Here is a 72089-nt window from a genome sequence, read left to right as displayed (position 1 = left end):
CACTGATCTCGTTCCTACAGAGGAAAATACACAAGATGGAAGTCAAAAAAAAAAAATTGAAGGAAAAGTCAAGGAGAATGGAAAATGGAGACAATGCATTTTATTTCTTTTATTTCATACTCAAAAACTACAAAACCATGCTCGGTACTGGAAAACATTGACTCGAGTGTGGCATATACAAACATTTCACCACGGTTCCTTTTGCAGAAAGATAACTCCAGGAGATGGCATGACAAAATGCTCTAGGCATGAGATTGAATTTGAAATGATACATAACTAAAAGGAAAATGCTCATCTTTGGAAGAGCTAGAGATGAGGCCAAGGTTGAGGCAAAAGAATGGTGAGCATGTAAGGGGGCAGAAGTAATGTCAAACAGACACGAGTACTTAAAAGTTAGGATCATGTTTTTAAATTGGATTTTTAAATGAATAGGTAAGCTGGAGAATAGGATGGAATACAAAAGTAACACAGTCCTGAAATATCCTGAGTCCTGGATAGAAAGCAGCAGACTCACACACCAAGTACCACTAATTTCCCCAAATGCTACTTTAACCACGTGATCAGGCTCTGTTTCATCAATTTTACCCTGTATCCACCAAGCTCCTCCTCAGAAAGGATAACAGTCTCATTTCTGAAGGATGCTGCAGATGATGTTGCTGAATGAACATGAAAAATATTCCAGTGCCTTGTTGCACACATAATCATGCATACAAATTATCACCACCTTAATCAGTGCACAGTTAATACTCCTGTATTACTTTATACTTTTCACAACTCACAGGTCCAAGTGTGGTTCAGTTGGATTCCTTTTTTTTTTTTTTGAGGCAAGCCCAGCAGACTGGCTTTTTGTTTATGCAATAGAGAAAGAGTGAAAGCAAGAGAGAGAAAAAGAAATAATTGGTGCCCCTAGGACCTACAGCCACTGTAATTGAACTCCACGTGCATGTACCACCTTGTGCGCATGTGTGACCTTGAGTGCTTGCATCACCTTGTACATCTGCCTTAGGTGGGACCTGGAGGATCGAACATGGATCCATAGGGTTTTTTTTAATTTTTTTTTATTTATTTGAGAGCGACAGACACAGAGAGAAAGACAGATAGAGGGAGAGAGAGAGAATGGGCGCGCCAGGGCTTCCAGCCTCTGCAAACGAACTCCAGACGCGTGCGCCCCCTTGTGCATCTGGCTAACGTGGGACCTGGGGAACCGAGCCTCGAACCGGGGTCCTTAGGCTTCACAGGCAAGCGCTTAACTGGTAAGCCATCTCTCCAGCCCGAATCCATAGGTTTTGCAGGCAATTACTTTAGCCACTAAGCCATCTCTCCAGCCTCTCAGTTGGATTCTTTAATTGTGGTCTAATAAGGTTGAAGTCAAACTGTCATCTGGACCTGTGATTTCATTATAGCTTTAAGGCCATCTTCTAATTTAGCTGTTTATAGAAGAATTTGGTTCTTTATACTTGTAGAACTGAAGCCCTCTGCTCTGATTGACTGTTTGCAATTCTCTATCATGGTAACACCATCTTATCACCTAAGGTCCTGGACTGAATACAGTGAAGAAAGCATTGGGGCTATGAAGATGGCTTGGTTGGTAAAGTGCTTGCCATGCAAACATAAGGCCATGAGTTCAGATTCTCACCACTCACCTAAAAGCCAGGCTTGCTTATAATCCCACCAGTTTGTAGACAAATACAGGTATTTCTAGGTCTAGTTGAATCAGTGAGGTCCAGGTTCAGCAATAGGCCATCTCAAAAAGTAAGTTGGGTGGGACCTCATGAAATTACAAAGATTTTGCACTGCAAAGGACACAGTGAAAAAAGCAAAGAGGCAACCTACAGAATGGGAAAAATTATTTGCCAGCTACATATCTGATAGAGGATTAATATCTAGGATATACAAAGAACTCAAAAAGTTAAATAGTAAGGAATCAAACAAGCCAATCAAAAAATGGTCTATGGAGCTAAATAAAGCATTCTCAAAGGAAGAAATACGAATGGCATATAAGCATCTAAAAAAATGTCCTACGTCACTAGTCATCAGGGAAATGTAGATTAAAACTACATTGAGATTCCATCTCACTCCTGTCAGATTGGCCACCATCATGAAAACAAATGATCATAAATGTTGGTGGGGATGTGGAAAAGGAACCCTTCTACACTGCTGGTGGGAATGCAATCTGGTCCAGCCATTGTGAAAATCAGTGTGGAGGTTCCTAAAACAGCTAAAGATTGATCTACCATATGACCCAGATATAGCACTCCTAGGCATATATCCTAAGGAATCATCTCATTTCCTTAGAAGTACATGCTCAACCATGTTTATTGCTGCTCAATTTATAATAGCTGGGAAATGGAACCAGCCTAGATGTCCCTCAACTGATGAGTGGATAATGAAGATGTGGCACATTTATACGATGGAGTTCTACTCAGCGGTAAAGAAAAATGAAGTTATGAAATTTGCAGAAAAATGGATGGACCTAGAAAGGATTATACTAAGTGAGGTAACCCAGGCCCAGAAAGCCAAGCGCCACATGTTCTCCCTGATATGTGGATCCTAGCTACAGATGACTGGGCTTCTGCTTGAGAATGAAAATACTTAGTAGCCGAGGCCAGTAAGTTAAAAAGGAGACATAAAGGGAAGAGAAAGGAAGGGAGGAGGGTACTTAATAGGTTGATATTGTACATATGTAAGTACAATGATTGTTATGGGGAGGTAATATGATGGAGAATGGAATTTCAAAGGACAAAGTGGGGGGGGAGGGAATTATCATGGGATTTTTTATAATCATGGAAAATGCTAATAAAAATTTTTTAAAAAGTAAGTTGGGGGCTGGGAAGATGATACAGCATTTAGAGACACTTGCTTCCAAAGCCTGACAGCCTAGGTACAGCCCTAATTCAATTCCCCCAAACCCATGTAAGTCCACTTATAAGTAAGACGTGTGTGCAATGTCAAGAAACCCGATCTGAAAACAAGGTGGAACACATACAAGTTCACTGACCTCTAAATGTATGCCCGTACACAAACACACACATACACACACATAAGTAAAGAAATTTTTTTTTCGGAGCGGCATGGAGGAGGCAGAGGCCGCGACGCGAGTTGGCGAGCTGTGCGGACCGAGCAGGCCTCGAGTGGGGGCCGGCGCCCCTGAGCCATTCCTGAAGTCATGGATTGGCCAGGACAGTGGTGACTCCCTAATCCAGTATGGATGACTGTAAGCCCAGTCCCCTAATCAAGCCCTTCGGGGCTAGGAAGAAGCGGAGCTGGTATCTTACCTGGAAGTATAAACTGAGAAACCAGCGAGCCATGCGAAGATTCTGTCAGCCCCCAGGGCCGTCCTTTCAGAAAGACCCTCTAAGATGTGGAGTGGCTATGCCTCAGTCGTACCCACCTCTCCCTCAGACAGGGGCTGTCCTTTTCCTGCTGGTGACTGTCATCGTCAACATCAAGTTGATCCTGGATACTCGTTGAGCAATCAGTGAAGCCAATGAAGACTTGGAGCCAGAGCAAGATTATGATGAGGCCCTGGGCCGTTTGGAGTCCCCACCTCGCAGGCGCAGAGGCAGCAGTCCCCGGAGGGTCTTGGATGTGGAGGTGTACTCAAGCCGCAGCAAAGTATATGTATCAGTGGCTGGCACCACGGTGCTAGAGGATGAGGCCCGGGAGCAGGGCCGGGGCATCCACGTCCTCGTACTCAACCAGGCCACTGATGAAGGCTCCTTCCACCTCAAAGATACAGTCAAGGCTCTTCTGAGAAGCCTGGGCAGCCAGGCAGGCCCTGCCCTTGGCTGGAGTGATACCTGGGCCTTCGTTGGACGAAAAGGAGGTCCTGTTCTTGGGGAGAAACATTCTAAGTCTCCTGCCCTCTCGTCTTGGGGAGATCCAGTCCTGCTGAAGACAGACTTACCACTGAGCTCAGCTGACGAGGCTGAGTGCCGCTGGTGATGCTTCTGCAGCAAAGTGGAGGGCTATGGGAGTGTGTGCAGCTGCAAGGACCCCACACCCATCGAGTTCAGCCCTGACCCACTCCCAGACAATAAGGTTCTCAATGTGCCCGTGGCTGTCATTACAGGAAACCGACCCAATTACCTATACAGGATGCTGCGCTCTCTGCTGTCAGCCCAAGGAGTGTCTCCACAGATAACAGTTTTCATTGATGGCTACTATGAGGAACCAATGGATGTGGTGGTGCTGTTTGGTCTTAGGGGCATCCAGCACACTCCCATCAGCATCAAGAATGCCCGGGTGTCTGAGCACTACAAGGCCAGCCTCACTGCCACTTTCAACTTGTTTCCGGAAGCCAAGTTTGCTGTGGTTCTGGAGGAGGATCTGGACATCGCTGTAGATTGTTTTAGTTTTGTAAGCCAGTCTGTCCACCTGTTGGAGGAGGAGGACAGCCTGTACTGCATCTCGGCCTGGAATGACCAGGGATATGAGCACACAGCTGAGGATCCAGCACTTCTGTATCTGGTGGAGACCATGCCTGGAGTAGGTTGGGTGCTCTGAAAATCCTTGTACAAGGAGGAGCTTGAACCCAAGTGGCCACTCAGAAAAGCTCTGGTACTGGGATGTGTGGATGCGCATGCCTGATGTTTCCCAATCCTACCACTTTGGCTTTGTGGGCCTCAACATGAATGGCTACTTTCATGAGGCCTACTTCAAGAAGCACAAGTTCAACACGGTTCCAGGTGTCCAGTTCAGTAATGTGGACAGTCTGAAGAAAGAAGTGTATGAAGTGGAAATTCACAGGCTACTCAGTGAGGCCAAGGTTTTGGACCACAGCAAGAACCCTTGTGAAGACTCATTCCTGCCAGACATGGAGGGTCATACCTATGTAGCCTTCATCCGAATGGAGAAAGACAATGACTTCACCACCTGGACCCAGCTTGCTAAATGCCTTCATATTTGGGACCTGGATGCTCGAGGTAACCACTGGGGCCTGTGGAGAATATTTCGGAAGAAAACCACTTTCTGGTGGTGGGGTTCCCAGCCTTCCCTTACTCAGTGAAGAAGCCACCATCAGTCACTCCAATTTTCCTGGAGCCACCCCCAAAAGAAGAGGGAGCCCCAGGGGCTGCTGAACAGACATGAAGCCTCTTCCAGGACCCTGAAAGACTGGGTACTGTGTACCCCCAGGCAGGCTAGCCCATCACCCCATCCTATAGGATTTTGTAGATGCTGGTAGGGGTAAGGGCTGGTTTGTTTTTAACATGGGACTTAATTACTAACTCTAAGGGGAGGGATCCCCCTGTTCCAACACCCCTGTTCCTGAGTTTAAAGTCTATTTATTTACTTCCTTGTTGGAAGAAGGCAAGAGAGTACCTGGGCCTCGATGGGATCCCTGAACAGCTGATCTTGTCCTTTATACACCCCATCCTCCCAGGCCTGGCTCAGAATCTAACCTATTCATTGACTGTCCTGAAGACCTTCATACCTTTCTGGGCTAGGATGCTGCCCTGAGAGTGGGGATAGCTCTTACTCAGGAAACTGCTATTCCCAACCATTGGGCAGGTCCATCTGGGGCCCATGTGCTGACACTCACTTAGAGACCCTTAGACACTGGACCAGGCCTCCTCTCAATCTCCTCTTTCTTTGTCCAGATTTCCAAAGCTAAATAAGGTGGTCATTGATTAAAAAAGGAGAGAACCTCACAAAAAAAAGAATTTTTTTCAAGTCGGAGAATAATGAATGAAGACACCAAGATAAATCTCTGGCCTCCACACACATGCTTACACATGTACATATCCACCAGTAACATGAGCACCCATACATATGGACATGCTTGTGTATGTGTTTGCATGCACACACACACACACCTTATACATACACAGATATTTTTTAACAAAGAAGAAAGTCAATGAGCACCAGCATTTCATCTCTCTGCTTCCTAACTACATTACCAGATTTATCACACTCTTTTCACCACACCATTCCCTAAATGACAGACTACACCTTCAAAATAGGAGCCAAAAATACACTTTTCCTTCCTTAAATTGTTTTTGTTAAGTTTTTTTACCACAATAATTAAAGTAACTAATACACATAATGAGACCATGTCTCAAAAAACACAGACTAAAACTGAAGTTCAGTGACACAGTACTTGCTTAACATGTGTTTGATCTCCAGTACAGGAAGGAAGGAAAGAAAGAAGGGAAGGAGGAAGGAAAGGAGAGGAGGGAGGAAGAGAGGGAGATGACAGTAACAGAAATCACAATTTGGGGGGAGATAAAGGAGAACAGAGAATTGAAAAAAATAAAGAAGAGTTGTAAAGACTACAGGAGATACCAGGCATGGTGGCACACACCTTTAATCCCAGCACTCAGTAGGCAGAGGTAGGAGAATCACTGTGAGTTTGAGGCCACCCTGAGACTACATAGTGAATTCCAGGTCAGGTTAGAGTGAGACCCTACCTCCAAAATACCCATAAATAAATAAATAAAAAGACTACAGGAGCATTTAGCAATAGGGGAGGGTAGTAAGGAGTAGCTGATCTTACTTGGAAATAGCCTTGTAAGGGGCAAGTGAGTGCAATGTTGGCACAAGTAGAAGCACACACATAGGAAGTTCTATTGTTCTAGAGTTCACTGTTGTATTAGTTACTGTCTTTTTTGCTATGACAAAATATCTGACAAGAAGCAATTTAACAGAAGAAGGGTTTATTCTGATTTACAGGTGGAGGATATTGTCCATCATGGAAAAGAAGGCATAATAGCAGGCAGGATTTGGAGGCAACTGGTCACATTGAATCGTTAGTCAGAAAGCACAGACAGATGAATGCTGTTGTTCAGATTGCTTCTTCCTTTATATTCAGTTGGGGATCCCAACCAGTGGAATGGTCTTCCTATCTCAATTAACCTAATCTAGAAACTGCCTCACAGACAAGCCCAGAAGGTTGTTTCCATGGTGATTCTAGATCCTATAAATTTGGCAATCAATATTAACAGTCATAGTTTTCTAGGGCTCAAGGATCTTTAGAGAAAAGCCCATGTCCAGGGGCTGTTATCAAAAGGTAAGTGGGGACTGGAGAGATGGCTTATCAGTTAAGCGCTTGCCTGTGAAGCCTAAGGACCCCGGTTCGAGGCTCGGTTCCCCAGGTCCCACGTTAGCCAGATGCACAAGGGGGCGCACGCATCTGGAGTTCGTTTGCAGAGGCTGGAAGCCCTGGCGTGCCCATTCTCTCTCTCTCCCTCTATCTGTCTTTCTCTCTGTGTCTGTCGCTAATAAATAAAAAAAAAAAGGTAAGTGGTAGGTACATCAGTCAACTCTCATATTTTCTAGGTCATCTAATATTCATTTTCACAGGACCTGTGATAATTAATTTCATTGTCAACTTAATTGAATCAAGAAATTCCTAGGAAACTCATGAGACACACCTTTGTGTACATCTCTAAGGGTATTTCCAGTGAAAATTAACTAAGAGGGTAAAACATACCCAGAATGCAGGCAGCACCATCCCATGGCTAGAATCTACAACTGAACAACAAAAGTGGGGAGGAGAACAAAGCCAGCTGATTGTTGACATTCACTTTTTCCTGCTTCCTGATTCACCAAGATGTGAACAAGCAGCCCCATACTCATGCTGCCACAGCTTCAAGCTACTCCTGCCACCACCCACAGCTCCTCTGTCATGATGGACTCTACATTAAAACTGTAAGCCAAAATAAATCCTTCTTCCCCTAAGTTCATTTTTGTCATGTGCCTGGTCACAAGAACATAAAATGCAGCAGATACAACTATATACTGATGATACTTCAGTTTCTGTTTCATAGGTTGTCAATACCCTAAAGCTATTTTGTTTTCATCTTCACACACACACAAACAGAGACAGAGACAGAGAGAGAGAGAGAGAGAGAGAGAGAGAGAGAGAGAGAGATCAAGCAACACACAATCAACTGGAAATACATAGAGAAACATAGTGAGTAGAGATGATAGAGCAGCATCTGGTGTAGTCAGTAGTTCACAAGATCAAATCTTAGGCTGGAGGTATAGTTGAATGGTAGAACACTTGACTACTGTGTGCAAAGCTGAGTTTCATCCAGCACACCTCAGAAAGCCTAATAAAATCACATCTATATTTAACATAGACCTGGGTGTAGATTCAAATATAGACCTTAATGTAGATTTGAATTTGCTAGCTGAATGATTTGTTAACATAAGTTCCCTCTCTGAATTTCAGCTTTCTAAACTAAAAATGAAAATACATAAGCTAAGCTCCTATGGTTGATGTGAAGAATAAATGAGATGCCATAAAAAACTACCAACAAGTCCTTTGTCATATAGTGCATGGAAGGCATTCCTATTTATTCATACTGTAAAACTTTTCATTCTTGTGTTATATGATGTCACATGAACTTATCTCTAGAAAGACATGAACACAAGAACAAATGCTTCTTCATTGTCAGGTTGGGCATGAATAACAGATCCAAGTAAAGTTTCCACTCAAGCCTAGCATGGTAAATTAATGAATTTATTTGAGCTTACTTACTGGAGAATGAGTGAGGGTTTAATAACAGGAATGTGCGTGACAACAAAGTGGTTGTGCCAATGAGAAGTCTCATCCCAGCATGGATGATGACTTCACCATAGCTGCATAGGAGCTTCCCTCCTTCAGTTAACCTTCCACAATTTGGATACACTAATAACCTCCTGAGACCACAAGATCACGTGCAGCTGGGACAGAATTACATATAGCTGGCAGAGAGGCACTGGGAGGAGTGGCTGGGATCAGAGAGGAAAGCTTGATGACCCTCCTTATCCCCTCCTCCTATGAGGAAACATCAATAGACCCAATCTTGAAGGTATTTCGCTAGTAGTCACAGCTGTTTCTGATGAAGATAGTAATAACTGTAATGCTTGGAGATAGCATTCTGTAGCATATGGCAACACTGCTCAATTAAAATAAAGAGAGGGCCAACAAAATGAAAAGATCAACTGTCCATGATTTGAGTAACCCAGGAGAGAAAGCAAATGATAAGAAATATGACTTGATTTTGAAAAATGAGGGCCCTTTGTTTTCTATAGTGCTTAAATAACATATGGCCAGCAATCCTGACTCCAGGCTGCAAAAAAATAGAAAAATAAAAATTGTCCCCATTTAATAATCAAGAGCTGGGGTACTTAAGCATCACTGATTGAAGTGTCTGTTCTTATCATCATAAATGTCAAGATCCTGATGATTTTTTTAACTCCACAAAAAACTTTTACCTGCATTATGCCAAGGGGGAAGGAAGAATCTGAGACAAAAAAAAAAAAACCAGAAAAATGAGATGAAACCACCTCCACACTGCATAGTCTATGAGTAAATTCCTTGCTTTAATTGCAGTTCTGTTTTGACTGCATTAATGTATGTCTCCTGGTGAAATGTAAAATGAAATGTTCCACATCCTAGTGATGAGCTTCTGTTGCAGTGTGGGCTGCTCATTAGTTTACTTGAGGTAATGTGTATTTGTGTCTCATTTATATGACAGAGATTGTGAAGACATCTCAACTGGGATAGGAACATCAACTATCAATCATAGGGAGCTGGCTGCAAAAATAGAGGACACGGTGGCACTTGCATGTATTCTTACAAACAAATAACTATGTGAAATCAATTTAGTACACCCAGTTCTAAAATGTATTGAGAAATAGTCTTGTACCAAAGTTCTTTATATAAAGGAACGGCCAGGACTATTGGGAAATGTAGACCCTCACTTTTTAAAGAATCAAGGGAGCAAATTCAAACTTGTGGTTTAAATTTCAAATTTCTCCAAAAGACATTTTTGAATGCTTATTCCCAAGCTGGTGGTGCTATGTTGGGTGGCTGTGAAACTTCCAGTATGCAGGGCACAGCTGGTAGAAGTAAGCCACTACAGTGGGCATTTTAAAGTTATATCAAGCATCTTGTTCCTGTCTCATTGTGATTCCTGGTCCACCATGATGTATTGCCACAAGCAACAGCCCTCATGAACCAAGGTGCTCCACCATACCTTCTCCACCATGATAGACTGAACTCCTCTAAAACTGTGAGTCAAAATAAATCTTTTCTCCCTTAAGTTGTTTCTATCAGGATTTGTGGTCACAGTGATAAAAAACTAGTTAATACAATCTCTAAGGAATTCAATGAACTCCAGCTTCCTAACTATGGCAGAACTCCCTCATTTCATTCAATTAGTAGGTGAGATTCAATCCATTTCAAACATGAATATCTCTGGGATACAGAATTTAGTTATGAAAATAATTGCTCATAGCCTCACAGGGCTCTTAGAAACTGAAATCCCAAGGCTGGGGAGATGGGCCAATGGGTAGTGCCAGCCCTGAGGGGAACAGAGACAAGACAATCATTGGAGCTCCCTGGTCAGCCAGTCTAACTGAACAAAGAAACTCTCCAGATCTAGTGAGATATTCTGTTTCCAGGAAATAAATTAGAAGAGTGATTAAAGAGGGCATTCACCATCTTCCTTTGGCCTTTCATGCCTGCACAATGGGGTGTTCATATATGTACACATGTCTCATAACTGCCACTACATATATGGAGGTAAATTCTTATAGTGGAGGAAAAGTTATCTCATTGTATATTGGGGGGTTATAGATTAAGAAAGGGAAAAAAAAAACTGAGCTAGTAGACAACCATAAAGTATACTAGAGATTATCCTACACCAAAATGGTTGCTAAAAATTTTACAGCATTTTTATGTCTGGAAGAGTCCTCCTATTTCTCTCTTCTCTTCACAGCCTATGAAAATATGTTTTTGTTCCCAAAGCCAAGCATCTTCCTAATTAGGTGACCTTATAATCTTTCCTCATTGCTTAAAGTGAAAAAAAATGTCTTTACTTTTAACTTCAAGAAAAGAAAACTATGACACCTATATCACATGGATCATTCATGACACAACACTATGCTAGAGCCTTTTGATTATCAAGAATGTCTATGGAATGTTGCTGGAAGATCCGTAAGTGAAGTATAGTACATCATCTACAAATCTAACCAAGTAAGCTGGGGTAGTGTGAGGATATGTGCATGTTTGGATGAAAGATTACCTGGTGGCACATGCCTGTAACCCCAGTAACACATGGGAGACTGAGACAGCAGATTCACCAGTTCTATGAAGCTTGAGCTACACAGACAGTCACTGTCTCAGAAATGAATGTACTTTTATAGAAATCCACAAATATTTGATGCTGCAAAATACACCTACTCTACTGAAGAAATGGATAAGTATTTTTAGAGAAAGACTATTTTCATCATCTTTAAAATATTTATAAAGCAAGGCAGGGTGATGCATATCTTTAAGCCCAGAACCTGGGAAGCTGAGGTAGGAAGATCACCTTTGACTCTGAGTCAAGCCTGGGGCACCAGAGTGAGTTCCAGATCTGCCTTGGCTAGAATAAGATTCTGCCTTTAAAAAATTAAATTAAATATTTATGAAATGTCTGTGTTTATAAAATTGGTGCTCTGGATATTCTTTTCTTATCATTTGTACTGTTCCCTTTTGGAGATTACCTTCCTTAAGCTTGTCTCTAAAGTGACCTCCACAGAACTTAATTTCCAAAGTAAGGTTTACTTTCTGTTACTCCCTATGCCTATGTATTTATTCATTTATTTTAGTTTTCTGAGGCAGAGTTTTGTTATGTAGATCAGTGTGGCCTTGAACTTATTCTGTAGTCCAGACTGGACTTGAACTTGTGATAATCTTCCTACCTTGGCTTCCACAGTACTAGAATTATAGACATGTGCCACCATACCAGCACTGTTTTCTTTCAATATGTGAATAAATCAGAGGAGTATCAGATCCAACTTGTCATTGTTGGGTTGAAGATTGAATGCAGGACTTCACACATGCTAAGCAAGTGTTCTACCACTTAGCCACACCCTATCTCCAGGATGGGTCCATTATGCCAGTTCTTCAGACAATCTTCTATCTACCTGGCATAGAGTCTGTCCAGCATATCCTTTCACATTAAGGGGAGAATAAGAAAGTGCTTACTTGAGCTAGTGCATTCATGACCTCACAGCAGCTTTCTGTTACCTGCACAAGACCTGCACAGTATTGGGTCCATCAAAATTCTATCACAGTTGATGGAGGAGGAGAAAAAAAAAGTCATCAAAATTGAACAGGGATTATTTGGAAAAAAGGTTCAGTAAACTAGGAACAGAGATGGGGGATGAAAGAAACTAATGGGAGGGCATTAGGATCAAAATATACATTAGGTACATGTATGAAAGTTGTCAATTTAATTTTTTTAAATAGAATGTGGCTTTATGCACCAACATCAAATCCTTGTGTTATTTACTTTTGTTATAATAATAACTCATTGGAATAAATATCAGGGAGGTCATGGCATGCAGATATAGAATTTGCAATTTAAAGTATTTTTACTAGCTAAAAAAAGGAAAAGAAAGAAAACTTTGGGTGGAACATGGTGACACATTCCTACAATCCCTGCACTTGAAAGGTATAGGCAGGAGGATCACCCCAAGTTCAAGAACAGCCTGATTTACGTTGCTAGTTCCAGGCTAGCCAGGGTTGAATAGAGAGACTGGAAGGAAGAAAAGAAAAAAGGAAGGAAGGGGAGGGAAGGAAGGAAAGAGGAAAGGGAAGAAGGAAGGAAGGGGAGGGAAGGGAAGGGAGGTAGGGAGGGAGGAAGGAAAGAAAGAAAGAAAGAGAGAGAGAGAGAGAGAGAGAGAGAGAGAGAGAGAGAGAGGGAGGGAGGGAGGGAGGGAGGGAGGGAGGGAGGGAGGAAAGAAAGAAAGAGAGGAAGAAAGAGAGAAAGAAAAAAGAAAGGAAGGAAGAAAGAAGGAAGGAAGAGGGGAAGAGAAAATGAAAAAGAGAAGGGAAATGAAGTTTTCATGTTTTAGTGAATGACACTAAGAGTTTCTTGGAAAGAATGGAGGATACATTAAAAGAAAACTGGAGGCATCCAACACTCTGTGATGGATGTGGTCATGGGTAAGTTGATAAGACCTTCTCCAAGGAAAAAAGAACCATATATGTATGCATAAGAACATAAAAGATGAAGAAGGGCTGGAGAGGTGGCTTAGCAGTTACGGCACTTGCCTGTGAAGCCTAAGGACCCAGGATTGATTCCCCAGAACCCATGTAAGTCAGATGCACATGATGTTGCATGTGTCTGGAGTTCATTTGCAGTGGCTGGACGCCCTGACAGGCTCACTCTTTCTCATAAATAAATAACAAAGAGAAATAAAATATTTTTAAAAGGCAGTGAAGGTAGCATTTAAAATAAGTGAAAAAGATTGGATTGTTAGGAAATAGTGAAGACACTTGGCTGCTCATTTGAGAAAATAAGTATTGAGACCACTATCTCATAGCATATGGAAAAAAAATAATTACAGATGGTTTAAAGAACTAACTTTTAATATAAATAAATATTAAGGGTGCTCACCTACTATTCATGGTAATATAATTTTATCCAGCCACTTTGGAGAGATATTTGACTCTGTGTGTGTGTGTGTGTGTGTGTGTGTGTGTGTAGATATATACATATACACTTGCAGTCAAGCCCAAGATTTCATACATGAAAAGTAAGCACTACCATGGAGACACAACCCCAGATCAGTAATACCAGTAACCCAACAATTGACTCTCCTCATAAATATCTTAGAGAAATACTAGCACAAATGTACATGCAAGGGATTACATAGTATGTCTACTAAAATATTTCTTATAAGAGTAAATAAATTAATATAAATGTCTATCAGTACAGAAGTGATAAAAATAACTATTGCACATCCACACAATAGAATAGTATGTAAGATACACAATACTTTAAATGTAACAATTATATGATTATAAAAAGGAAGAAGGGGTTGGGATTTAGCTCAATAGTACAATGCTGGCCTAGCAATCACAAGGCTCTGGGGTTGATTCCCAACACACATACAGAGAGAGAGAGAGAGAGAGAGAGAGAGAGAGAGAGAGAGAGAGAGAGAGAGAGAGAGAGAGGCAACTTCAGAAAATATCCAAGATAAATTGTTACATAACAAAATCTATTTACTGTATAATGCATAGGAAATGGTCATTTTTATAATCTAAAAATGTACTATATAAGTCTGTGTGTGTGTGATTTTTTTTGTAAGTACTACCATGGATACACATGTAAGTATAGAAAAAAACTAGGAAAGGATATGCAATAATCTGTAATATGACTACTTCGGAAAAATGGGTTTGAAACAAAGTGTTAAAGTAACCACATGTTATTAGAAGTGTTGGCAATAAGAATATTTTAATTTGTTGGTTGTGTGATTTTTAGATGATAGAATCACAAACCCAAAATCATACACTGCAACTTCTACAAGGAGTAGTGTGGTCTTCCCCCAACTGTTGCCCAAGTTAAGAATATCTGAATAAAAAGGAGAAAAGATGAGAAACACCTATGGAGACTTGAAGCCTTGAAACAATTCTTTTTTTTTCTTTTTTATTTATTAACAACTTCTGAGATTATCAACAATATCCCATGGTAATTCCCTCCCTCCCCCCACTTTCCCCTTTGAAACTCCACTCTCCATCATATCTGCCCCCCTCAATCAGTCTCTCTTTTATTTTGATGTCATCATATTTTCCTCCTGTTATGATGGTCTTTTGTAGGTAGTGTCAGGCACTGTGAGGTCATGGATATCCAGGCCATCTTGTGTCTGGAGGAACACGGTGTAAGGAGTCCTACCCATCCTCTGGCTCTTACATTCTTACAATTCTTTATGATGAAGATCAATGGCAGGAAACCCTGTATGGTTATTATAATCCCTCAGTATGCCTGCCTTAGAATTATCTTTTCCAGGACTGGAGATACAGCTCAGTGGTGGAGCACTTGCCTAGCTTGTGTCAGACTGTAGGTTTGATCCCCAGCACTGCAAATATATACTTATATGTGCATATTTATATGGGTGTGCATGCATGTGCATATGTACATACATAATATATGAATATAGTGCATATATGTGTATTTCAGTGTCCTCTTTTAGATCTCTATGTAGCCCTGACTAACTTGAAATTAGCTGCGTATACCACACGTGCCTCAACTTGAAGTGATGTTACCTCTGTTTCCTAAGTGCTAGGATTATGGGTTAGATTAGGGTTTTGATTCAAGAAGATCTTGCTTACAAAATACAAATGTGAGCCGGATGTGGTGGTACACGCCTTTAATCCCAGCACTTGGGAGGCAGAGGTAGGAGGATCGCCATGAGTTCAAGGCTACTCTGAGACTACAGAGTGAATTCCAGGTCAGCCTGGGCTACAGTGAAAGCTTACATTGAAAAAAAAAAAAGAAAGAAAGAAAGAAAGAAAGAAAGAAAGAAAGAAAGAAAGAAAGAAAGAAAAACACATGTGTTGCCTACTAGAGAAAAAGGAAAAAGCTCCATGGGGCCACATAACTGTCTGCATGGATGTGTTAAAATTAGTTCTAGCCAGGAGTGGTGGCACACACCTTTATTCACAGCACTATGGAGGCTGAGGAAGGAGAATTGCTATGACTTCAAGGCCACTCTGAGACAACATAGTTAATTTCGGGTCAGCCAGGTTTAGAGTGAAACCTTACCACAAAAAGTGGGGTGTGGCTGGAGAGATGGCTTAGCAGTTAAGACATTTGCCTGAAAAGCCAAAGGACCCAGGTTTGATTCACCAAGACCCATGTAAAACCAGACACAGAAAGTGGTGCATGCCTCTGGAGTTCATTTGCAGCGGCAAAGGGCCCTGTCGTGCCCATTATCTCTTTCTCTCACTCTCAAAAAAAATAAATAAATAAAAAACTTTAAAAAACAAAAAAAAACCAGTTCTAACTAGTGTTCATTTTTCCATCAATTATTATTAAAAATAATTCTATTTAACCTTTATTTAGTGTATATTTATAATTTCTTCCTGCTTGCCTGGCATCATACATTAAATGTTTGCTGTGTGAAGGTTGAATGGATTTTTTAAAATATTGATTTATTTTCAAGCAGAGAGAGGCAGACACAAAGAAAGAGAGAGGGAGGGAAAATGGATGTACTAGGGCCTCTAGTCATTACAAATGATCTCCAGATGCATGCATCACTTTGTGCATCTGCCTTTACATGGTTATTTGGAAATTGAAGTTTGGTCCTTAGGTTTTTCAGGCAAGCACATTAATTGCTGCATCATCATTCCAGCCCTGAATGGCTAAGTTTTAATACTGTATTACCATGACTGAACACAACAGCATCTAAATGCACACCTGTAAAATTAGTTATCTGACCCAAAGGAAAAAAAAAAAAAAACAGGTTGATGGAGCCATAACAAACACAGTGCACAGGGACTATGTGACAAAAATACCTCAGTGATACAGGCTGGGATGTCCCATGAGTAAAGGCACTGGACATGAAGTAACTTTTTTAGTAACTTGCTTACTGATGCCATATTCCTCTATGAGTACATTCATTGGACAGCTTACTAAGGAGCTTCCCTGGTCAGGTGCATCCTCAAGGACATTGTATGGCTGAAGGATGGAATGGAAGGAGTAGGGTGGTTTTTGTGTCCTGTTCAATGTGTTGCTACTTGCAAGATTCCACCCTAGTTGCTGACTTTTCTGAGCTGTAATTGTTTGGTATGATAATATCTCACACAGAGTTATTTTGAAGTTTTTAAAACACCATCCTGAGCTGAAAAGATAGCTTAGTGGTTAAAGGTGCTTGCTTGCAAAGCCTGCCTACCCAGGTTTGATTCCCCAGCACCCACATAAAGCCAGATGCACAATGTGGCACATGCATCTGGAGTTCATATAAAACACCCTTTTGGGAAGAAATTAGCACTTAGAAGGTGTTCAGTAATTGACAGTTACAATTGTTATTAAGCGTCCAGCCCTGAAATCTTGGGGCCTAGCTGGAGTGGACATATAAAAGAGGAGAAGACACCAAGATGATTACTTCTAGAGTAAGACAGATTCAAACATGTGCCTCTACTGAAAGAGGGCAACAGAATTACAAGCCAAAGCAAAATAAAAAAAAAAAAAAACTCCCAACAAAATGTGGGGATTGAGGAATGCTTTTCAGAGAATGTGGCATTACAAACAGGGCCAGAAGCAAAGGAGTATTTCTCTAGGCAGTGAACAGATGAGAGATGCGGCTATGTACTCTCTTGCCTATAAACACAAAAGTAACCCTGTGCCAGACAGAGAATGGAATTAGTTAGCATGCTAAAGAAAAGGAGAAAGACACAGTTAGATTATGTCTCTATAACAGCAAACATACACTTTGGCAGTGAATAAATGGACCATCATGAATCACTTGCTTTATCCAGATTCAGGCAAAGAAAATAATTAAAAGGAAAATTGGAGTTGAATATCAGGATAAAATCATTTTACTAGAAAGATGGTTTTGATTGTGAGACAATCTCCCATGTAAAAGAAAAGAATCTTTCGCTGGTACATTCCATTAGCTAGAAAATACCTTGGATACATTTGAATCTTTTGATTACCCGATTGAATGAAAACTCTTAAAACAAGAATGAAGAACAGACGTTCCCCTGGAACTTGTGTTCTGGCAGTCTAGACTGTAGGTAGCACTCCCCTCACATCATTGTGTGCAAGGACTCTCATCAAAATCCTGCTGGCCATTTGGATCTGTTCCTGTATGCTCTCTCATACACTAATGGTTTCAAGGGTGTGCTGCCTGATGAAATTTCAGGCTCCCTAAGGTCAAGAACATGGCCATCTGCCCTTCTTGGAGCTCAGCACTTGTCCCAAGCACACAGCCCCCTGAGCTTGGCTTTCTCCACCTAGTCACCTGAGTCTTCATTACTAGGTGAGAAATTTGAGTGAAAACAGGAGCCACGTGTGCACATTAGTAATTATTTTCTAAGTTGATGGTTTTAGTCCCTGAGTTTACACTTGTCAGGCAGACAGAAAATAGGATCAATTTTCAGCTCATCTGAAATTTGTAGCAACAGGTTTTCATCTAAGCCTGAGAGGGAAACATTGTGCAAATTTCAGTATAATGTGATCAAATTTTATAAGAGAGATGCCTTGGAGCTGGTAATGTATCTCACTTGCTAGAGTGCTTGCCTAGGACAAATGAAGCCCTGGGTTCCTTCCCCAGTAGTACATAAAACAGACTTGGTAGTACATGACTAAAATCCAAGTAGAAGGAGGTGGGGACAGGGGCATCAGAAGTTCAAGGTTACCCTTGGTTACATAACAAGTTCAAAGCAGCCTGAAATACAGGAGACCCTGTCTAGAAGATAGAACAAGGAGTAGGAGTAGAAGATATAAGGAAGAGGAGGAGAAGGAGAAAAATAAAAAGGGGGGGGGAGGGGAAGGATGGGGGAAGAGGAGGAGACAAAAAGCCTTATTTTCTAAGGTTAGAAGTAGAGTGGGTCCTACAGTAGACTTTCATACAGTACTGAAGTCATCCAAGTTTTGCTGTGGGAATGTTACTAGCTTGCAAACAGGGAAAGTAAAATCAGATTCCATTCTCCTAGAAGAAAAAGTCTGTTGTGTACTACAGTCTTTTCCAGGAACTCTTAGTGTCCATGAGGGTCCTTGCACAATCCAGGATTAGAATTGACTGAGAAACCAAAAAATGTAACTTGGAGGAAGGAGGCAGAGTGTAACTCGTTATTTAGGTGAGTTCTCCTCCCCTTCTTTCACAGAAGGTTGTCTGTTCTTGTAATTAACTGTGGAACCTTGTCACATGGGATCTTGTTAAGAATGCAGAATCACAGGTTCCATCCTTAAAAAGATTCCAAGATGTTACAGTTACCTTTTCATTGCTGGGACAAACAACTTGGAGGAAAGGGTTCACATAAAAGACCTAATTCAGGGCTGGAGAGATGGCTTAGCAGTTAAGCACTTGCCTATGAAGCTTAAGGACCCTGGTTGGAGGCTTGATTCCCCATAACCCATGTAAGCCAGATGAACAAGGTAGCACATGCTTCTGGAGTTCGTTTGCAGTGGCTGGGGGCCCTGGTGCCCCCATTCTTTCTCTCTCTCTCTCTCTCTCTCTCTCTCTCTCTCTCTCTCTCTCTCTCTCTCTCCCTCTTTCTTTCTCTGTCACTCTCAAATAAATAAATAAAAATAATGTTTTTTTTTCTAAAAAAAAGACCTAATCCAGGGGAAACACTATCATGGCAGAAGTAGCTGGCTCACTCCAGTATCTACTGCAAAGAAAGAGAGAGGATAACACCAGCAAGTAGCAACTGCCAGAGCTCAAAAGTGGCTCTCTATACACATAGTAGGGCTGGAATAAAGATCCTCCCCCATCCCAGTGACATGCCTCCTCCAGCAGAGCTGTGCCTGCTGGAGAATTAAATAGGAAAAGTAATCAAAAATACCTGAATCAGGCTGGAGAGATACTCAGGGGTTAGGGCCTGCAAAGTCTAATGACCTGGGTTCAATTTCCCAGTACCCATGTAAAGCTAGATGCACAAAGTGGCACAGGCATCTGGAGTTCATTTTCAGTGGCCAGAGGCCCTGGTATGCCCATTCTCATTCTCTCTCCCTCTCTCTCTCTCTCTCTCTCCCTCTCTTTATTTCTTTTATCTCTATCTCTGATTGTAAATAACTAAAGAAAGAAAGAAGCTATGGGGGCATACATTTGCAGTGAAACCACCACACCAGATGATTCCTATGCCCAGGAAAGTTTATGACTTTCTACCCTAAGCCTTCTGGGTCTCTTCGCTATTCTGGTAAATGGAGGGGAGGCTACTGACTGATCTGTAAAGTTGCTGTTGATAGCAAATAAGATAATGTGGGGCAATGGTGCTACAATTTTGTCAGCCCAAAATTTGATTACTGGGAGAATATTTATATCACAAAAAAACTGCAACCCCTACACATCAGGGATTTTCATTTGCTTTTCAGACATCCAGTTTATCTTCATTCCACTGTAGGAGCCCCTCACAAACAATATCCTGAATCTCCATGAATTGAGGAGTCAGCTATGCCCAGTATAAAGGACACATGCAGGTCTCTATGTGTGTTCAGAAGCAGAGGCACCAGCTGCAGAAGAGGTAAGGGTACCAAGAGACAAGCTTCCAAAATGGAGCAGAGCCACTGCACTTGGGCTCCCTTGAGTTCCTCAGAGCCTGCGCTCAACAGCTGGAGCTCATTACTGTTCTCCTTACCCGTGAGCTGCTCAAAGGCCTTGCTCTGTAATACTGCAGAGGGTCGACACTTGGGCTGCAAAGGAAGCCAGGCCCAGCACAGCGCCACTGGGCCCCGTCTGAGGAACCTTTGAAAACAAGTTTTTAAATCATTAAGGAAATGAAAATGAAAAACAAATCCCAGGAGAGGCGGAAACCCGCCTACTAGCTAGCTTACTTAATGCAGGCTATGCTTTAATGGCACATTAAGATCACACTGAAAGGGGGGAGCACATTAGCCATCAAGCTCTCTGTTCACATAGGGCAAAGATGAACCATGTGGCTATGAAACATTTGTGTGCTGCAACATCTTTGCAAGGGGTTGATCTGTCTCTCAAAGGTACCATAAGCATTTTGTGATTCTGGGGTTGCTATGGTGGCTGCTTTTGTGTTGAATAACAAAGTGCTATATAAACTTGAGCAAATCTGCATAAATTATGTCTGGCCTATGGCTCCATGGCCCTGTAGCTTACACACCCTGATCGGTAATTGAAGAAACATGCTCAAGCCCAGAGCAGTGGGGCATGGATGTGTGTTCTGCTAGCAAGAGAGCTTCCCAGGTAGTTTCAGTGGGCTTTTCTTCCCTCTAGCTGAACAACCAGTGATTGTCAGCATATCTTTCCTGGAATTATTTTTCAAGCCTTACAAGACAATGGTGTTTTTTGATAATAGAAATCACAGCCAAGTGAACATGTTTCTGTTCTGATGCATGGAAATACAATACTCTTCTTTCCACACATTCAGTCCATATTTGTGACGAAATGATGGTTTCATATAAAACAAATGCCCTAAAACTTACCACTATATTGTCCCTCTGTCTTTTATCTCTTGCCTCTCTGAGCCACAACATTCCATGAAATCCAGAATCATATTATCAGAGCCCAACTTACTTTGGTCCAAGCAGAACATATTGCAGTACTCTGAAAATAATGCAATATTGTCAGCACCCAAACATCCCATTTCTATACACCCGATCCTTTTGTAGCACCATTAATTTTCATAAAGAAGTTATAGTAGAGTGTCTGTTTGCGGCCTTAGAAAAGGGGTTTGACAAGTACCACAAACATATTTCCTATATTCCCACTTCTATGAATATCATGTATACAGTATAAAAGTATATCTATGTATATCAGTGAATGACCCCAGGTACAACATTTTCCCAGAAGCAAGATAATTTCATTCCACTTTTCCCAAAGCAGCGCCATGTTATTCTACACTCTTTTGTCCTGATGTCCAAGATAACACCTAAACCATGCAATTCTTACACCCTTCTGGAAATGCAGCCAACCTACAATCTGCACAAAAGCATCCTCCAGCTGGGAAAGCTACTCTCATCTCAGAGGTGAATGCAGTGTGGCGATGAGTCATGAGAGCTTACAAATGGCAAAACCAGGTGTCTGGGTCTCCAAATGATATTAAAGGAGCTCCCTACCATCGCTAGAACTGAGTGGTATGGAACTCCAGCTCTGTACCAACTGCACTAGGGAAATGTGTGCAGGCGTTTCTGATTTTCCCCTTGCATTCTTCAGACATCTAACTTTTACAGAGGGTAGCCACATGATTGGAGCCTGGGATTTCACTTGGCCCCAAGCCATGAACCCTAACACATGTCTAAGGACTCACAGCTGCCTTACTAGTGGGTTCCCAGCACCTCCCCTACAGATGTGGGCTTTGCAAACTGTGTAATGTCTGCTTCTCAAGCTTCTGTGGGAGAGAAAAGGGTAAGAATGGATGGAACAGGAGCTCCAGTAAGTGCCCACTCACAGGTGGAAGATTATCCATGAAATAAGCCAGGGGAAATTGTACACTGCTAGGCATTTGGCATGCTCTCCAGGGCATCAGGTTTTGATAGACCCTTGTTGGTTCAGCTCCTATGCCTCTGCAGCCCCCAAGTCATAGGTAAATCAACTTGACTCTGAATCTAATCACTGCCCAGAAAAATTTCGTGAAATATGTGACCCAGTCCCTTGCCTAGGTTGATCAATTAAATGTTTCTAATGATAAAAGATAGGAACAGATGGGCCTTGGACCATATCTGAAATTTATGGTAGCACCTACAGCTTACTTGTCAACACAGCTCTTAGTATGTAAGGCAAAGATCTGAGATCTCATTTTCACAAGACACAGAAATGCTGGCTAACCTTGGACAGGTCACTTTTGATTTCTAAGTCTTAGTTTTCCCCATCTGTATAGGAGGAAGTTGGATTAGATGATGCCCCAAACCTCTTCCAGTTCTAATATTAAATGATTCTGTCTTAAACATGGCCTCTGTAGCTAGTGGTTCTAGATTGTCAGCAGAAGGTCCTTTCTTTCTGCTCCATGCACACCTCAGACTAACTGACTACAATAGATGAAAGGTCTCAGTGATGGGCTGGTGGCAGCAAGCAGCCAGCTTGGCCCACACAGCAAGAACATTTGCCACTGCCCCATATTTTCTCAATAAAACTGTTTCCAGAAACATCTGCACAGCACCTAAAACAGAAATCAATTAGAAAAACACACAAACTCCATCCTCAAAAACGTTGAAGATACGTTGAAGATACAAACTCAACAGATCTATCCCCATTCTCAGTTCCTATAGAACACAGAACCCCTTTAACACCAGGCCCCACCATAGCTGTAACAATCCATCAGCCCAGAGTCACTTCCAACCCTCAAATCAGCACAGTTTTATCCTTTAAAACCTTCATCTCCTTAGACTCAGAATTAGGAACGAAACTTTGCCACAGATGTTTCTCAACAACACCTGTATGTAGGGTCTGCCTTTTGCCCTATGAGGTAGAAAATGTGCTGACCATGTGACCTATAAATGCTTCTATGACATCACAAGGACCAAGGACTTAACTTCTAGTCATAATATGTCACTGAAAGTCAGGATACTCTTGGCTGGGTCATTCTTGATCTCTAGACTCACTGTATCCATGTCTTGAAGAAGGAGTTGGGGTTAGATTACTAAGCCACTTCTACTTCTGAGGCTGAGTAATTCTGCTATGAGACATACTTGAGGCTCGAAGAAAGGGAAGAAGAGTCCTGACTGAAAGCTCAGGAAGTTTGTGTTCCAGTTGTAGCTATAGTTCTTCAGCTTGGTCAAGTGGAAAAGGACTTTGATGTCATGGCGACCTTTGTGGAGCATCATGAAACAGTGGCACCTATGTTTACCAGCAGAGTAAAAACAATGTTTGGGACTGGAAAGCTGGATCAGTGGTTAAACGTAATTGGTTGCAAAGCCTACTAGCCCTGTTGCAATTCTCAAGCACCCATATAAAGCCAAACTCAGAATGATGACTGCATCTGTGATCCCAGTGTGCCTACAACAATGAGAGGTGGAGCCAGGCCAATCTGAAGCTCATGGGCCAGACTCATTCGCTTTAGTAAGAGACTGTCCCAAAGAAGGTAGAGCTCAGACAACTCCTCTGGTCTCCACATGTGCTCGTGTGTGTAATCTTTCCATGCCCCCCCCATAATGCTTATCACCACTCTCCCATTCATTCACCCTTCCTACCACTCAGTACTCTTAAATTTCTAGAATATTCTTAACATGCTCTCTCATCCAGTCTTTGCACTATCTTCTCTGCCCAGAACCCCTTCTTCACTTCTGGTGACTTTTCAACTGCTCAGTAGGGTATTCCCCAGCCACTCTGTGTTTGGCTTTTCATGGGTGCTCCAGAATGAAGCTTGGACTGGCAGGCTTGCAGGCAAGTGCCTTTAACTACTTAGCCATCTTCCCAGCCCATATTTATCATCTTTCTCACAGGATCAAGGATTTGGTCTTTTTTTTTTTCCCCACTAAGTTCCAAGAACAGTGCCAATACAGACAAAATAGTCTGTAGTTATGAGTGGGGTGGATAAATAGTAGCATGTTCCAAATGTTTAAGAGACATGTATGTGAGAAACAAAGTATAATTTAAAAAAATGTTTTTATTAGAATAATGTGTAGCCTAGGCTGGCCTTGAACTTTGCCATGTAGCTGAGGATGACACTGAATTTCTGTCTCTGCCCCCACCACCCAAGTACTGGGATTCTTACGATGGGAGTTTGAGAGCCATGGGTATAACTATTGTCTATAGTAAACGTTTTCTGTCCTTTCTATGCATATCGTGTGTTCTGATTTGGATCAGATAATCTTGTCGGCTGTTTTCCCAGTCACTAATCCACACTTCTGGCTGGAAATATGCATCAATATCTCATGACATACAGTGCTACGGAGATAAAAGCAACCACAGGGAATGTTTCCTGAATGCCAGGCTCTGTACTTGAAGACATTTCTGGCTCTATCAGTGAAGTTCACAACCACCCTATGAGATGAATCATATTTTATCCCTGTTTTTCCGGTGAGGAAACTGAGCTTAAAGGAGGTTAAGTTCCTTAGCCAAGTATACAACAAGAAATGGTGAAACAAAGGCTTGTATTTAAATCCAGGTCTGAAATACTAAGCCCTACCTTCTTTGCTATCTCCTGTTGTCTGTCTTCTTCCAATTGCAAAAGTCCTCTCCCCTTGCAAATAGCCCATTTATCTCCATGCAAATAATTGGGGAGGCTGGTACAAATGAAGAAAAGTTGAGCAGGAAGAGAAATCTTTTAAAATTGTACTGAGGCAATCATAATGTATGCCTTTAACCCTAGCACTGAGGAGGTCAGAGACAGAAGGATCACTTCAGGTCATTGATCAGCCAGTCTTAATTCAAAAAATAGCATGTGCATCAGATTCAATTTTAAGGAAATAATGCAGGAGAACAATAGACAATGACTCCCAGTGGGGCCTGATGGCTCACACCTTTAATCCCAGTACTTGGGAAGCAGAGTTAGGAGGACCACAATGAGTTTGAGGCCATCCTGAGACTATCTAGTGAATTCCAGGTCAGCATGAGCTAAAAGTGAAACCCTACCTCAAAAAGAAAAAGTGAAGACCCCTCTCCTGGCCTCCTCACATGTACACACAGAGCATGCACACTTGCATACAATGTGTGCATACAACTCCACCCTCCACATACACACCACACTACACAAATAAAATATAAATAAAAATTCTGAGTAGTCATTCTAGCATGAGCATAAGCAGAACTGTGGGTTCAATTCCCAGCACCACACACAAAAAAACATAATTAATGAATTAAAATAAACATTCTGACTCAGTTAACTGACTGGAGCAAGTTACATAATCAGAACCCATGTTTTCTCAAGTATATGAAAAGAGGGAAATTAATGACCTCATAGCACTGCCATGAGGATAGAGTGCAACTATAGTTAGGGATGGATCAAGCTTAGTGCCTGGCACATACTAGAGCTTAGTAAATGTTCATTAGTTCCCTGTATTTGCAGCCTCTGAGATGAGCTCACATCCACTCTGTAGTTATTTCTTTCCTTCCAGATGGTGCTTTTTGAGTGGTAGGGGAAGAGAACTTCACCACTGTCAGAGACAATCTCCCTTTCCCTTGTATTCATTGCTTTCCCTGTAATATTTATTGCTTTTATATTAAAGATCTGGAATTTTAATTTTAATTTATTTATTTATTTATTTGCATGTGTGTGGGTGAGGGGAACGCAACAGGATCTCTAGCCACTGCAAATGAACTCCAGAAATTTGCACCACTTTTTGCATCTGGCTTAACATGGCTGGCTGAGGAATTGAACCTGGACCATCAGGCTTTGCAAGCAAGTACTTTTAACCACTGAGCCATGTTCCCAGCCCCCAAATGTATGGAATTTTAAGTAGAGATGACCTAAAAAAATGAAAGCTTTTTAAAATTATTTATGTGTATATGTAGGTATGTATGTGCTTTTATGCTATGGCACGCCTGGGGAGGTCAGAGGACAACCTTGAGGAATCTGCGCTCTATCTCCTTTGAGACAGGATCTCTTGAAATGCCAGACTACTAACAAACATCAAACTTTCTGGCCCATAAGCTCCGTATTCTCCTGGCTCAGCCTCCCATTGTCAAAGATACATTGGGCACATGCCATTTTACATCCTTCTTCATGTAAGTGCTGAGGAACTGAACCCTGGCCAGCAGGCTTTACTAGTAAACACCTTTACCAACAGACCCATATCCTCAGCCCCCAGACTCTTTCATAAAGTGAGGAAAGTCTACAAACTCACTGTTATAACATAAAACGCTTAGTGTTTTCCTTCTTTTTAGTAATTACTCAAGGCCACCTTGAGACTATATTACATACTGAATTCCAGGTTAGCCTGGGCTAGGCTAGAGTGAGACCCTACCTTGAAAACCAAAGAATAAGAAGAAGAAGAGAAGGAGGAGGAGGAGGAGGAAGAAGAAGAAGAAGAAAGGGAAGGGGAAGAAGCAGCAGCAGCAGCAGCCAGCGTGTTGGTGTACACCATTGATCCCAGCACCCAGGAGGCAGAAGTAGGAGGGCTGCCTTGAGTTTGAGGTCACCCTGAGACTTCATAGAGAATTCCAGAGCAAGACTCTACCTCAAAAATATAAAACAAAAAAGAGGCAATTCTCTTCACTTAAAGATAAAAATTTGAAGCCCAATAAAGCATCTCTTCCCTGAAAGATATGTTTCAAAATGTTTAAGTTTCCCTTTGTTGCCATGGTACCAACATTTCCAGCAACATTCAGTTGTCTTGAAATATTGAATCAGGTCAAATATATCTTATGATGTCCCATTGTTTGCCCAGGTTTATTTTAAAGCACCCGCCTGTAAATGCAAATGAATGTTTGCAGACATCTGAAGATTAAGTGTGAGATGGAAATATTTAGTAAAATGTCTATCTTTAGATAATACCATAACAATAACACTTTGAATTTATCAAGTGTCTTTTTTCTGAGCAGCTCAAAGGGCTCTGAAACCATTATTACATTAATCAAATAGCACATTCCTGAGCTAGAATATCATGATGTGCCTGCTTAGTTGTGTCAGCAGTTCCATTCTGGAAACCACATATTGTTACTAGAGGACTGTTGAAGCAAAATAAAATGATACAGGGCAGAACATGAGCCTCACAACTACTTCAATGTGTAAGTGCTAACACAAATAAATCATGTCTCTCTCAAAGTACATTTGCAGGATTACACAAATGCTTTCTGTATTCCCAGTGCAGGTATTAGGAAAGAATGCTATAGCTTCCCAAGCTAATAATGCCAAGAACAGTGAAAGTAGCCACAAACTGAGGTCACAGGCTCATTAGTTGCAGCTGGCTTTGCCTTCAACTGATCGGTTGTCCTACTGTGTGCCTTTTCCCTTTCTAAACCAAACTTCCCTGGTCTAGAAATAGAGGGTGAAATGCACATTTCATACTATCCTAACAAGGAAACATTTTTTTAAACCAAACAATAGAAACCCACACATCACTTGTTAAAAGTGTTGTACATAAACAACTGCAAAATTTCATGTTGAAAAAATTTGAAAGTCATGTTTGCAAGAGTATTATTCATACCAACACAGAATTGAAAACAAACCAAGTGTCCATCAGTATATAAATGGATAACGAAACCATGGTATATACATGCAATCATTTTTCTTCTTCCCCTTCCTTTTCAAACTCATTGCATAGCTGAGAATTACCTTGAAGTTCTGATTCTCCTGCCTCTACCTCTAGAGTACAGGGATAAGAGGTATGCACCACCATGCCAAGTTTATGCATTTCCAGGATTTAAATCAAATATTTTGTGCATTCGAGGAAAGCTCAACTGAACCAGTCCTCAGTCTCAATAAAATATTATTTAGCAAGCCAGGCATGGTGGTGCATGCTTTAATCCCAGCACTTGGGAGGCAGAGGTGGGGTTGCCATAAATTCAAGGTCACCCTGAGAATACAGAGTGAATACCAAGTCAGCATGAACTACAGTGAAACCCTACCTTAAAACCCCAAAATAAATAAATAATATACATACATACATATATATAAATAAAAATGAAATATATATATATAATATAATTCAGCTACACAAAGCAAGGAAATGCTGTCACATGCTCCAGCATGGATGAATTCTGAAAATATTGTACTGAATGAACTAAGCCAGTCACATAAGAACAGATATTTCACTTACATGAAATATCTAGAAGAGAGAAATTCATAGAGACAGAAAGTACAATAGTAATTATCCAGTGACAGAGGAACAGAATTTATTGTAGAATGAAAACAAAACTTCAGTGTGGCAAGATAAAAAGAAGTCTGAAGCTAAGTGTGGTTGGGGATGCCTTTAATTCAAGTACCGTTGAGGCTAGGGGAGGAGGATTGCCTTGAATTCCAGGCCAGCCTAGGCTACATACATAGCAAGACCATGTCTTAAACAAACAAACAAAAATAATGAAGAGAAGAGAAAAAGGGAGGGCCTGGAGAGATTGCTTAGCAGTTAAGGAGCTTGCTTGCAAACCCTAAGAACCCAGGTACAAGTCCCTAGGAACCACATAAGCAACTGCACAAGGGGGCACATGCATCTGGAGTTCATTTACAATGGCTGGAGGCCCTGTGGCTCCCATTCTCTCTCTCTCTACCTCTCTCCAAATAAATAAAAACAAAATAAAATAAAAAGAAGAGAAGGAAAGCAAAGAAAAGGAAAGAGAAAGGAAGGGAAGAAGAAAGGAAAGAAAACCAGAACTTTTCTCATGAAATCAGGATAATAAAACCTCATATCCTCCATAAACTCTCCCCTGCAGGGTAATTTCCAAGTCTTCTTCTCCCATTATAGAGAGCAAGGGCAGATCAGGACAGGAAATCTTACATCCTGCTGCTGCATCTTGTGTCTGATTGTTGCCTTAATTACCAAGATGAGCTCATTTTTTTTTCGTTCACAGACTCTGAAATTGAATGAGAATCCATTTAGTTCAACTTTTTAAATTTTAAATATTGCTATTTATGTAGGTGAGAGAGGGACAGAGAAAAAAAGAGATACAGTATAGGTTTGCCAGGGCTTCTTGTCACTGCAAATGAACTTCAGACATGTGCCACTTTGTGCCTTGGCATTATGTGGGTACTATGGAATAGAACCCTGGGCCAGCAGGCTTTAAAAGCAAGTGCCTTTACCCTTTGAGTCATCTCCCCAGCCCTGCAAGTGGGAATTCTGATCCTTCATTTGACATATGTTCTGAGAGGCTAAGTTACTTTTGCAAGACCACATAACTACACAGCAGTGAAGCTGGAATTTAAACCAAAATCCTACTGGCTCCAAACTTAGTGCTTCCCATGACAAACCCCCACCCCAGACAAGATGTAAGAAGAAATGACCCAGAGAAAGAAACTTCTTTTCCTTTTAAATACAGAAATTTAAAAAGACTACTAAAACTAAGTCTTATTTTTATTATTCTGGTGAAGCTGGCCATGGTGGTGTGTACTTAAAATCCCAGCACTCTGAGGCAGGAGGATTGTTACAAGTTCAAGGACAGCCTTGGGTACATATGAATTCAAGGGTAGTCTGGGATATATATGGCAAGTCCTTGTCTCCAGGGGTGAGGGAGAAAAAGGGGGGAACCCTGAAAATGGAGTGAATGATGTGAATCAAATAAATTAGATATACCCCCCCCATAAACTGGATTGGTGTAGTGATTTTGAAAGACAATTCCCACTGGTTCCTTTGTTTTTGTAACTTCTGTACTTTACTAAAAAGAAAATGTCTCCTTTTAGATAGTCACATATGTCCAGACAATGCCTTCCTAATACTTCTGAAGTCATACAAGATCAACTAGGAGCTTTTTAGGAGAAGCTGCATAATATTGCATGCAACTGGCTACATGATAAAAAATGCTTGTTAATGAGGTTTCTCCTTAAAGAAAGAGAATCTATCCTTAACCATCAGCTAGTTTGAAAATCAGATAACCATCACTGTTTATGTTGTTTGTTGATATTTCTCTTTACTTTAAAATTTGCCTTCCTTTCCCATGGAAAATCAAAGGATTTTTACAAAATCCATTGCATCTAAAGTAAAGCCTTAGTTATACATCTTTCTATTCTCTGATGATTAGGGCTGTGTTTTTGTTATGGTAAATAAGTGTCTCTTAGAAGTTCAAAGGTCATTTTTAGTAATCTTTTAGTAATCTGCTGCAAAGTCACTGAGGAAAATAATCTCCTAGCCCTTCTGTTGGGCCTATGTGTTTCTTTTCTCCAGGAATCCTTGGACCAAGTAGTACAAGATAAGCTTTGTAACAAACTTGGATGAGTTGAACTAACTCTGTCCTTAAGTAAAAGAGTGGCCTTTCAAGAGGACACTCTTGTTGAAGGAGAAAGATGTTCTGCACAATTAATGTTTGCAAGAGGGTCATTGAGAAGGTCAAATTTTAACTGGTGGCAATATATCACTCAACATCCAATGGCGAGCTGATGAAAGCATTTGATTGGCCTCAGCCATATGAACCTGAAAGACAGGAATGTCTGAATCTTACAAGGAGACAGAACAGTGGGGAGACAGCCTCTAAAACGGCTGTAAATCTGTAACAACACTAAACTTCCAACTATTCTGCCCTTGTTCAACTGAAGGCTAAAGGAGCAGGGTCCATTGTTGGTGGTGGTGGTGGTAGTGTGTGTGTGTGTGTGTGTGTGTGTTTGCGCACTCGTGCGCGCGCGTGCACTCAACCTATTCTACATAGAAGTGCTGCTAGAAAGAGTTCTCTATGTATCCTGCAAACAATTTCCACTTTACTCTGATTCTGTACTGTAACTGATGAGAGTGATTCGGAGCCTCGTCTGGGTCTAGCTGGGTTTGTTGGCCCTCAGACCCACTGTATCTTATTAACAGATGACCTTAAGACAACGTGAGCATACAGACTTCCAGAATGCCAGAGCTTAGATTTCAAGTTGAGCATTGCCGTTCTCCATTTTTCAGATGAGGAACCTGAAGCCCAAACAAGTGAGATGGTAAAGTCCACAAAAGCTTCCCCCCAACTCCAGACACTTACTGCTTTACCTAGCTTCATCCTGCTTCCACAGGGAGAGTGCAAAAATGTTTGCTTTAACATTAAAACAACTCCCTCTGCCTACTTCATTGTTTTGTTTCCAGCAACTACGAAAAATCAAAGCCCCCTGTCCCCTTCCTCCACTCCACCCCCACCAGAATCCCGAGGCTCAAAGGTTCCGGTTTTCTCACTTTCTCACCAAGCCTTTCTAGCTTTCTCAGTCTCCTCCCCTCATCAGCCCACTTAGCATAGCAAAGAGCTGAAGTCCAGAAATGTGTGGAAAACCTAGAGGACCCCCAGTTGGCGCTTTGTTCCTCCCAGCTATGCGTACTTCCCAAGCAAAGCTGTTATGCTCACTGCTGTGGTTTCCCTCTGCTTAGGTCAGGCCCAAGATACTATTATTACGTATTTTCCATTGTACTTCAATGAAAAAAAAAAAAACTTAAATGAAGGGAAAAAATCCTGCATTTCTTGTTCCACTTTCTTCAGTAGAAAAGCGAGCATCATCCTGGCTGTTCTGTGGACTGGTCCTTACCTAGGACAACAATGAGCTTCTGAGGACAAGGTGATTGGACCGGCAAGCGCGGTGTTTGATTAGCACCAACCAGCTCTTTGTACAGGGACAGTATCAAGGCATACAGTAACAAGATCAGGTCTTTTGATTTGGGTTCCTTCTCTGTTGATACAACCCATTATCCTGTTTGCCTTTCTTACTACAGCGAGGCCTTGCACGGAGGGCTTCAAGGAATTTTCCCTCTAACCTCCAAATCCCTTAGCACCTGCCTTGTGCCAAAGAACTTTCCTCTTCACATAGACGCTTTTCTTTGTCCTTACAACACCACTTTGGTTAGATAAAGCTATCCCCTCAATCCCAGGGAAAAAGAAAACTAGGCAAAAACTAGGGGCTCCATATTTAATAAGAAATCAAATGAAGAAGAGGGACTGAGTCATTGTTTGCTTAACCCTTTCCCTGCTGTCTCTGTCTTCGTTTCAGGGTTTGCAGTCATTTAAACAGATCTGAAGTGTCATCTTTCATTACCCCTTTGATTTTTGGTGGGACAAGGGATTGGTCAAACCCTGAGCTGTACAGGCTAGGCAGGCGAGTGCTCTAGCACTGAACTATACACCCAACTTAAACGAATTCAGAGAAAAAAGAAAGACGCATTCCAGAGTTAGGAGCAGCTTCATTAATTGATTTGCCTCCAAAAGGAAAGTGTCTTGACTTTAAAGAGCACATAGACACAAACAGTACAGACCTGCTCAACTCAGCCCCTCTCCAACTTACCCAATTTCTTCCGCACCCCAACTTGTCCAGACTACCCACGCTTTGACAATGAATCACAGGACTGGAATCTATTGAATTTCTACAGACAGAATTTTCCATCCTCTCTGTATTAACTATACCTTCAAATTTGAAACCTGTATACACTTGAAAATATTTCCCATGCAACAACTTTGAGAGAGAAATCCATATAAAGAAAAGGTTGATGCGATCACTGAGGCACAACAGGCTCAGGGATGAGACCCCACAAAATGAGGATTTGTGGGGAAATAATGGGCTGTGTGTTTTGTGTGGCCCAGCAACCTCCCTTCAACCCTGCCCCCCACCCTTTCCCTAGCATCTTATTTATGTTTGTCCTGCTTAATTACGATTCCTTCCAATTTGGACTGCAAATAGAAGGCAAATTAATAATTTAGGGTGGAAAAAGACTTGGGTGCTCTCCTCCTCCCTGCATGCCTAGGTCAGCCGGCTCGCTTATGAATCAGCGGCCTGAATAGCAGAGAATGAATGTTTGACTAAATCCTCTACGTATGAAAGCTCTTCACACCATTTGGTCTTGAACTGATCCAATAGCGAGGTGTAACCACTAGTGACAATAAAGCGCCATCTGGCAAAGTGAACTCTGGGCAAACAATGACAAGCAGAAGTGAAAAGAATCGCAATGATTTCCACAAACATGTGAAATACTCTAAACTGTGGGACTTAGCAGCTTCTTCCCCAGGCAAGTAAACAAACGCAACCATCAGCTGAGGCTGGAGCTGCGGTGGGCTGAAGTGGAGGGCTCCATGGCAGAGAGCAGGCTGCCTCCATTTGCATTTAGTTAGGGAAAAATGTATGCAGATTAGGGAACAAAAAATATATAAGCACTCCTAGCCAGACGTCACTTTTCCTTGGCTCTTTACTGTCAGGGTGATGTACTGGAAGTCTTTATTTCTTTCAGCTCAGGCCTCTCAGTGCCTCATTCTCCTTCCAGCCTGTTCTCATGCCTTTCTCATCACCTGCTGAGGCCTTGATCACGGACAGAGCAGACGAGCAGCAGGGGGACAATTAGAGAGGAGTTCAGACTTTGATCATTTGACCATATGTGAATACAACAGCTGACCACATGTTTTAAAAGACAACTAACTTAAATGTATTAAAAAATCACAAAGCAAGCATAGATACTGAAATTTACATTTTAATTATCTGGCACAATGCTGCATTCAACTTTTTTCAAAATATTGAATATGGAAAAAATACATCTTGGCCTTTCAAAACAGGAAGAGAAAGCACTTTTCTGTATTTTCTCCCCACCCCCACCTCTGCTCCATCCCCCCCCAAAAAATGTGTTCCCTTTCAGCACAACATTTAACCAGTGCGAATGGCGAAAAATTCTTTGCCAAGGATTTCAAAAGGCATATTCAACACTACCAAAACATGGGCATGATTACCTAAGGTACATTGAGCTTAAAGTACAATTGGTTAGTTTAGAAAATGATTGTATTTAGAAAAGACCCACCCAGTGTTGCTAAGGTAAACTAAAAAGGCTTAACCTCTTTCCTCTAATTTTTTTTAAATGCCCATTACATAACTCTAAAAGGTATTTTCTAAAGTGTGTGCAAATGAAAGAGCATGGTGGGTAATAAAGGTGTCCAATACTTGGTTAGAAAACTGTCATTGCAGTCACAGTACACAAATGAAGGCTTATTTGTGGTCAATTCGATCAAAACTTCCTCTCTTCTTTCTGGTTCTCTTTACTATCAAAGCAGAGCGGATTTCAGCGTTCCTGGGGTGAAATGTGGCTTTTCAGCTCTCCACCTTAGGAGCCTTTCTGGGGCTTTTGTATACTCTTGATGATTTCTCCTTGCTTCTGGAGACATTGAGCACTCCTTATCTTCTCCACCTATAAGGTAATTAGCATATTCATGAATGGTTATTTACTCTCAAATAGGAGGATAATAGAAAAATAACACTAATTGTTTTGACAGCAGTTTACTTAAGAGTTATCAGGGAGAACAAATGTTTCTTTTGTAGTATGAGGAAGACAAGCACTTATCTATGTATTAAGATTATTTCTTCTTATGGTAGACAGACTAAAGTAATTTGGGGTGGAAGAAAGTCTCGAAGCAATTTAGGTGAAATTTTATTTAAGATCTCTTAAATATTGTGATAGTGCTTTTTTGCAGTGTAAGGGAGATTAGTAATATGATGGACATTTTAATGGCGACATGTGCTAATATTCTTATGTGTAATATGCATGTCATTGTATTTTTAAATGAAAATTGTCTTTTAATTAGAAAAAAGACTCCACCTACTTTATTTTAGTTGGCGCCATCTTAACTGATTCATACAGCGCTTATCAAATAAGTACCTTGTAAAACAAAAGTTCCTTAAAGACATCTCCCTGTCTTAATTGCTAGTGATCTTGCTGGGGTTTGTGTGTCACCTTGAGGCCTTGGGCATGTCATCACCCTCTCTGGACCTGTTTGCTCTAACACAAGTTAATTAAACTAGTTGATTTCTAATGAGTTTTCCAGTTTTAGAGAGTCTGAGTTTCTGTAATTGCCATTGAATCATCATAATTCTTATTTCTTTCCTTAAGGAACTTTTCCCTGTGACATGGAGAAGATGGTTAATGAAAATGTTCTCTTTCCCTTCTTCCCTCTCCTCCCTCCCTCCCTCCTTCCTGGTCTCTCTCCCCTCTCTCTGCTCCTCCTCCTCCACCTTATTCTTCCCCCCTCTTTCTGCTGAGGATCAAACCCAAGAATGCTACTAAAGTTTTTTAACCACTTAGAAACACCCCCAGCCCCAAGTTAATAAATACTTATATTTTACCTAGTAGTTTTGGTCCAACATTTCACAAACATTGTGTCCTTTACCGCTTACCATCGTTCAGCAAAATAAGTATTACTATCATCCTTTCATAGATGAGGAAACTGGGGTGTATGGAGGCCAAAGATCTTGTAACAAACCTCCTAGCTGGTATTTGTTAGAGCCTAACCCTACCATCAGATAGGAATTTACCCTTATACAACATTCCCTCACAAAAAGATAATAGGTGTTGGAAGATTAAGTTTGTGCTCCCACTTTATCACTGATTTCCTGGGACAAATCCTCTACCTCAATTTCCTTAGCCCACATAGGAATTGTGTCTCCAGAAGTGTTTTTCACCTACTTCATGAATGGGGACAAAATCAGGGCATTGGTAAAGACAAAGCATGTACCTTGCAAATGAGCACAGAGCCACCCTTTTCCAAAAACAGAATGACATTTGATGGTTGAACTGAGATATGCTAAAAATATCTTCATCAATGGTAGCCTTTTGTAATGACATTCCTTCCTATGGTTAGAAGAATATTTCCCAGAGAGGGAAATTTCTGGCAAACATAATTCAATACTCTCTTTGATTCAAGATGCAATCTTCTGAGAAAGAAAATCTTATGAAGTGAAAGAAATTGAATCTGCTCTGGAAATGTACTTTAGTTGAACTTCATATGTATCTAACACTTTTAAAGTAAACAGAAAATCACCCAGATCTGAACTCAACCTAAAGGTCTGTGGAGCCACCAATAAACACTGAGCTGACATCCCAAAATGCCCATCTTACCATTTAAATAAGAAATTACTTTAAAACTTCAAAATTGTGCAGAAATAGCATAAAGAAGATAATTTAAGATAGAATTCAAGACTTCTTGACTAGCAGCTTAAGAGGCCTCAAAAACCCCAACCCCAGGAAAACAGGCTGGCTCTCACTGTGGCTCTTAGTGTCAAGTTAAAAAAGTAATGTTCCAGGATGGAGAGATGCCTTAGCGGTTAAGGCGCTTGCCTGCAAAGCCAAAGGACTAGGTTCAATTCCCTAGTACCCACGTAAAGTCAGATGCACAAAGGGGTGCACACATCTAGATCGCCTTTATGCAGCAGGAGGCCATGGCGTGCCCATTCCCCTCCCTCTCTCTCTCCCTCTCTCTACCTCAAATAAATAAAAAAGTAATGTTTCATTTCCAAGTATCAAATCAGCTATAAATATGAAAATGCTCAATAAGGAATCTTATGGAAAAACACGATCAGGTAACATTGTTGCACATGTAGATGCTAAGTTTTCTGCAAAAAAATTATTATTTAAATATTTTATTTTTATTCATTTATTTGACAGAGAAAGAATGAGAGAGAGAGAGACAGAGAAAGAGAGAGAGAGAACAGGCACGCCAGGGCTCCAGCCACTGCAAAGGAACTCCAGATGCATGTGCCCCCTTGTGCAACTGGCTTACGTGGCTCCTGGGGAATTGAACCTGGGTTCTTTGGCTTTGCAGGCAGATACTTTAACCATTAAGCAATCCCTCCAGCCCCAATAATTTTATGTTTAACAACTTCATATATGTGTGTAATGTATTTCAATCATACCTCCATAACCATCTCTTATCCCCCATCCCACTCCTACTAAACCCCTTCCCTCCTGACATCTTTCTGAAGAGTTTTTTCAATGCACACACTCTGCTCCAGCATACTCAAGACCAAGAAGTGACATCACTGACTATGGATAGGAGATTGATTAAATAAAGGCAAACAGACCCAGCCATGTTTACGATGATAGTGCTTGTTTAGTTTTGAGGCAATGGAACTATCTTCTTTCCCTGTGGTAATTAGGAAAACAGATGCTGAGTCAGCACTATAAATTGCAGTTAAAATCCATGCAAAGGGATTCTTTGCTGAATTCCCTAAATTGACCTTTTTATAAGGTAATTCACAAGATAATGAGCACACTGGCTAGGGAAGAGGGCACCTGGGGGAGGGGGCGGTCCTGAAGGGCTACTTTACTAAGACAAACATTTCAACAGTGCTTGGGTTTTCTATTTGGTTTTGTTTGAATTTTAAGTCAGGGTCTCCCTATGTAGCCCAGGCTGGCCTAAGGCCTCTTCTCAAAAGCGATTCTTAATCCTTTGAAACTCTAATGAGATCTAAGGCCCTATTCTCTAGAAAATGCACATATTCACAAGTTTTTGCATATGTGTTTAGGGGATTCTTGGACCCCCTGAAGGGAATTCATATACACCAGGCTGAGAATCCTTACTTTAGACTTAAAAGAAAGCTCTATTGAGGCAGAGCCACAGGGAAAAGAACTATAGCTGAGGACAGAAAATTTCACATCTGGTTTCCTTAAAAATTCCTGATCTAAGGTCTCTGACAGACACTCAAACAATACCCCCAAACTCTACCATATTACTTTAGAAATCCTTTTTTCTAGCTGAGAGTGGAGGGACACTTATATAATCCCAGCACGTGGGAGCCCAAGGAAGGAGGATTGTGAGTTTGAGGTCAACATGGGTTACACAGTGAGACACTGTCTCAAAAAAAACTTCTTTCCACTGTAATTCTTTCATAGTTATAATTACCTTCTTTTGGTATGACCTTGCTACTCAGGTCCCTAAAAAATCCAAGTTGTCAAATATCATGTTCCTTTTACCAGTTTATAACCTAAACGACTTTGCCCGCATTATGTTCCTCTTGCTACACCTGAAGAAATGTTTAACCCTGCCAGCACCTGTGCTTCCTGAGTCCTCTCTCATCAGTTTGTCCCTAAATCAAAATAATATAAAAATTCAAGAGGCTGATGAAGTAAGCACATAATTTGATTCACACTTTAAAATAGTATTCTCTCCCTCTCCCTGGGCTATCCCCCCAGCCTAATTTTCACTGCCTTGTATGAATCTAGGACAAAAGAGAAAGCTGGAAGGCCAGTTTTTAGACAACACTAGGGTGTACATGCCAGGAAATGCTTGCTATTAGAGGTAAACTGGTGAGCCCTTCTCTGTGGCCCTTGCCTCATGGACCACTGCATTGTGGTTTTGATCTTAAATATTCCTCAAAAGCTCATATGTTGTTATACTTGGTCTCCAGCTATTGGCACATTTAGGAGTTGATAGAAACTTTAGGAGGTGGGCACTAGTTGGAGCTTGAAGTAGATCATTGACAGCATACCCTTGAAAGCTATACTGGGAAACCAGTTTCTTGCTTCACTAATAAGTGAACATTTTCCTCACTCACACCATGATGTACTTCCCTGTCACAGGCCTGTCCACCATGGAATGAAAACTCTGAAATGATGACTCATAATAATTCTTTCCTCCTGGTCAGTTGTTTTCTTATGTATTTTGTGGCACTGAGGGGAAAATAACACAGTCCAGTGGGTAAGGGAAGAGATGAGGTCAAATATTACCCACACTCTACGTGGCATTCTGAGCCCAGCAAAGCAAGTGAACAAAACCACAAATTCCATGTGCCCCTTGAATAAAAACACAATGTCTAAAGCACAGAATGTTGGTGCTGTTGTTTATTTAGGCTTTACTCACTTGATTTTTGTTTTTGTTGTTGTTGTTGTTTGTTTGGTTGGTTGGTTTGGTTTGGTTTTCTGAGGTAGGGTTTCAATCTTGCTCTTGCGACCTGGAATTCACTATGTAGTCTCAGGGTGGCCTCAAACTCATGGCGATCCTCCTACCTCTGCTGTGGGAATAGTGGGATTAAAGGCGTGCACCACCACACCCAGCACTTTTTTAAATACTTTTTTATTTACTTGAGAGAGAGAGAGAAAGACAGAATGAGTACTTCATGCATCTGCCTAATGTGGGTTCTTGGGTGTTGAACTTTGGTCCTTAGGCTGCGCAGGCAAGCACCTTAACTGCTAAGCCATCTCTCCAGCCCATTTGTTTTGTTTTGAATCAAGGTCTTGTTATGTGGCACAGGCTGGCCTCAAACTCTGAAATCTCATTCCTGCCTTGGTCCCCAGAGTGCTGGGATCACAGAGTATGTCATCATGATCAGCTACATTTTTTAAAACGTGAACAAAGAATAAGCCATTTTAAATAACTTTACTAAATTTAACAGTTTTAAGTTAATACAAGGAGGCAATATCGTAAGAGATTCTTTGATTTTTTTGTTTTTGTTTTCTATTTATTTATCACTTTTGTGGTACTGTGGATTGAATCTAGGACGTCATGAGTACTGGATAAGCATTCTACTACTGAGTTATATGCCCAACCCCCATTTTGCCTATTTTCTAACATGCTTTTATAAAAATGCTGCTAGTAATATTGTTAAATGAAAGGACCATGTAAAAGCTATGAGTAGGTATTTAGAGTGTGAAGCAGAAACAAAATTAGCCATACTAGGCTTTGAGCCACAAATGAAGAGCTGCCAATATAGTTGGTTTATCTTCCTTTAGTCTCCTGTGCTGAGCTCCAGAACTGATTATCCAAGGGAAATTCCCAGGAAGATACCCAATTCATCCCTCTCCATTGTCTATCTATGGCCCCAGGGAATTCTAACAGTTACCTCTTATAGAAATTAGGCCTCCTCACTGTAATTATGTTTTCCCCGCCTATCTTTTTTCTCCACAGCTCAGCATCTTTAGCTGTCCTGGGGCAATGATATTCTTTTTCTTCCATCCTTAGTGCCTAGCTCAAAATCAGGAACCCCCACCACCACCATCCAGCCCATAGAATTTGTATTGGAGAAGGCTGGGAAGGTGGCTAGGGAAGTTAAATGGAGTTGCTTGCAAGGCATGCTGACCTGGGGTTCAATTGCCCCAACACCCATGTAAGCTACATCTAAAAAGTGGCACAAGCGTCTGATGTTCACTGGCAGGGCAAGAGGCCCTGATGTACCCATACATGCATGGGTGTGCATGCAAACAAATAAATATTTAAAAAAAAAAACAATTGAAGTTTCATTGGATTAGCAAATGAATAAAAAAATTGAACCAGTGAAAGAATAACCAAATGGGCAAGGACACTGCCAAACATCTCGGGGAGTGCATGTCCCTACTGGAAAGCACTTTATTTTGCACTTAACAAAAAAGGGCCATTTTTGGAATTTGTGTGTGAGTGCACACTTTAAACTCCCTCAACCACCCGGAAATTGTGGTGCAGCCTAAGACTATGGCCTAAAAGCAGGCAGAGGATTTCTGAGCCCTAATCCTGTTCAGGTAAAACATGACTACACTTTCCTTGTTGTGTGCATGAGAGAAGAAAGAAATTGGGAGATCTCCAAGGGACATAGTGTGCATTATCATATTTAAGCCACTAATCAGTCCTAAATATGATTGCTCTCTCTATCACTTCCTTCCTCCTCCCTTTCTTTCTTTTATATGTGTAGATATATACATACATGGACATTTGTACATATGTAGTATACATGCTATGTAACTATGTCATGGTATTACAATTCAAAACTATTTTTCACCTGTAGCTTTCCTTTTCTTCATATTTAATGTTTGTGGTGGACATACTTGTTTGTGCATGCTCTCTTGTGTGGGCACATGTTTATATGAAGGTATGCATGCATGCATGTACATATGTGAGTGCATGTGAAGGCCAGAAGTCAAAGTTGGATGTCCTTTTCAATTGCTCTCCACCTTACTTAAAAAAATTATTTATTATTTATTTATGAGAGAGAAGGGGTACACAAGGGCCTCTTGATAGTATAAACAAACATCAGATGCATGTACTATTTGTACATCTGGCTTTACATAGTTAATGGAGAATCAAACCTGGACCTGCAGGCTTTGCAAGCAAGCATTCTTAAACACTAAGCCATCTCACCAGCCCCTCCACTTGATTTTAAAAATATTTTCATTTATTGATTTGCAAGAAGGAGAGAGACAGAAGAAAGGAAAGAGAGACAGAGAGAAAACATGGGCATGCCAAGGCCTTCTGCTGCTGCAAATGAACTCCAGATATGTGCACCACTTTGTGCCTCTGGCTTTATGTGGGTACTGGGGAATTGAACACAGGTTGGCAGGCTTTTACTTTTCTTTTTAAATTGTTTTTTGGTTTATTTTTATTTATTTATTTGAGAGCAACACAGAGAGAGAAAGAGGCAGAGAGAGAGGGAGAGAGAGAGAATGGGCACGTCAGGGCCACCAGCCACTGCAAATGAACTCCAGATGCATGCACCCCCTTGTGCATCTAGTTAACATGGGTCTTGGGTAATTAAGCCTCAAACCTGGGCCCTTAGGCTTCACAGGCAAGTGCTTAACCACTACAGGCTTTTATTTCTCAAGACAATATTTTTATTATTATTTACATTATTTTATTTGAAAATATTTATAACACTACATTTAAGCTAAATTTGAAACAATGGATGTCAGTAGTTTAGGTATCAGCAGTTTATTAAAAAAGGGAAGCATAGAAATCATTTACATTATGAGATATTTCAGAATTTCAGTGGAATGGGCAGCTTCATGTGATGCCATTTCAATGGTGAATTCAGTCTACAGGCTTTCCAAGAATGTCATCATCTCTAACTAAAAAAAATATTCCTTGACATATAGAAGTACTTAGGTACCTTCATATTCTGGGATACAAACTTTGTCTCCAGTGTTCACACTAACTAGTTGAATCTCTCCACCCTTTCCTTTAGAGCCTGATCCCACAGCTACTACTATTGCTTGCAATATTTTTCCTTGAGATATTTCTGGAAGCATAATGCCACCTTTGGTTACATTTTCAGCTGTAATTCTTTCAACCTACACGGTGCCAAAGAGTGGAAGTAGCTTTCTAAATGCTTGTCCTAACATGACTCTCAATGCCACAGGGCAGACTCTGCTCTGGAGGCAATATTTTTCACTGAAGCTAGAGCTCACAGTTTCCCTGTATACTACCAAGCCATCAAACCAAAGGGCTCCTCTGTTTCTACCTCTCCAGCACTGGGAGCTAGGACCAAACACGGGCTCTCATTCTTGCCCAGCAAGAAACTTACTGATTGAACCATATCCCTAATACCCATACTCATTTCTAATTTTTTTATCAATAGGAACTTTGTATGGACACGTCATGTGTTGATACCATCATTTCTCTCCTCCCTGCCCCAACTCAGTAGAAGGCCTTCCTCAGTGGGATTGCTGGTACTCACCATGAGGTTGAGGGTATGAGTTGTGAGAGCAGCAGTCAATCATTGTTGGCGGGGGGGGGGGGGCAATGCCTCTGGATATTCCCTCCCGCCCTGTGGTTCTTATAATCTTTCTGTCCCCTATTCTGAAAAATTCCCTGAGCTACCTATGGTGGGAGTGTTTTAAGTCTACTTTAGTGCTGAGCTCTCAGCAGCTTCTGGATTTGTGCTTTGGTGCATTTTGAGTATCCTCAGTGTGTGTCTCCATCACCCTGACACAGATTGTCATGCTCACCATGGAAGCAGCACTCTTCTTTATCTCACCAATTTGTTTGTGGTTTCACCTGGGCCCTGGCTGATGTGAGAAGGGTGGCTGAAGACACCACATGCTGCAGACACAGAACATCTAGAGATCCAACTGGAATCTGAAAGGAAGTCAGTTCCCAGATGGTTAGCCCATAGAGTGCTGGAAAGCACTACATGCGCTGCTGGAGAAAAATGGCTAACAATGTTTGAGCAAGCAGGGTACACTGCTATACAAAGACAACCAGCCTGACAAGGCGCAATGGTGTCACTCAGTGTAGTTGGGTAACCAATGGCTTTCTGACTGGCTAAGTGAGCCACTCAGTGGAAAGGAACCCATAGCTGAAACCAGGAACCAAGTCAGAATACTATGGAGACAAATATTATGGACTCCCATGAGAAGCTCCCATTGGTTTTTGGCCAAAAGAGAGGCTACACCCATTAAAATCTCCCTAAATTAACAGTGCTTATTCTCTTTAACCTACGCTGATCTCACTCTCTGTTGGAAAATCTGTTTTTCTTTTTCAGAAGGCAACAAGAATGGAGGACAACCAACATCAATCAACAAGACAAGAAAACATAGCTGACTACCTGGCAAGAGATGAACCACCCCACTTTTAATTTTAAAAAATGTTTCCTAATGTTTTCACCACAGAAGAACCTTGATCACAATACAAGGGAATTGGACATGTGATACAGATGGAGAGTGACATGGAAATGCACAATGATGCACAATGATGCACAAGGATGGTGAGGAGGGCTGTAAAGCCCTATCTTCTTGATACAACATAATCTTTACATTCAGAAACTTACAACAGCTGTGCTTTTCTGCACAAGATTGAGCCTGTAATACATACATCACCATCAATGGGGAAGGACACATGAGATCCCACACCTCCTAGAGTAAGTAGCTAATGGCAGTTAATGGTTGCTGGGAGAGAGGGAGTAATGTAGCCACTGGTAAGTTGCCCATTCCACAGTAAGTAACCTTCCATGTATGACCATGCAAGCAACTGTAACTTAACTCAGTGGGTTTTTAAAAGGGCATGAAAGTAAGACAGGAATTAGTGGGGGAGAAGGGTATTAATGGGAGGGGAGGGAGATGAGATGGCAATTGTGGGGAAGATCAAAATACATTATTTCCACATATGAAAACCTCAAAGATGGAAAAATAAAACCCACAGAAATGCTGGATGTGGTAGCATGTGAAGGAGTTGGTAATCTCAGGGCTCCTATGGCAAGATGGGAGGTAGAGACAGGAGAATTCTCAGAAGCTCACTAGTCAGATAGCCTGGCAAATACAGTGGTGAACAACAAAGATACCTTGCCTGAAACAAAATGGAAGGTGGGGACTGACATCCAAGGTTGTCCTCTGTCCTCTGCATGTGTCATAACACCTTTACATCCGTACTCACACACGTGCACACACACACACACACACACACACACACACACACACACACAAACTGAATCAGAAGGCTTGGGAGATGGGTTTGTCAGTAAGTGCTTGCCTCATAAGCATGAGGCCTGAGTTAGATTCCCAGAACCCATGTACAAAATGCTGGGCATGGTGACACACAATTGTAATCCCAGCACCAAGGAGGCAGAAACAGGCTGGGGCTCATTAGTCAGCTACTGTATGATGAGCTCCAGACCAATGGATGGATGACACCTACAGAATGACACCTGAGGTTGTCCTCTGATTTCTACAAGCATGTATACATAGGTGAACATAAATGCATATACACCAACCTGAATCAGAGAGAGAGGAAAAAAAGAAAGGATTCTTTTCAGAGTTGTGGTTCCTGCCACTGTCAGAAGTTTACACGAGGCGTCTTGGAGAAAGAGAGCCTATATTGAAAAGCTTCCCTGTCACTGAACAGGATGCAGTGGTAGGGAAGAAGGGCTAGAGATGCCACCGAGTGAAAAAAGAGAGAAAGCAACTTTTCAAAATACATTCTTAGTATTCAGTACCCATCATTCATAAATGTTCATAGATCTAAACATCCTATGTTACCATCACCATAAATTGTAAGAAATGTGACTTCAAATGAGACCCTTCATTCATTAAATGTTAACCAACATCAAAATGAGTACAGGGCACAACTGTTATCTCAATGATTGGGAAGGATTTAGATTTCAAGGCATAACGAGACAACATTTAAAAAAAATAGAAAAGTTAACCAAAATCACAGCTGATTTCTTTGGCTTCAGTGGGTTAGCTTTGTTCTTTTTCAATGTGCATATGAAATACATTTAACTAAAACACACAATTAACTGACATATATATTTTAAATACAAGTGGCTTTCCCTAACCACACTTTGAAGCAATCAGCTATTATGCACCCAAAACAATTCAGACACATTTACTTCATTTTATGATCTCAGTATAGCTTAACTTATTAATAAAGGAATAAATTTTGTTAGTTGAAGAATCTGGCAATAAAAGATTCTGTCAAATAATAACTATTTTTCCTACCTTTTATATTGTAAGATTGGAGACATGTTTTGCTTGGAAAGCAACTGATCTTTCTATAAAATCAAATTTGCCTTCATAGCACAACAGTTCTTTTGAAAAACCATCCATTTCTATATATGTTTGGCTGTGCAAGAAATATGCTCTGAAGAGATTCACACCTGATTTTCACTAGTGTTACCAGAGGAAAGACATGTGAGGAGGGGCAGAGCTCCCAGCAAGATACAAATGAAACCATTTTGTGTTTTTTTTTTCTGCTGCTGAATATGGAACATAGAGCCTTGTGCACTCTCTCACAGAGTTGTGTTCTCAGCTCTAAATGAGGGCATCTACATTTACTGCCTATGTTCTAAATTCTTTGAATTTTTATAATTAATGTTTTATAAATATTTTATTTTTATTTATTTGGAAGCGGGAAAGAGGAAGAGACATAGAAAGAGAGAGAGAGAGAATGGGCATGCCAGGGCCTCCAGCCACTGGAAACAAACTCCAGACAAATGCACCACCTTGTGCATCTGGCTTACGTGGGTTCTGGGGAATCAACCTGGGTCCCTTGGCTTTGCAGGCAAGTGCCTTAACCACTAAGCAATCTCTCCAGCCCTATAGTTAATAATTTTATTAATTTTTTGAGGTTTTGGTTTTTAGAGGCAGGGTCTCACTCTAGCCTAGGCTGACTTGGAATTCACTATGTAGTTTCAGACTGGCCTCACATTCACAGCGATCCTCCTACCTCTGCCTCCCGAGTGCTGGGATTAAAGGTGTGTGCCACCATGCCTGGCTTATTCATTTATTTTGAGATAGGGTCTCACTGACCTGGCTGGCCTTAAACTTCCAGTGATTCTTCTATCTCAGCTTCACAGGTGCTGGGATTAAAAGCCTGAGCCACCACACCCTGCTTAAAATTAATAATCTTAAAATAAAAGCAAGTGAACTCCCATGGGAGAACTGAATTAATTATCACCTATAATAGAAAGCAAAGTAATTGACAATTTTCTCCTTTGTGTAATGTATCAGAGACAATAATTTCAGGAGCCCCAATGTACTCATGATCTAGCTTCAATAATTATTCACAATGGACAATATTGGACAATATTATTTCGTCCATGTTCCCTCCCATTCGTAAACACACACATGAGCTGGCAATGTGGCTCAGTGGTAGAATACGTACCTAGCAATCCTCCTTCCCCCACACACATGAACAGTCAGATTTTACCAAAGTGGGAAAGGAATTTTATAAGAATCAATACTAGCCTTTTTACTCATATAGAATACCATTCACATGTAGTCCACTTAACCAATTACCAAGAAATTGTAGTCAAATAGGGCAAAAAAAAAAAAAAAAGGAAAGCAGGTAAATGAGTCAAATGACCTCAAGAAAACACAACTCTTGAGCTGGAGAAATGGCTTAGCAGTTAAGGCGCCTGCTTGCAAAGGCAAAGGACCCAGGTTCCACTCCCCAGGACCCATGTAAGCCAGATGCTCAAGGTGGCACATGCATCTGGAGGTCACTTGCAGGGGATGGAAGTTCTGGGGCACCCATTCTCTCTCTCCCTCTCTCTCCCCCTCTCTCATACAAAAATTAAAATGAAATAAAAACACAACTCTCCACCTGCCACTTCTGAGCTTAAACTGAAGTGTAGCAGTACTCACTTTGTTTGCAGCTAGTTCTTCACTGAGTTCAAGTATTTAAAAGAAAGAAAATAGTTGCTGCAACCTGACCAAAATGACTGATGAATTATTCATGTAGTCACTGAACTGAAATCTGCAACCTATGACATCCCTAAGATTCTGCATGACAGGTGAATATAGCACCAAGATGCTTTACAATTTAAGCCAGAGCTTATACCTACAAATCGCATTGTCCATCGTACCAGGGATAAGGACATTAAGTGCCATGCTTAACATTGAAGAGTGGCTTTTGTAGATGAACAGGTCCTCTTCCCACCACTCACCCCTACTCCTGCTGGACAATCAATTTATGACCCATAGCTATTAACCTTACAAAGACTAGCTTCTCTTTGCTTCACTTCACCTCTCCTCACCTTTCCTCTTCTCTCCTCTTCTCTCCCTGTCTCTCTTTCTCACCCCAGCAGGCACATCTTACCTGGCATCAATTGTGTGGCATGCAGAGTTGATACATAGTTGAGTAAGCCTGTTGATAACTTTTCTCCCCCAGCAGCATGCACAGCACTTTATAGCACTATGACAGCTGGCCAGCAGAGACTTCCACCTCAGTTCACTACTCAGCCCATGTTTATCCATAGCCAGCTCCCCACAGGCCCCTAAGGTCATGGTTTAAATCCAAGTTTCTTGGACTGGGGAGATGGCACAGTGGGTAAAGCATTTGTCTTGTAAGCATGAAGACTGGAGATTGGATTCCCAGCACCCACATTGTCATAATGACAGGCTGGAACCCCAGGGCTTGGGGTAAAAAAGAAAAGAGATCCCAGGGCAAGCTGGCTAAGTAGCTGGCTAAGTTGATGAGCCTTATGTTAAAAATTGAAACTCTGCCTCAGTAAAGAAAGTGGAGAGTGATCGAGGAAGATATCCAATGTCAACATTTTGCCATCACACTAGCATGCACAGATGTGTATGTGCACCTGCACACATGCACATATGTATATATCTGGGCATGCACACCACACACATACCCATGCAGAGGAAGCATGAATTTCTTGTCAAATCTGTAGACTGTGATTTTGAAAATATAAGTTAAAATTAAGAGATGTCAAGAGGGGCATGGTGGTTTCAGAACACAGGAAGCTGAGGTAGGAGCATCACCATGAGTTCAAGACTAGCCTTGGGTTACAGAGTGAGTTTCAAGTCATCCTGGGCTAGAGTGAGACCCTATCTCAAAAACTACTCTCTCTCTCCATATACATATACATACATATATTTATTTATTTATTTATTTTCATAGTATATAAGCAAGTAACAAATTGCATCTGGACCTTCTGGTTGCAAGCACATGCTAAATGCCACAGTACAGCCTTGGCTCCCAGAGTGACTACAATGAGTACAGCAGTTTGGATAGTTAGGAAATATAAGTTTATTCTTGTTAAATCCTGTAGCTATATGCTCTTGAAGGTAGACTGAGCTGTTCTTTGTCATTAGAACATGTTTTGATGAGGAGTATGATTCAGTGTCAATGATATCTGAACATTGATCAGTATTCTAGAAGAGCAGCTAACAAAAATAGACACCTAGTCAGCAGGTTATTAAGCCTCTAAATCTCATAATTTCCCATAGTTACATCACCCAGCTGGATGAACCTGCAAAAGTGCTGCTCGCTTCTGCCTGTTAGCTTGTATCTTCTCATTCAAACAACCGAGATGGGCTGAACAGGCACACTGCAATCCATGAGGGAGTGGCAATGAGCCCTGCAATGGGGAAGGTTTCTGCAAACCTGCCTGTCACACACTTAAGATCACTAAAAATTGCATAGTAAGCTTCCTAGATCTTCTAACCATTGCATGTGGCATAGTAGGGTCTCAAAATTGAAGTAAAGCCGGGCGTGGTGGCGCACGCCTTTAATCCCAGCACTCGGGAGGCAGAGGTAGGAGGATCGCTGTGAGTTCAAGGCCACCCTGAGACTACAGAGTTAATTCCAGGGGTCAGCCTGAACCAGAGTGAGACCCTACCTCGAAAAACCAAAAAAAAAAATTGAAGTAAATAGTGTTAAGGCACTTGCCTGCAAAGCCTAATGACCCAAGTTTGATTTACTAGTTCCCACGTAAAGCCAGATGCACAAAGTGACACATGCATCTGGAGTTTGTTTGCAGAGGCTGGAGGCCCGGGAGCACCTATTCACTCTGTTTTCTCTTCTCTTCTCTTCTCTTCTCTTCTCTTCTCTTCTCTTCTCTTCTCTTCTCTTCTCTTCTCTTCCCTTCTCTTTCCTCTTCTCTTCTCGTCTCCTCTCGTCTCTCCTCTCCTCTCCTCTTCTCTCTCTCCCCTTGCCAATAAATAAAAACATTATCTTTTCACAATTTTTATTAACATTTTCCATGATTATAAAAAATATCCCATGGTAATACCCCCCCCACACTTTCCCCTTTGAAATTCCATTCTCCATCATATTACCTCCCCATCTCAATCATTGTACTTACATATATACAATACCAACCTATTAAGTACCCTCCTCCCTTCCTTGCTCTTCCCTTTATATCTTCTTTTTAACTTACTGGCCTCTGCTACTAAGTATTTTCATTCTCACGCAGAAGACCAATCATCTGTAGCTAGGATCCACATATGAGGATCACATATGAACATGTGGCGCTTGGCTTTCTGGGCCTGGGTTACCTCACTTAGTATAATCCTTTCCAGATCCACCCATTTTTCTGCAAATTTCATAACTTCATTTTTCTTTACTGCCGAGTAGAACTCCATTGTATAAATGTGCCACATCTTCACTCTCCTCTCCTCTCCTCTTCTCTCTCTCCCCTTGCAAATAAATAAAAAAATATATTTTGGAAAAATGAAGTGGAGATTGAGTGAGAATATACAAAGTTCTTACTTGTAGACTCCCTCCTCTACTTGTGAATGCTTCTGCTGCCCTCCACATTATGGGTGCTCCTCTGAGCAAGTGAGCACATCAGCCTGTTAGTAAACTTTGCCAATAAAATACACACTTTGTCTACAGCACATTTACAATGTCATGAATGCCACTCTGGCACTAAGCCACCATGAAAGTCCTGTTCACTATAAGGGCTCAATTCTGCAGTGGCCACTCCCCAGTACTTGCAGTGAACTGACTCAGAATAATTGTTATTAAGCCCTACCCCATATAAAGTTAAAGGCAAAGAAAGAAAGATCTAGATATCATTTGGAACCCGTTGGGAAATTTCTACACGGCTGCACAATGTACCATTGTATCTTCAGTCTTATAGCTGATTGACAACCCATTTATTTAAATAAGTTTTCTGTTCCTTCTGCAAACTCCCATCAGAGATACTGTTGATTGTTACTCAGTGTGATTTATGAAAGATCTGACAGGGAAAACTCCTTTTCAGCTTAATCCTAGGAATGAAAAAGAAAACTGTATGCACCACTCATTTTGTAAAATGACTGTACTAAGATAAGGACAAGTGTGCAACACACATGGTTTCAGTTCTTGCCTTACTGCCCAGAACTAGCTCAGGTCACTTAGTTGTCAATGTCTACCTTGCCTCATTTCTATGAACACATCTGTTATCTTTCAGTTCTCTCTTATTTTGCACTGTGTATAATAAGACTACAAATTGCTTTGGATCCTCTGAAATGTATACAGGTATGTAAAATACATCCTCCATTTAAAATATGTCAGGCTTGACCTGGCCAGGAATCGACAATGATGAGCTCTCAAGAAATAAAGCAGTACAGGTGACTGAGTTCAAGAAGCATATTGATCATTAAATAGAAAACATGCCAGTAGACATTTTACCTTTTGCCTGATGTTGTGGTACACACTTGTAATCACAGCACTAAGGTGTAGAGACAGGAGGATCAGGAATTCAAGGCCAGTCTCAGCTATATCGCAGATTCAAAGTCAACCTGAGCTACACAACACCCAATTTAATAAAGAAATTTCATCTTTTGCAGTAATTTTATTGCCAAAACATTGATTTTTTTAAAAGCTTGCCAACCTCTGTTTAAAATTTTATTTATTTGTTTGTTTGAAAAGAGAGTGAGAGAACGAGCATGTCAGGGCCTCCTGCCATCACAAACGAACTCCAGGTCCATGTACCATTTTGTGCATCTGGCTTTATGTGAGCACTGGGGCATCAAACCCAGGTCATTAGGCTTTGCAGGTAATCACCTTAACCACTAAGCCATCTCTGCAGCCCCCAAACATTGATTTTGAGGGAAAAGAAATCACAAAGCAATAAATCATCCCAAACTGACTTAATTTCATTTTTTAAATCAACCAGCATATCTCTTTGCTTTGTGTTTTAATTGCAGGTAAGCACTGGCCTCAGGATTTCACTGTATGGGTTAAGAGGCAACAACAAAAACAACAAAAATGTGCTGTTCAAAAGTGGGATTTGGAAGCCATTACACTGTGACAGCTCCAGCACCTTGGATTCCTACAGAAGCAAGCTGAAATCCAAATCAATGTAACAACAACAACAACAAAAAAGATAAACCAGTGAAAATCAATCAACTAGCCTCTAACTAGAGACACTACCAATAAGAAACTACCAACTAACCTATAATTAGGGACCTTCCAATTTAGTCCACTGTTTTACTTGTCTTTCTTCCACAAGCATCATATAAACATTTCCTCCTGACTTGGTGAACTGTTGAACCTCTTGCTATCTAGTGGTGATCCAAGGCTCATGAATTGTTGAATGATCAAATGAAATTAATAAAATTTTCTCTACATATGTTTTTACCATGGGCTAACTTCTATTTAGTTATTTATTTATTCATGTGTTTGCTCATGTGTTGATGTGTGCAGTATGTCTGGCCTCAAGCTTGTAAAGTAAATGCTCTACCACGGAAGTACACCTTTCAATTTAAAAATATATTTTTTATTTATTTGTTTATTTATTGGAGGGAGAGAGAGAGAGAGAATGGGCTCGCCAGAGCTTTCAGCTGCTGCAAACGAATTCCACATGCATGTGCCACCTTGTGTATCTGGCTCATGTGGTACTGGAGAATTGAACCTGGAAACTTAGGATTTGTAGGGAAGTACTTTAACTGCTAAGCCCTCTCTCCAGCCCTTTAACATTTTTTTAATATGCCTAAGTGTATCTCCTACCAGACCACATTTAACTGTAAATGTTCCACATTCAACAAGTACTAACAGACAGGGTATAACTAAGTGCAAAATGGCCTCTGTAAGCAAGCATTAAGTCCTTGGACTGTCACAGGGGTGAGGGAGTAGTAATCAGTAAAGGGTAGCGATAGAAACAGAGATTTATGCACACACTGGCAGACAGTACCTTCACCTGACCATGCCCTCTCCCTGCCCCAAAGTCCTTAAGGAGCAAGCAATTACTCCTCTAGATACTCAGTGAGCTGACAAAATGTGAGAAATATGTTTAGAAATAATTAAAGCTCCATAAAAGGATGTTTAAGTAAAAAAGGATCTTTCCTTCCCATTTTCAATCCTATAACTCGGAGTTGCTCATTATTACATATTTCCATTTTTATTATACATAAATAAGCATATGTGGCTCATATTAAGCTCCAATTGTCTTTCTTTTTCTTTTTTTCTTTTTTCTTTTCTTTCTTTTTTTTTTTTTTTGGTTTTATGAGGTATGGTCTCACTCTAGCTCAGGCTGGCCTGGAATTCACTATGTAGTCTTAGGGTGGCCTCTATCCTCCTACCTTTGCCTTCTGAGTGCTTGCATTAAAGGTGTGCGCTACCACACTCAGCTTTATTTTATTTTATTTTTGGTTTTGCTTTCTTTTTTGATGAAACTTTAAAAAAGAAAGGTAATACAAGTTTATTTAGAAAGCACATAATGAACCAATTGCACAGAAGTATGCAAAGTAAATTAAAGACAAAATGTACTGTATTTTGCCTTTGGAATTCCACTCCCTATGGATATGACAATGGCTACATCTAGTTTATTTTTATTGATTGATTTTTTAATATGGAAAGGCTGCATACATAGATCCCTCTCACTCCTGCCCCAATTCTGCTGAGGGTCTTCTTCAGTGGGGTTATTGGTATTCATTGTGTGGTCTAAGAAGCCTCAGCCAATTTCTGCTGGGTTATAGAGATTGCTCAGTGGTTAAGGCTTTTGCCTGTAATTGCTTTCTTTATTGTATGAAGAAATCCACGACACAAAATTTGCCATTTGACTGCCATTCGATGTATAGTTCAGTGGCACTGAGGATATTCTTGGTGCTATGAAACTTACCACTCACCACTATCCATCTCCACACATTGTCAACATCCCTACAAGAAATCTTATATCTATTAAATAATCACTCCACTTGCTCCTCCACCCCAGTAATGTCTATTCAACTCCCTGTCTCTATGAATTTGACTACTCTAGCTAGATAGCTCCTGTTAGTGGGATCCTATAGTATTTGCTCTTCTGTGTTTGAATACTTTCACTTAGAGCACTAACGCTTTCAAGATCATCCATGTTGTAGCGTGTATCAATTTCCTTCTTTCCATAATGAGAATTCCACAGTATAAGTAACTTGTTTATCCATTCATCTGCTAGGGGGCATTTGAGTTGATTATACCTTTTTACTACTGAGAACAACACTAATATGAACATTGATGCATATATATTTGTTTAAATGTGTGCTTCCTTTCTTTGCACATATATGCATGTTTGTATATGTGCAGGCACAAGTGTATGCACATGAGTGTGGTGACCAGAGGTTAGTGTTAGGTGTCTTCTTTGATCATTTTCTACCTTACTGGTTGAAACAGGGTCTCTCACATGAGCCCAGAGCTCAGGTATCCAGTGCCTCTGACTCTGGAGCGCTGGCTGGCATTGAGGCAGGCCATCATATCCACCCAGCAGTGATGTGTGTGCTGAGGATTTGAATTCAAATGCTCATACTCGTGAAACTTTACTGACTGAGCCCTCTTCTCAGCTCTTGTCTGTATGGTTTGTTTGTTTGTTTGTTTGGTTGGTTGGTTGGTTGGTTGGTTGTTAGTTTAGCTTTGTGAGACAAAGTATCACTGTGGAGCCCTAGTTACTGGCCTGAAACTCACTATGTAAACCAGGCTGGCCTCAAACTGTGGCAATTCTCCTGCTTCAGACAGCTGGGATTACAGAAGTGTAATCCCAACCGTAGTGTGTGCTTTTAATTTGGGTGATATATGCCAGTGAGTAGAATGTCTAGGTCATATGTTCATTCTGTTTACTTTTTTGAGGAACCATCAAACAATTTTTCTATAGTATCTGCATTAGCACTGAAAAGGATTGTAATTTCTCCATACCTCTCCTGACACCTGTTATTTTCCAGATTTTTGTTTTGTTTTGTGTTGTTTGTTGTTAATAGTCACCCTAATGGGTGTGAAGTGCTATTTCATTGTGGTTTTGATTTTTAGTTCCTTTTGGTTAATGAGTTTGAACATCTTTTCACGTTTATTTTTCATATATATATGTACCCACACAGCACACACACACACACACACACACACATCTTGTACCCACTAAAAGGATTCTGAACATGCAATGACCAAAACTTAAAAATGAATCTGAAGTGTCTCTGACAGTATCTTCCCATGTTGCATTGTACAACTTTACTGTGGCTTTGATTCCAAACACACAACATGCTTACTTTGCAATGTCATGGCATCACCATGGAATGCTAATGAACACTGTGTGAAATGCCTTAGCTCAGATATAAAACTATAGAATGTTATGAACTGCAGTATTTTAAAACTGTGCATACAAAGTTTCCTAGTCTAATACAAGCATGATGATTTAATTATGAAAAAGACTTAATATTTTTCTATTATTCTTCAACATGTAGATATGAAATTAGCATATCCTTTGATTGTATTGTGTTAGAGGGTTTGATTTTAAAATTGCTGAGACTTGATTTTCATTAAAAATCTTTTGTTTGGCATTTTTGAAGTAGGGTCTTAATCTAGCCCAGGCTAACATCGAACTCACTCTATAGCCCCAAGATAGCTTTCATCTCACTGAGATCATCCTACCTCAGCCTACCAATTAAAGGCATGTGCCATTATGCCCACCTAAAAATCGTGAAGTGAGTTTTCTCATGGTTTTAGGACAGAAATTCCAACAATTTCTGAAATGGCCCTAAGCATATTTTTGTCATTTGGTACTACATATTTATGTGTGGTAGTTTGATCCAGGTGTCCCCAATAAACTTATGTATTTTGAATGCTTGATCTCCAGGTGGTGGCAATTTGGGAACTGGAGCCTCCTGAAGCGATGTATTGTTGAGGGCAGGCTTATGGGTGTTATAGCCAGCTTCTTCTTGCCAGTGTTTGGTACACTCTTCTGCTGCTGTTGTCCATTTGATGTTGGCCAGAAAGTGATATCCACCCTCTGCTTATGCCATCATTTCCCCTACCATCATGAAGCTTCCCCTCAAGTCTGTAAAACAAAATATACCCTTTCCTCCCATCTGCTGATCTTGATCGGGTGTTTTCTGCCAGCAATTTAAAACTGACTGCAACATCATGGTAAGCAGTGTTCTCAGCACTGACAATTATGAAATCGCTGCCAGTGGAAAATGCTAATGATGTTCTCCATCCTGCAATATCAGATATTCAGCCAATTCCAGGTGTGGTAGTGCACACTTTTAATCCCAGCACTTTGGACTCTGAGGTAGGAGGATCTCTGTGAATTTGAGGTTTGCCTGTGACTATAGAGTTCCCGTTCAACTTGGGCCAAGTGAGACCCTACCTGGGGAAAAAAAAAAAATCAAGTATTAAGCCAACTTCAATTCTTTAAGTAAAAATAAGCAAGCATATCTCTCTCATAGGTATGCAAATTTGCTTTCTTTAATAACTGATAAAATTTTATGTATCCCCCAAAATTATTTATCTGTTTTTGTAGGTTCCATATAAAAGAAAACATGGGATTTGTCTTTCTGAGTCTGGTTTACTTTACTTAATATAATGATTTCCAGTTGCATCCATTTTCTTGCAAATATCATGATGTCATTTTTTATGGCTGAATAAAATTCCATATGTAGCATATTTTCTTTGTCCGTCAACAGATGAACAGCTTAAAATTTTCCATGAGTTTGGTGAGCTTGCTCAGTGGTTAAAGGTGCTTGACTGTGAGCCTGTCAGCCTTAGTTTGATTCCCTACCACGTACATAAAGTCAATCACAAAGTGCTTTACTCATCTGTGATCCCAATGCATCTATGTCAATAGGAGGTGGATCCAGGAGAATGTGGAGGCTAAATGGTCCAGATAGACTTACACATGTGCAGTGGCAAAGACAACAAAGACTCTGTCTCAGGAAGAATGTGGAAGATGGGAAACAAACACTCTGAGGAGATTCCTCTAACCTCCACACACATTCCATGCACATGGCCACACACATATCACACATGCACACACACATGCACATGCACACATAGAACTGTCTTAAAATAAATTTCTTTTGATTTATTATCAGTAAATATTTGATTTGTGTGGCTGTTTTATATACCTGTGGAACTTACTGGAAATTTCTCAGATAGTTTAAGAAGACCTGCTCTGGGTCAAAAGTACCACTGATCTTTCTGTGGGCACTAAATAACAGAGGAGTTATATGACTTGCATTAGGAAAGAACAGCAAGCTAGTAACAGTCAGAATCTGATATCAAAGACCTCATTGCTAATCACAGAGTGCCACTCAGGATTTTCCTTGAAGGAAGTAAAATTGAGGCACTGTTTTCAGTGAAAAAAATGAAGGAAATAATCTAATCTTCCTTGTTAGAAGGTGGCATGCTTATACAAGGACTACAATATGGTTCATTAAAACAGATCAACACACATCAACTTACATGTGTCTCATAATAGTGATGTCAAAATATAAGTTATGCAAAAACACAAACAGCATGATTCTATTTATATGCAAATTATTAAAACACATAAAGGTGGTAAAACATCCCAAGGTGGGAAAACTGTCCCCAAATGGCCAGATTCAGTTCCCAGCCTGTCTTTGTACAGCTTGAGAGCAAATAATGGCTTTTACAGTTTTGAAGGCATGTACATTTTTTAAGGAAATGTAAATGCAAAATATTCAACAGAGACCCACAAAAACTAAAATATTTACCACTGTGATTTTATAGCAAAATTGACAAACCTCTGTTTTGGGCAGAAGCATTCATCTACACGAAATGTAGATGTATGTGTACATTATATATATCATAGATATGTACATTATATAAAATACATGATATAAATTGTACATATAATCACATAATACATACTATATATCTATAGACATACACATGTATATATATATATATATATATATATATATATATATATATACATGAATATGTGTGTGTGTGTGTGTGTGTGTGAACAATACTCACCCATTTACAAGTTGGTGATTATCTATAGGGAGAGGAAGGGAAGGAAAATTTTTTGTACCACCTTGTCTTCTCAAGGGGGTTGGAAGAAAATATGACAAGATGTTAATTTCTGTTTTACCTTGAGAATATACAAGTTGTTTTATTATATTGAAATGCTTTATCATTAAAAATAAGATTTTTGACCCTGTACCAGGATGTGGTCTACATCCACAATGAGATATTGATCAGATAAACCTACTAGTTCTCCCCAAACAAACAAGACAGACTTCTGTCAGAGCACTTGATTACCCACCAGAAGTTAATGGTAGGACCCTACTGCTGAAGACACCAATCACTGTCAGCACAGACCATGGAGAGACCTGAATGGAAACCCAAGGAGAGCCAGTCCTCAGATAATTAGCCCTTCTAGTGCTAGAAGGTGCTACATGAGCTACCAGGGGAAAGTGGCCAACATCTGTCCAAGCAACTCAAAGTCTAAGCAACTCAGAAGCAAACAACCTGATGTGATGCTCACACAAGTGCAATACTGGCACACAGCCATGGTGGGTAACCAACTGCTCTTGGATTGGCTAGCAGATCCACTCAGTGGAAAAGAACTCATATTTGGAATGGGAAACAAGTCAGAATCATATCCAGATAAGGATTCTGCTTTCCATTGTCAAGCTCCCACTAACCTTACACTATAAAAGTGTCTAAACCCTTATACCTCTCTCTAAATTAATAATGGTTATTCCATGTAACTGGCACTGACTTCACTCTCCATTGGAGAATCTGCTTCTCTTTTTCAGATAGGAACTGGACTTGAGGAGATAAACTACCCAGCGCACTCCACCCTGGCCCCAGCTGAATCAAAGAGGAACTGGGGAAATGAGCAAGAGTGCTGCTCTCTTAGTTAAGCTAGTATCAGCATATGGATGATGGAGAGATACTGAGGACACTCAACACCTACCAAACAAAACATTTAGATTCCCCTAAGTGTCCATCACTGAAGTAGACTTAAAATGCTCCCAGCATGGCTCAGGGAATTTTGCGGAAGGGGGGGCAGAAAGATTGTTAGAGCCACAAGTTGGGACATTTTGCACAGAGACATTGCCTCTCCACCGTAACTGACTGCTGCCCCATAATGCATGACACACAATCCCCATGGGGTTGACCTTCATCCCCAATGAGGAAGGCCTCTTAAGAAAAGGGACAGAGAGGAGGGAAAGGATGGTACCAACATGTGATGTTTACATACAAAATATGTCCATATCTAATAATAAAAAAGAAAATAATAAAAACACAAAATAATAACAATCCATTGAAGCATAAAAAATAATAATTTGAAAGCCTGGTGTGGTGGCTCACACCTTTAATCCCAGCACTCAGGATATTGAGATAAGAGGATCACTGAATTTGAGGCCAGCCTGGGCTAAAGTGAGACACTGCTTCAAAATATATATGTATCTGGAAAATTCTTGAAACTGCCATGCAAAATTTGTGTAAGACATGCTGGAGAGATGGCTAAGCAGTTAGGGTGCTTGCTTAAAAAGCCTAATGACCCTGACTCAATTCCCCAGTAGTCATGTAAAGCCGATGAACAAAGTGATGCATACATCTGGAGTTCATTTGCAGAAGCTGGAGGTCCTGGTGCACCCATGCTCTCTGTCTGTCTTCTAACTCTCTCTGCTTGTAAATAAATAAATAATTGTGTTTTAATTACAGTAAGAACATAGGAAATTGAAAAGTAACAGAGGTAGGGCTGGAGAGATTGCTTACCAGTTAAGGTGCATGCCTGTGAAGCCTAAGGACCCAGGTTTGATTCTCTGGGTCCCGCATAAGCCAGATGCACATGGTGGCGCTTATGTCTGGAGTTCATTTGCAGTGACTAGAGGCCTTGGCAAACCCATTCTTTCTCTCTCTCTCTTCCTCTCTGTCTGAAAGAAAGAAAGAAAGAAAGAGAGAGAGAGAGAGAGAGAGAGAGAGAGAGAGAGAGAGAGAAAGAAAGAAAGAAAGAAAGAAAGAAAGAAAGAAAGAAAGAAAGAAAGAAAGAAAGAAGGAAAGAAAGAAGGAAGGAAGGGAGGAAAGAAAGAAAGAAAGAAAGAAAGAAAGAAAGAAAGAAAGAAAGAAAGAAAGAAAGAAGGAAGGAAGGAAGGAAGGAAGGAAGGAAGGAAGGAAGGAAAGAAAGAAAGAAAGAAAGAAAGTAAGAAAGAATGAAGGAAGGAAGGAAAGAAAAGTAACAGGGAAAACATCATGGGGAAGTGTAGGGAGCTAGGGAAGGGAGGTGGAGTCTGAGAAGGGTTTTTTTGTGTTTATTTTATGTCAAAAGAGGGCCAAGTATGAGAACGTACCAAGATCTCTATCATTCTATAGTTTCTTTGCTATTTATCTCTTACCTATTCATTGTGATTACCCATAGGAACTTTAATGTGCTTTTTAAAATAAATTGTTTGTGTCTTAGAGTCCTTCAGAAACAGATAAAAGTTGTAGTTGTGTCGCATAAGAAGCTTGCACACACCATATCATTTTGCAGGTTAAGATTTATGTGAGGGGCTAGAGAGATGGCTGAGTGGTTAAGGCACTTGGCTGTGAAGCCTAAGGACCCATGTTCAACTCTCCAGATCTCACATACGCCAGACACCCAAAGGTGAGGCAAGTGCAAGGTTCCATATCCTCACTAGGTGGCAGAAGTGTCTGGAATTTGACTTCAGTGACTGAGGTCCTGGTGTGACAATTCTCTTTCTTTCTCCCTCCCTCCCTCCCTCCCTCTCTCTCTCTCTCTCTCTCTCTCTAAAATAAAATAAATAAATTTTTAAAAAGATTTACATGGAGGACTTCCGGTTAAGATGGTGGTGTAGGTACCACACCAAAGCAGCCTAGAGGGGAAAAAGACCAAAAAAACTCAGCTTTTACTAAAAAGTGAGGTGTATAGGAAATTGAGGCGGCAGCGGAGAAGTAGAAGAGTTATAGAGCATCCAGAGCCCGCACAGGCGGGAAAAGCGGCTCCAGCGGCTCAGGCAGCTCGGCCAAACGCCGCAGCCGCGGCGCAGCAGAAAACCGCCAGACCAGCTTGAGCCGCAGGAAAAGCCAGGTGCGGGATTTTCCCCTCACACCGCGCTCTCCGCAACTCCGGAAATGTGAGGGGAGAGCGGCAGCGAGCAGCGGAGGAGAAGACCGCGAGGTAGAACACGTGGAGCAGCGAGACAACCAGAGCAGCCGCGGCTCCCTCCCCTCCCCCACCGCCTGAGCCCAGCTCCAGCGAACACAGCAGCGGCCCAGGACCCGGCCACGCCAACTTGGGCTGACAGCGGGACCCAAGCAGGAGCAGAGTTCGGCAGCAACTTCAGCGGCTCCAGCACCGGTACCAGCGGCCCCAGCAGCAGCGGACCCAGGAGCAGCAGCGGCGGCAGATCCCGCAGCAGCGGCTTCGGGGGGAGCAGCGGCGGTGGTCACGGCAGCGGCAGCTTCAGCAGTGGTGGTGGCTCCGGTGGTGGCAGCTATGGGAGCAGCAGAGGCAGCAGCAGCGGCTCGGTTTGCCCCGTAGGAAAAGCAAGTGCCCAGCTCCAGAAATCAGAACAGCAGCCCGACGTCCCAGGCAGCAACTTGACTGAGACCAAAATCACCCAAGGTAACTGGGATTGCACCAGAGAAGGGTCTCACTTGGTCACAAGCTGACTTGGATCCCTCAACAGACCAGAAATCTAAACCTCTTTGTTGATAGAAGATCTGGTCATTATAATAACTACTCTTGCATACATACTCGGGGCTGTTTTTGATTGAATGTGTACAGTGTTTAGTTAAATTTTAGAATCTACCTGTATTTTATTCCACTCAGCCTGCTTGAATACTCCTATAGCAGGGAATCTCAACCCCTAAGAACATCTTTGTAGATACTCTGAGAGTCTTAAGAGCCACACCTAATACCTTAAGGTCCTACCCTGAAAATATATTACATCAAATCAATTGATACAGCTAAGAATACACAGCTAGCTAGAAAATCCAAGCATTAACTTAATCCAAGATGCAAAAATATATACATTATAACACAAGAAACACTAAAAAGCAAGATGATATAAATCCACCTAAAAGTATTAATGCATCAGAAATGTCCTCCAGAGAGAAAGAGTTAGAGGAAATGCCTGAGAAAGAGTTCAAAAGAATAATTATAAATATGTTCAAAGAGGTCAAAGAACACATGAAAACAATCAAGGAAGAAATCAAAGAGGAAATCAAAGAGGAAATCAAAGGAATCAAAGAAGAGGCAGGACACCAATTTAATGAAATAAAGAAGGCAATACAAGACATAAATAGGGAAATAGAAATAAAAAAGAAAAACCAGTCAGAATTACTAGCAATGAAGAACACAGTTAATGAAATAAAAAACTCTGTAGAAAATCTCACCAGTAGGATGGATGAGGGAGAGGACAAAATATCTAAGCTAGAAGACCAGGTGGCAGACCTAATGCAGTCCAACAAAGAGAAAGACAAACTTATAGAAAAGTATGAGTGGGAATTTCAAGATATTCGGGACACTATGAAAAGATCCAATATAAGAATTCAGGGCATAGTAGAAGGAGAAGAACTCCACTCCAGAGGCATAGTAGGCATCTTCAACAAAATCATAGAGGAAAATTTCCCCCAAATTGGGAAAGAGGTGCCAATACAGATACAGGAAGCCTTTAGAACCCCAGCCAGACAAAACCCAGAAAGAACCTCCCCTCGCCATATTATAATCAAACTTCCAAACACACAAACCAAAGAAAAATTATTGAAAGCAGTTAGAGAGAAAAATCAAGTTACCTACAAAAGCAAGCCCATCAGGATTACAGCAGATTATTCAACACAAACTTTTAAAGCCAGAAGGGCTTGGAGTGATATATTCCAAGTTCTGAAAGATAACAACTGTCAACCAAGGTTACTTTATCCTGCAAAGTTATCCATCCAAATAGATGGAGAAATAAAGACATTCCATGACAAAAGCAGGTTAAAGGAGTATTTGAAGACAAAACCAGCTCTACAGAAAATACTTGATAGAATCCTCCATGCTGAACAAAAGGAAAAGCACACATATAAGGAACCTAGAAAAAACAAGCTATATTCAAATGCCAGTTAACAGAAGAGAGCACAGGTAGAACCAGTAACACACACACAAAAATGGCAAACATAAATACACACCTTTCAATAATATCTCTTAATATCAACGGTCTCAATGCCCCAACGAAAAGACATAGATTTGCAGACTGGGTTAAAAAGCAGGATCCTACAATTTGTTGTCTCCAAGAAACTCACCTTTCTACAAAGGATAGACATTATCTTAGGGTGAAAGGTTGGAAGACGGAGTTTCAAGCAAATGGGCCTAGAAAACAAGCAGGGGTTGCTATCCTAATATCAGACAGGGTAGACTTTAGTCCGACGTTAGTCAAGAAAGATAAGGAAGGTCACTTTATATTGATTAAGGGCACACTCCAACAGGAGGACATTACAATCCTAAACATATATGCACCTAACATGGGGGCTCCCAAATTCGTCAAACAAACACTATTAGAACTAAGGTCACAGATAACACCAAACACAGTGGTGGTGGGTGACTTTAACACCCCACTCTCATCAATTGACAGGTCATCCAGGGAAAGAATAAACAGAGAGGCATCTGGACTAAATGAGGTCATAGAAGGAATGGACCTAAGAGATATATACAGGACATTCCATCCAAAGGCTGCAGAATATACATTCTTTTCAGCAGCACATGGAACATTCTCTAAAATAGACCATATATTAGGACATAAAGCAAATCTTAACAAATTCAGGAAAATTGAAATAATTCCTTGCATTCTATCTGACCACAATGGAATTAAACTACAAATCAATAGCAAGAAAGGCTATAGAGCATACACAAAATCATGGAAACTAAACAATACACTACTAAATGATGAGTGGGTCAATGAAGAAATCAAAAAGGAAATCAAAAAATTTATAGAGTCAAATGATAATGAGAACACAACATACCAAAATCTCTGGGACGCAATGAAGGCAGTTCTAAGAGGTAAATTTATAGCCTTAAGTGCCTATATTAAGAAATTAGAAAGGTCGCAAGTAAATGACCTAATGCTTCGCCTTAAAGCCTTGGAAAAAGAAGAACAAGGCAAACCAAAAATTAGTAGACGGGAAGAAATAATAAAGATTAGGGCAGAAATTAATGAAATAGAAACAAAAAGAACAATCCAAAGAATTAATGAAACAAAGAGTTGGTTCTTTGAAAGGATAAACAAGATTGATAAACCCTTAGCAAATCTGACCAAAAGAAAGAGAGAAGAGACACAAATTAATAAAATCAGAGATGAACAAGGCAACATCACAACAGATTCCAGAGAAATTCAAAAAATCATAGGGACATACTACAAAAGCATATACTCCACAAAGTATGAAAATCTGAAAGAAATGGATGATTTCCTTGATCTATATGACCTACCTAAATTAAATCAAAATGAGATTAATCACTTAAATAGACCTATAACAAACATGGAGATCCGAACAGTTATCAATAATCTCCCAACTAAAAAAAGCCCAGGCCCGGATGGATTCACTGCTGAATTTTACCAGACTTTTAAGGAAGAGCTAACACCATTGCTTCTTAAGCTTTTCCAGGAAATAGAAAAAGAAGGAATTCTACCAAACTCCTTCTATGAGGCCAGCATCACCCTGATACCAAAACCAGGCAAAGATAGAACAAAAAAAGAAAATTACAGACCAATCTCCCTCATGAACATAGATGCAAAAATTCTCAACAAAATATTGGCAAACAGAATACAAGAGTATATCAAAAAGATCATTCACCCTGACCAAGTAGGCTTTATCCCAGAGATGCAGGGATGGTTCAACATACGCAAATCTATAAATGTAATACATTACATAAACGGGTTGAAGGACAAAAATCACATGATCATCTCATTAGATGCAGAGAAAGCATTTGACAAAATCCAACATCCCTTCATGATAAAAGTCCTACAGAGACTGGGAATAGAAGGAACATATCTCAATATAATAAAGGCTATTTATGACAAGCCTACAGCCAACATATTACTAAATGGGGAAAAACTGGAAGCTTTTCCACTAAAATCAGGAACAAGACAAGGGTGTCCACTGTCCCCACTTTTATTTAATATAGTTTTGGAAGTCTTAGCCATAGCAATAAGGCAAGAGACACACATAAAAGGGATACAAATTGGAAAGGAAGAAATCAAGTTATCATTATTTGCAGATGACATGATTCTATACATAAAGGACCCTAGAGACTCTACTAGCAAGCTGTTAGAGCTGATCAAAACCTACAGCAATGTAGCAGGATACAAAATAAATACACAGAAATCAGTAGCCTTCATATATGCTAACAACAAACACACAGAGGATGAAATCAGAGAATCACTCCCATTCAAAATTGCATCAAAAAAAATAAAATACCTTGGAATAAACCTAACCAAGGAAGTAAAGAATCTATACAATGAGAACTTTAAAACACTCAAGCGAGAAATTGCAGAAGACACTAGAAAGTGGAGAAACATCCCTTGTTCCTGGATTGGAAGAATCAATATTGTGAAAATGGCAATCTTACCAAAAGCAATCTACACATTTAATGCAATCCCTATCAAAATTCCAAAGGCTTTCTTCATGGAAATAGAAAAAACAATCCAAAAATTCATTTGGAATCACAAAAAACCTCGAATATCTAAAATAATACTGAGCAACAAAAAAGAGGCTGGTGGTATCACCATACCTGATTTTAACCTATACTACAGAGCCATAGTAACAAAAACAGCATGGTACTGGCACAAAAACAGACATGTAGATCAGTGGAACAGAATAGAGGACCCAGATGTAAGCCCAAGTAGCTATAGCCACCTGATATTCGATAAAAATGCCAAAAATACTCATTGGAGAAGAGACAGCCTCTTCAGCAAATGGTGTTTTGAAAACTGGATAAATATCTGCAGAAGGATGAAAATAGATTCCTCTCTCTCGCCATGCACAAGAATTAAGTCCAAATGGATTAAAGACCTTAACATCAGACCGTAAACTTTGAAACTGCTAGAGGAAAAAGTAGGGGAAACCCTTCAACATATTGGTCTTGGCAAAGACTTTCTGAATACAACCCCAATTGCTCAGGCAATAAAACCACAGATTAACCACTGGGACCTAATGAAATTACAAAGATTTTGCACCGCAAAGGACACAGTGAAAAAAGCAAAGAGGCAACCTACAGAATGGGAAAAAATCTTCGCCAGCTATATATCTGGATAGAGGATTAATATCTAGGATATTCAAAGAACTCAAAAAGTTAAATAATAAGGAATCAAACAAGCCAATCAAAAAATAGGCTATGGAGCTAAATAGAGAGTTCTCAAAGGAAGAAATACGAATGGCATATAAGCATCTAAAAACATGTTCTACGTCACTAGTCATCAGGGAAATGCAGATTAAAACTACATTGAGATTCCATCTCACTCCTGTCAGATTGGCCACCATCATGAAAACAAATGATCATAAATGTTGGCGGGGATGTGGAAAAAAAGGAACCCTTCTTCACTGCTGGTAGGAATGCAATCTGGTCCAGCCATTGTGGAAAACAGTGTGGAGGTTCCTAAAACAGCTAGAGATTGATTTACCATATGACCCAGCTATAGCGCTCCTAGGCATATATCCAAAGGACTCATCTCATTTCCTTAGAAGTACATGCTCAACCATGTTTATTGCTGCTCAATTTATAATAGCTGGGAAATGGAACCAGCCTAGATGTCCCTCAACAGATGAGTGGATAATGAAGATGTGGTACATTTATACAATGGAGTTCTACTCAGCGGTAAAGAAAAATGAAGTTATGAAATTTGCAGAAAAATGGATGGACCTGGAAAGTATTATACTAAGTCAGGTAACCCAGGCCCAGAAAGCCAAGCGCCACATGTTCTCTCTCATATGTGGATCCTAGCTACAGATGACTGGGCTTCTGCGTGAGAATGAAAATACTTAGTAGCAGAGGCCAGTAAGTTGAAAAGGAGACATAAAGGGTGGAGAAAGGAAGGGAGGAGGATACTTAATAGGTTGATATTGTATATATGTAATTACAATGATTGTAATGGGGAGGTAATATGATGGAGAATGGAATTTCAAACGGGAAAGTGTGGGGGTGGGGAGGGAGGGAATTACCATGGGATATATTTTATAATCATGAAAAATGTTAATAAAAATTAAAAAAAAAAAGATTTACATGAAGACATGAAGAGAAGAGATGTCAGTGGTTAAGAGCATTTGCTGTGCAAGCTTAAGGCCTAAGAAGGAAGGAGACCTCCTGTGGCAGCTTGAATATATGCCCCCCCCAACTATATATTCAGAGTTTTATTAGTTTGTAGTTTGGATCTGCAGCCACCTGGCTGGAGGTGGTGTCACTGGGGGGATCTTAGGGTCCAGCCCTAAGGAGTGGTGGTGGATTTACAATTTTGGTCAAAAGATATGCAAAGTTCCTGAAGCTCCTGAAGTGTGCTGTGTGATGTGCCTTTTGGTGTTTGTTTGTTTGTTTGTTTGTTTGTTTGTTTGTTTTGCTTGGGCCTTTTTCTCTGTCTCTCTGCTTGGTTCGGTAAGAACAGGCCAACTTTCGTCATTATAGAACTTCCGCTGAATCTGTAAGCTTCAATAAATATCCCTTCCTTCATGGTTTGAAAGTTCATCTCAACAAACCTAAAACTGTCCACTAGACCACCAGAGTTCAATTCCCTGGCATCCACATTAACAACTGGGCATAGCCATGGAGGTCTATAACCTCTGCTCACCATCTTTCAGCCTCTTGACTATGCTCATAGACTTGAAGAGAGAAATGACATTCTATACTGCAAGAGACAAACTCTCCAGATGATCCAGCTCTTCGAGAGATGCTGAAAATTTAACAAGTGCCTCTCACCATGGTGGGATTCCTATGTTCGTGAGTTACACATTCTGCTGGGCCTGAATGCTCTAAGGAAGTTTTTACAAGCCCTTTTGCTATCTTATCTAATGCTTAATACACTTTCCTGTCCAGAACTACTTTTGTTTGTGTGTTTTCCAATATTTTGCTTTTTCAGTTCCATTCAATTACCTATGAGTACATCATTACTCCAGTTGGAAAAGAGTCAATTCTCATTCCTGCTTTTTTTTTTTTTCCTATTCTTCACTTAACAGTCCTCATGAGACTGCAAAGTGAATTCCAGGTCATCCCAGGCTAGAGTGAAACCCTACCTTTAAAAAGAAATATGTTTTGTTGGGTTTGGTGGCACACGCCTTTAATCCTAGCACTCAGGAGGCAGAGGTAGGAGGATCATCATTAGTACGAGGTCATCCTGAGATTACATAGAGAATTCCAGGTCAGCCTGGGCTAGAGTGAGACCATACCTTGAAAAACCAAATATGTGTGTGTGTGTGCGTGTGTGTGTTGCATATAACATACAGTAGGTGTTCAGCAACTGTGACACAACATATTTATACAAAAGTGTCATATTTTGCTGTCTATTATATATATATATATACTTTTTTTTTCGAGGTAGGGTCTCACTCTAGCCCTGGCTGATCTGGAATTCACTATGGAGTCTCAGGGTGTCCCTGAACTCACAGCGATCCTCCTACCTCTGCCTCCCGAGTGCTGGGATTAAAGGCGTGCGCCACCACCGCTGGCCCCATATTTTTAAAATATTTTATTTATATTTATTTGAGAGAGAGAAAAGGAGAGAGACAGAGAGAGAATGGGTTCACCAGGCCTCCAGCCACTACAAATGAACTCCAGGTACATGTGCTACCTTGTGCACTGGCTCACATGGGTCTTGGGGAATTGAACCTGGGTCCTTTGGCTTTGTAAGCAAGCACCTTAACCACTAAGCAATCTCTCCAGCCCTGTCTTATATTTTCATCTCAATGTCTAATCTCCATATTTTCCATGTGAAGCCCTGGAACAGTATGGTAAAGTATGATGTGATAAATCTGCCTCAGCCTAAGAATCTGAAGAGGTGAGTTCTAGTTCCAGTTTCATTTCTTTCTGCCTGTGAGACCCACAGATAACAGTGATGGAAAGACTTTCTTATCTACAAGGCATGTTGTAAGATATTACCTTGCCTCTTGTTAGGTTGACTTATCGCAGGTATCTGGTTTGGTAACAGAAAGCTGACTACAACACACTAGAATGGAAGGACAAATTGTTTTTCCATAAGCCTTTCTTTATCACTGACTCTGGGGTGCCTGTGTTCTAGGAGATAGCTTAACTAATTTCATCTTCTCTGTTCATGGTATTGTCACATTAGTCTCCTCACATTTCAAACCCCTAGACTAAAACATAGTGTTAAGGAGCTTCAGAATATTTTCCCTGATTTTACTCAAAGTCTTACTTGCTATTAAAAAGTCAGCTGGGTGTAGTGGTGCAGGTCTCTAATCCCAGCATATGGGAGACAGAGGTAGGAGGATCATCATGAATTTGAGTCACGATGAGACTACTTAGTGAATTCCAGGTCAGCCTGGGCTAAAGCAGATTTCCTACCTTGAAAAACCAACAAAAAATAAAGTCAACTAACACTATGAAGCATGATACTATTGTACATTAGTTAAAATCTGAGCTATAAATATGGATTGTAAGTATCTTTTTTATCATTTGTGATTAGGACATTATTATTATTTATTTTGGGGCGGGTGGAGTGTAGGTGCATACATTCCATGGTGTATGGGAGAAGGTTACAGGACAAGTTTCAGGTTGGTCCTTGCCTACCCACCTTAATTTAGGCAGTGCTTCTTACTCTGCTTGCCTTGTTACTCTTCACATGAGCTTCTGGAAAATTCTCCTGTCTCCACCTCTCATATCATGATCAGGTTCTATATGTTGGGAATACAGAAGCTCACCATGGCTTCCAGCTTTTTACATGGGGTATGAGGATTGAACTCAGGTAATCCACATTGAGCAGCTAGTACTGTATTCACTGAGCCAGGTCTTTAGCCTTGAACTACTATTTTTTTCCAGTTTGGAAAATCAGCATTGAGTTTATTTTAGTTAGTTATGGAGCACCGATGAGGTAGAGGTTATTTACAGGAACATGAGAGATTCTTCTCTCCCCACCCCTCCCCACCAAAAAAAAAGACTAACAAACAAGCAAACAGCTTCCACCGAAGTCAGAACAGTTCATTTGTTCGCTGTTTAGAGTGGCAGCAGGGTCAGACAGCCATCCACAGTGCATCTTGAACTAAATATATTTATTTTAATTTTATTTATTTATTTGAGAGAGAGAGAGAGGCAGATAGAGGAATAGAATGGTTGAACTAGTACAGCAAACAAACTCCAAACACATGTACCACCTTGTGCATCTGGCTCTATGTGGTACTAAGTAATCGAACCTGGGTCCTTTGGCTTTTCAGACAAGTGCCTTAACTACTAAGCCATCTCTCCAGCACTTGAACTAAATCTTTTGAAAGAGACTAATAGATATTTTGTCTACTTGGTGCGGGGAGGAGGTGGTTCTTATGTTTCATTTGCCCTATTGAAGTTTTAACCCAGGGCTTTGTGTATGCTAAGCAAGTGCTCTGTTCCTGACCTACATTCCCACCCCTTCTGTTTTTATAAAACTACTTTCCCTTGAGTACTCTCTATTTTTATGTAGATTGCTTGTTTTTTTGTTTTTATTTTTATTTTTTTGCAATTGGAAGATACAATAGAGTTTACTTTCTTGTTGTTCCTCAGTTTAAAATATACAATTTATATATGCTGCCCCTTAAATGTAAAAAAAAAAAAATGAAAGCTGGGTATTAAAATAAAAGGCCACAATTTGGGGGCTGGAGAGATGGCTTAGCAGTTCAGTGCTTGCTTGTGAAGCCTAAGGACCCCTGTTCAAGGCTTAATTCCCCAGGAACCATGTAAGCCAGATGCACAAGGGGGTGCACGCACCTAGAGTTCATTTGCAGTGGCTGGAGGCCTTGGCGTGCCCATTCTCTCTCTCTTTCTGTCTCTGTCTCTCTTTCTTTCTCTCTCTCCCTCTTTCTCTCTATTTCTGTCCCTCTCAAATAAAGAAACAAAAATAAACAAAAGAAAACAAAAAGGCCACAATTTGAGTGAGAGATGTAACTCAGCTCGAGCTGAGAAGAAAAAAAAAAGAATTTAGGATCTTGTATATATGCATAATAGAAAACAGGTATGGTGGCACATACCTGAGAGGCAGAGTGGGGGCATCACAAGTTGAAGGCAAGCTTGTGAAAGTTGGAGACCAGCCTGGGCTATATATTAACAGCCTGTCTCAAAGTGAAATATATATTTTAAAAGAGGTGGAAATGTAGCTCAGAGATATCAGAGATAGAGTCCTTGCCTGAAATGTGCCAGGCCCTTAGTTCCATACTCAGTATTGCAAAATTGATTGAGTGGTTCATAGATAAATGGATATATGATAGAAAGATAGATTAGATAGATAAATAGATAGACAGATTACAAAAGATGGCAAACGTATATGGGTACATTGATTTTTGTATCTCCAGAAGTTCAAATGCACATTTTTACTCAATTCAGTCTATTTATAAATAGAGTCAGGAAGGATGAGCATTCCCCTTTTCTATAATAGTAAGAAACAAAGGTGTTCCCTTCCTAACAACCTTGACCATTACCCAAGATCTCCCAAACATACCCCTGTCAGAGCTGAGCATACCCTTCCTATGACCTGTGACAGGATGCAAGACACCAAATAACAGAGCAACAGAAAATTAAAGACAGATTACACACTCCAAAACCTTGTAACTTGGTATGTTATCTACAATAAACATCCACAAATATCATCATGATTGCTCTAGGACTGTTCGCTGCAGAATTCTGTGGAAAAGTGGGGTTCAACACATTCTAGATTACAGGGCTGTATGCTTTCCTTTCCAAATGTAAAAAGCATCAAGGTGGCCATTAGTAGTGATCTAAAGAGTGTTAAGGAACACTTCTACTCAAAGGGAAGACACTTCAAAATACAGGCAAAGATAAGGACTTTCTGAAGAAGAATCCAGTAATCACCAAATGAGACCTCATGAAATGAAAGACTGTGCACAACAAAGAAAATTGTCAGTTGAGTGAAGAGGCTGTCTATATAATGGGAAGAAAGTTTTGCTAGCTATCCATCTGACAGAGGATTAATATCTAGAATAGACAAATAACTTAGAGAGCTAAAAGGGGCTATGAAATTGAATAAAGAGTTCTCAAAAGAGGAAATACAAACATCTAAGAAATGAAATGAAAAGCGAAACTATTTTGAGATTCTACCATATACTAGTCAGAATATTGGTCTTTAAGCAAATAAATATCAACAATTGCAATTGAGTATTTTAGACAAAAGGGAATCCTTACATATGACTGGTGGGAGTGTGTAAACTAGTCCATCCTTTATGGAAATCAATATGAATGTTCCTCAAAAGAACTGAAAGAAAACCTATCAAATGACCCAGCTATACCACTGCTGGGTATTTACCCAAAGAACTTCAAGTCAGCTGAGTATGGTGGTGCATGCCTTTAGTCCAAGCACTTGAGAGACTTGAGCAAGGAAGATTACTGAGTTTGAGGGCAGTTTGGGGCTACAAAGTGAGTTTCAGTTTAGCCTGCTCTACAGTGAGAACCTGCCTCAAAAAACAAAAACCAAAAAAAAAAACAAAAAAAAACAACCCTTCAACACCTCACAGAGATATTTGCACTTAAATGTTTAGTGCATTATTCACAATAAGTTATAAAAAGAACCTAGCTGTCAGTCAACAGAGGAATGAATAAAGAAAATGTGGTAGGTATATGTAATGGACTATTTTCTGATATAGAAAAGAATGAAGTTATGTCATTTGTGGGAAAATGGATACAACTGGAGATAATCATGTTATATGAATTAAACCAGTCTCATAATGACAAATATTATATTTTTTCTCTCATTTGTAATTCCTAGATTTTAAATAGTCACATAATCATATATGTATATATTAAATGAAACTCACAGTGAAATTACTTAGAGGAACAAAGGGAATTAACATGAGGGAGGAGGAAGGATAGGGAGGAATGGAGCAGGAAAGGGGAACAGCGTGTAACTGTAAGAAAATTTTTTAAATGAAAATAAAAATAAACATTAAAGAAACAAATCCCCAATTTAAAGAATAATAAGGCAAGAGGTTCATTAAAAGCCCTTGTAAACAGTATAACATCTCTATGTTCCTTTGCCCCAAGCAGTTTAGAATTATAGCTCCTAGAATTTTTATGAAGTTTCTTTGACCTTGCATACTGTGAGAAG

General features: G+C 40.5%; 2 pseudogenes; one reads left to right on the top strand and one right to left on the bottom strand.

Moving 5' to 3' along the window:
- Positions 1–3144: 3144 nt before the first annotated feature.
- LOC101607231 lies at positions 3145–5321 on the top strand (annotated as a pseudogene).
- Positions 5322–41457: 36136 nt separating this feature from the next.
- On the bottom strand, positions 41458–41768 carry LOC105943790 (annotated as a pseudogene).
- Positions 41769–72089: the final 30321 nt, after the last annotated feature.

Source organism: Jaculus jaculus, chromosome X (assembly GCF_020740685.1).
Source record: "Jaculus jaculus isolate mJacJac1 chromosome X, mJacJac1.mat.Y.cur, whole genome shotgun sequence".
In the NCBI taxonomy this organism is placed as follows: Eukaryota; Metazoa; Chordata; class Mammalia; order Rodentia; family Dipodidae; genus Jaculus; species Jaculus jaculus.
Note: the sequence above shows the minus strand (reverse complement) of the source record. Positions and strands in the feature narration are given on the sequence as shown.